The sequence below is a fragment of the Gallinula chloropus genome (genome assembly GCF_964237585.1).
Source record: "Gallinula chloropus genome assembly, chromosome: 17".
NCBI lineage: Eukaryota > Metazoa > Chordata > Aves > Gruiformes > Rallidae > Gallinula > Gallinula chloropus.
This window is the reverse complement of record NC_140102.1, coordinates 935,859-1,005,093: the sequence shown is the minus strand read 5'-3', so window position 1 is coordinate 1,005,093 and position 69,235 is coordinate 935,859. Positions and strand designations below refer to the sequence as shown.

Here is a 69,235-nt window from a genome sequence, read left to right as displayed (position 1 = left end):
CATCAGCAAGGAGATATTTTTATCCCTATTTTATTTCTGCTGCACGAGCCCTGGGTTTAAACTCCACGTTGGGAATGATGTTAGTTCATTACCATGGCTACGGGAGGCTCTGGCCAGCCCCTGGATCGCGTTGCTAACGGCTGGTGCAGGTAATCCGGGGTCTGACGTGCCCCCCGTGCCCCCACCGGGCTGGTACCCACCACACAAGGCACATCAGGGGTGCCAGGTCAATATTCCCAGCTTGTATTTAAGGTGCTGAGATCGTTAGAGGTGGTGGTGATGTGATGAACCCGGGTAATGAAGGGGGCTGCACTGGTCTTGGAAGCATCCTGCGGCTCCCGGGAGGGTCCTGGGATGGATCCTGCACCCTCCAGCTCTCGGGAGGGTCCTGGGATGGATCCTGCACCCTCCAGCTCTCGGGAGGGTCCTGGGATTGATCCTGCACCCTCCAGCTCTCAGGAGGGTCCTGGGATGGATCCTGCACCCTGCGGCTCTCAGGAGGGTCCTGGGATGGATTCTGCACCCTCCAGCTCTCAGGAGGGTCCTGGGATGGATCCTGCACCCTCCAGCTCTCAGGAGGGTCCTGGGATGGATCCTGCAGCTCTCAGGAGGGTCCTGGGATGGATCCTGCAGCTCCCAGGAGGGTCCTGGGATGGAGCCTGCACCCTGCAGCTCCCAGGAGGGTCCTGGGATGAATCCTACAGCTCTCAGGAGGGTCCTGGGATGGAGCCTGCACCCTGCAGCTCCCAGAAGGGTCCTGGGATGGATCCTGCAGCTCCCAGGAGGGTTCTGGGATGGAGCCTGCACCCTGCACCGTGTGGGAGGGTGGGGAAGGTGTCTGAGCACCTTTTATTCTGTATCTTGCCCCAGCCCAGCACGGTCCCCTCTGCCAGGGGCCGGCTTCAGGGAGGAGCTGGGACCAGCACCGGTTTCCCAGCTGGAAGGTGCTGCCGTGGCTGCCCAGGGCCGGTCCAGGCCCCGAGGATGCTGCAGCGGGGCCGTGCCCAGCCCGGCACAGCCTCGGGGGGATGCAGGAAACCGTTTGCTTGCGGAGCATCAGCACAACACGGTCCTGGAGCTGCGTCTCCTCGGCAGCATCACTACACCTACACGTCCCCGCCGCACCGGAGCCGGGAGCAGCTCCCTCCTGCGCTTCACGGGAGGTGCCGAGGCAAACCCAGCCCTGTGCCGGGCGGCGTTAGTCCCACGCCAGCTGTAACAGGCAGCGCATCCTCTGCTCAGCAGCTCCTTTGTCTTGTTAAGACCCCGGAGCAGCTGGTCAGGGCTGCCCCAGCCTGTCTGCTCCCCGCTGGATGAGGCAGCGCAGGGGGAGGCGAAGGCTGGAGGAGCCCTGCAGCGATGGGATGGCATGGCATGGCATGGGATGCTACCAGGGGCGTTCCTGCCAGAAACCTCCTCTTCCTCCTCCAGCCCCTGATAGCAGGAGCCCCATACAACAGAGGGACACACAGGAATTCGTTGCTTCCCACCTGGAAATGCCCCAGATGCTCCATCCTGCTGCTCAGGCTGTGCTGAGCACCCAGGAGCAGGGCTTGTCCCTGCCAGGGCAGGGCTGTGGGACAGGCACAGTCCCAGGGGGCACAGCTGAGAGATCTCAGCTCCAGGGACACCCCCGATCCCAGCTCCAGGGACACCCCCGATCCCAGCTCCAGAGACATCCCCGATCCCAGCTCCAGAGACACCCCCGATCCCGGCTCCAGAGACACCCCCGATCCCAGCTCCAGGGACACCCCCAATCCCAGCTCCAGAGACACCCCCAATCCCAGCTCCAGAGACACCCCCGATCCCAGCTCCAGAGACACCCCCGATCCCAGCTCCAGGGACACCCCGATCCCAGCTCCAGGGACACCCCCGTGCAGGTGCTGGGCTCCTGCATCCCAGGGACGATGCCCTGAGGAGCTCTGGACCACAGCACAGCCCGATGAGCGATCACAGGGCACCCAGGGCAGACGCTGCCAGGGGAGGTGGAAGCCCCCCCCCTCACAGGCTGTTCACCCCGGCCCAGTGAGCAAATCCCCGCGGATTTCAGGCAGCTCAGGAGCATTAGCAGCGGCCAGGCAGGGGTGACCACTTTGACTTTGCAGGTCCGGGTGCTTCTGCTGCCCCAGAGGCATCGGGAAGCTTGTCACGGGACAGCGTTTGGCTCCTGCTGCTGCTGGGCTTAGCCTAAACCCCCGCCCAGCAGGAAAGCGGCCAGGAAGGAGCTGCCAGCTCTGGGCTTCTGTGCTGAGATCCCTCCCGGTGTGTGCCCGGGCTGCAGCTCCTCCCCCTGCCCCAGCGCAGGGATAAGGGGTCGGAGCAGGCTTTGCTGGGGGAGAACTCCCCTCCTGTCTGGGGAGGCAGGTGAAAGAGGCCCTGCAGCAGCCACTGCCCTTCCCAGCATCTCTGGCTTCAAACACTCACTGCATCCCGCTCCCACACCACCTCCCAGCCTCAGCTTTGCACTGGGGCTTGCTGGCAGTGGCTCCAGTGGTAAAAATAAAGTAGATCACTTTTAACAGACATTGAAGATGGACTGTCTGTGAAACCTTAGCAGATCCCTAAATCTCACCTCGCTGGGAGTGCTGCTGGCAGCCCTGGCACTGGGATGCAGCCAGAGAGGCACTGGAGACCAGTGGTCTCCTGGCAAAGCCTGATCCAGCTTCAGGGGCAGGAGGGATGGACGGGACCAGCTCAACCCCAACCCTCACACTGGGGTGCAGGGGCTCTGCGGGAGCATCTCCAGTGCTGCTGCTGCAGCCGTGCAGCTCCCACCCCACAGGAAGGGCTGAGCCCACCACAGCCTCCCTGCTGCACAGGGTCCTCTGCCCGAGGAGCAGAGTGCTGAGACCAGCAAGAGCAGCTTCTGCCCAAAGCCACCCCAGCGTGGCCAAACACCGACCCCACACAGCACCTGTGGTAACTGGGGTCACACAGAGACCACCAGCCCTGCCCCAGCACTCAGCCACCTCTGCAAAACAAGCGTGAGCACCTGCAGCATCCCCTCCCCACAGAGCATCCCTCACTGACCCCAACCCGCTGGCAGCAGGGTGGGGAACCTCTCCGAGCCAGGAGTGAAACTCCCGAGCTGTGGAGCTGCTGCTGCCAGCCCTGTCTCTCCACAAGCACGTTTGTAGCACGCAGTGTGTGGACTTACTGTAACCAAGGAGATGGGGAACTCAGGGGAACAGCTGCCCCCTGGGTTGGGGGGTTTCTCCATCTCCACTGCAGCCCCTCACAGGGACCAGCTGCTCTCCGCGCTCGGCTGGTGGTGGCTGATGGGGAGAGATGGACAATGCAGAACATCAGTGGGGCCAGGGCCTGAGATGCTCTGAGCTCCCCCAGCCAAAACCCTCCCACCCGAACCGCAAACACCACGGGGCAGCTCCCAAGGCAGCAGAAGGCACCTCACACCACAGACAGCCCTGAGGTTCTGGAGGGCTGCAGCCCACAGGGACCCCTCAGCCGTGTCCAGAGAGGGCAGGAGAGAGATACACGTCATGGGGAACCCCCAGTGAGAGCTGCCCTGCAGCCCCCCACATCCCTCCCCAGCCCCGCAGCACGGAGTCACTCGCTCCCCTGCGTGGGAGGGAGCAGGAATCTACATTCCCACCTGCTCTGGAGCCTGCTCCTGGGGAGAAAAGCCATTATCCAAACATTAATTCCTTGTGTGGGCTCTCCTGCAACGAAGCAGGAGTGTGGAGGTGTTGAAGGAATTATGCTTTTATTTAATCAGGGAGTAATTACAGGAGGGTGGCTCTGTGGAGTGGCTCTGATTGACTTCCCTGCCCAGACCAGCCCCAGCTCATGGGAAGGACTAAGCTGTTTGACACAGAATGCACACAGGGACAGCCTCAGGTCTGGCTCAGCATCAGTGGCTCTGCTACAGCAGCCCCTGCCAGGGGCATCCTGAGACCTCCCCAGGTTCCCACATGCTGCCAGCCTTGCCAGCATCCCCACCTTCATCCTGGCCTGCATTCCTGCTGGAGGACCATCAGCACAGCCAAGGAGCTCACTGGGTTGCATACATATACACCTATCTATATATACCTATTTATATGTAGACACACAGATATAGGGAGCTGCAAGGAGAGCTCAGACAGGGCTGCACTCCAGGGTAGTTTTATATCAGCCCCTCAGGCAGAGGACACACGCTGGGGATGCATCCAGACCACCCTCTAACTTCACATCTTGTCCAGGGCACTGCTTTACAAGAGCCAAAGGAAACTCCCCATGAGTGACAAGTGCCAAAGCAGGGGCACTGGTGGGACCAGCAGCTCAGCTTCACTGGGATGGGGACAGCACTGGGAACCGCCCCTTCTCCCCCAGCCCTGACCCAAGCCTTGCTTTGCTGCAGAGCTTCCAGCAGTCCCAGCAAGTCCCAGCCACACTGATCTTGCAGCCAGAGGGATGCTGGGGGTCTGGGCTGACCCTCAAGCACAGGCAATTAAATTCCTCTGGCTGCTGCTGGACAGAGCCCAGTCCTGGGAGTGAAGCTGCTTGGAAAACACAGCCCATCTTAATTTGAAAGCTGGGAGAGATGGAGAAGGCACCACTTCCCCGAGATAATTTGTTCCAGTGGTTAATTACCCTCACTATTAGAGACGTGTCCTTTGTTCTAATTTAAGTGTGCCTGGCTCCAGCTTCCAGCCATTAGTCCTTGTTATGTGTTGGATCAAAGGGCCCAGCAGAGCCCGATGTACCCAGCGAGGGAGGATTCTGCACCATGGATTCGAGACACGTCCGGATCCTCCTCCTGCTAGAGCACATGGACCACACCTCCCCCTCACAGGCATCTCTCCACACCTCAAGGGATGTCCCTGCCTGCTTTACTGACCCTCTCCCCCTGCCCAAACCCCTCTGGAACCACCCAGAGCCCCCAGACCTGCCTGGAACATTCCCCTGGGTCGCCCAGATGCCGGCTGCAGCTCACCCATCGCGAAGCACAGCCCTTGGTGCCTGCTGAGATGCTGCTTTCCTACAGCCTCCCAGTTATTTTCCCACCTGATGCGGTGCTGTGCCCAGCTGCAGTAGCAGCTCCATCACCCCAGCCACCCTGGAGCAGGGATTCTTTATGGCAGCACTGGGTGCATGGGGCATCACCCACCCCCCCATGCCAGGCACAGTTACACAGCTGCTGTAGAGCCAGAGGCATATTCATAAAATAATACATGCATTCCTAGGGTTTCCAAGGAAAGGTTAATGGAGAGCTTGTTATCACCCACCCACCCCAGCCAATAACCTCTGGGTGGGCTTCAGAGGCATGGGATGGCTGCTCATCCCCTTCACCCCTCCCTGGCACAGGCCCTTTGGGTGAGCCTTAGCTTTTGTCTTGCTGAAAAAGCCACAGAGCTGGCTCCACAGCCCTGAGGCACCTCCAGATTGTTCTCCCTCCTCTTCCTCTCCATTGCTCCCCCCTCAGAGGTGAGCTGTTTCTCCTGAGCTACCCCACCAGCACCAAGAAGCCATCACATAGACAGAGTCACAGAACTGCAGGGGATGTAAGGGGCCCCCAGAGATCACCTCCAGCCCCCCAACAAAAGACTTCCTCACTGCTGCCCCTGTGAGTAAGCATTGGGTCCCACAAGGGATCACAGGGATCCCTTCTCCTCACCCTCTGCATCCCACTGGGAACAGAAGCCCCAGCTGTCCCCTCGCCCTTGCGCCGGCTCTGCCAGCGGTGCTGAGCTGCCAAAGCCCCGGCACAAGGAGCCTCTGCCAGGCATCTGCAGCCAGTGCAGAGACAGGGGATTAGCTGTGCTCTCAGCAGCCTTCGTGGCTGTTTTCTGCATGGCTCTTACTCTGCAACGGCCTCTGCCCAGGAGGGAGGAGCACGGTGGGAGAGGGACCTGAGGCAAGGCTGGATGGGGCAGGAAACAGCGCTGGGATGTGACCCAGGGGCTCGGGGACCTGCTGCTCTCCTTCAACAGCATGCTGCAGGGACCCTGGGGCTCAGGGGCTTTGGATGGCTCCAGAGCCTGGGGACAGCCCTTGGGCAGTGCTGGCACAGCCAGGGGCTGCAAACCTGCTCTGGGACCTGCAGCTCCTCACCAGGGGATTAGAGAGAAAGCCTTTGGAGAGAAGCACCCAGCACCAGGGCTGAGCTGGGGTCACCCCCCTGCTTTCCACAGCATCCCAGCCTGCAGCCCCAGGTGGGCTTCCCAGTCCAAAGGGAGAAGACAGGGTGTTGTCACCAGCACAACTCAGCCTGGCCAGCCTCCTCCAGAGACATCTCCGTCCTGGCTTTTAAGTGATGACAGCTCCAAAACCTGCCCTTGCTGGAGAGCCCGTCTGCCCTCAGAGCTCCTGCTGGGAGCGGGAGGTGAGGCAGCGGCACACCCCGCATCCTGCACCGCACCCTGCACCGCACCCTGCACCGCATCCCGCACCGCACCCCGCACCGCATCCCGCACCGCACCCTGCACCGCATCCCGCACCGCACCCTGCACCGCATCCCGCACCGCATCCCGCACTGCATCCCGCACCGCATCCTCGCACCGCATCCTGCACCGCATCCCGCACCGCATCCCGCACCGCATCCTGCAACGCACCCCGCACCGCATCCCGCACCGCACCCCGCACCGCACCCTCCCGTTGCAGGGCACACGTCTTGCAGCATGACTGATGTTTGTTCTGCACCAGCCCAGGAGCAGAAATAAATCGCAGCCATACAATGAAGAGGCACTTTATTGCCAAGGCATTAGGCAAAGCTAATGCCATCCCAGCCGCCGCTGAATACAAATCCTTGACTGTGAGTCACCCTGCTCTCACATTGTGTTCCACAGGCGTGCCATCAGGAAGCCAGGCAGCAGGAAAAAACAGGGAAGGAACACGCTTTTCTCTCTGCCTGAGAAAGGCAGCTGCAGCCACGGCCAAATCACCCAATGGGTGCATTAATTAATCAGTGTTTGGGGGCTCCAGAGGTTGATTGGATTGTTACAGCACCCAGTGAAGCCTAAAGAGACAGAACCCCCCAAGGGAGGGAGGTGCTGATGCCAGGTTCACCTTGGCTCTGCTCACTTGAAGAAAGCAGCCTACCAAGGCTGAAACAGCAGTTTGGGAGCCCACAGAGGGGGAGAGCCTGTGGTTTTCCTGGGTAATTCATTCCCACAGGCAGCCTGAGGCTTTACAACCAGCTCCTGTTCTTTCAGGCTGCAGCCCAGCACGGGGCTGAGATGCTGTGTGGGGGCAGAGCTGCAGCATCAGGACCCCACAGCCACCAGCTGGACACGCTGCTCTGGTGCCATAAGAAGCCCTCCCCAGGGAACCCCCCCTGGGGTCCCCACTGCTGCTGCTGCACACACAACACTGGCTGCCCAGGCTGAGGGGGACCAGGGGGGCTTTATTTGCCACAGCCCAGCCTGGAAGCAAGCCCCCTCGCTCCCTCCCTGAGACTGGAGCCAGCACCCTGCTCCACAGAAGGTTTGTTGTCGCAGGAGATGACTACAGGTGCCAGGTTTGTGTGTGATGCACAGTTAATCACACCAGTGCTTCATGGTGAGGGAGCATCGCTCCTCACCCGGTACAGACACCGATGAATCAGGCCCCTCCCCACCCCTGCAAGGCAGGTGCTGTCAGCACACACAGTGCTGGGGGGATGCTGAGTCCAGGGCAGCCTTGTGCTGAGCTGGGAAATCTCTGCTGCTCGCCCTACCTGAGGGCAATACTAATGCAGTGCTGGGTCCTGCAGCCAGCTGCACGCTGACTGTCTTCCCTCTGGCACCACCAAGAACCTTTCCCTGCTCAAGCTCTCGCTTTCCCTTTAACTTTTCGTTTCAAGGTGAAGCAAAACCAAGTAAATCAAAGCAGCATCTCTGGTCCACCAAGGCCAAGAGCCCTGGAGCATCCCAGCTGGGATGCAGTGACAAAGGGCAGAGTCAATCCCTGCTCAGGGGCTGCTCACACCGAGTCTCTGTAGCCCCCATCACCTGCCAAAACCTGCATCTGCACCCCCCTGGGGATGCTCACCCTCCACAGAAACTCTCCAGGCATGCCAGGAAAATAAACACAATCCCAGAAAGGGGGAAAAACATCATCCAAATCCCTCCCACTCCTGTATTGGCTCATCAGCTGGTCAGCCAGCCATGCTGTGAACACACACCTCAGAGCCACCCGTGTTTGAGTGGACGTCTGCCCAGCACAGTGAGGGCTTGTCCCTGGCCACAGGCACGTTTCCAGCCCCTGTGAGATCAGGCAGCAGTGGGTCTGCAGCAGCAGGTCTGCAGCAGCAGTGGGTCTGCAGCAGTGGCAGCCATGGCCAGGACATGTCACACAGCCACCGAGCCCATTGGGGATGAAGCACAACTGGGCGCTGTGGTGAGACCTCAACAGGCACCCCAGCCCCTGCCTGGCACCCCCTCCATCCCAGTGCAGAGCCCATGGTGCCCATGAGCCATGTCCTGGGTGTTTCCCCCCAGCTCTGGGGAAGGAGGAGCAGCCCATGCCTCACGCTGCCAGCAAAGCCCACAGCAAGCACAGGAAGGCATTTGCTGCTCTCCCTCACAGTGCACCCCTGGCTAATGAGACCACCCACCACTCAGCGTGGTGCAAGACTCAGCATCAGTCAGGGGCACCCACCAGCCTCTGGAGGGGAAAGGCACCCTGACACCCAGCACAGCACTGCGCTGAGCCCCCCAGGCGATTCGGGGTGCAGCAGGGTGCCTTGTCCCACCCCCAGCACAGTTCATCCCAGATCACTATCCACTGCCACGCTGCAGCACTTCCTGAGCTGAGACCCTGAGCACAGCCCCCAGGATGAGCCACCCCCCCCAGCTGCCCCCCGTTTTCGGGCAGTGCCAGCGCAGGGTAACGCTGGGTGCAGCAAAGAGCAGCTGCTGCCCGGGCTGCTGGAGCCTGCGAGCTGGGAAGGTCAGGCTGACACGGTGCTGGCTCCGGATAAACGATCCCCCAGCCCCGCACCAGCCCCCTGCTTGTTTATCCTCTCGCTTGAGAAGCATCAAGGGCAGGGAGGCAGCGCGGGGCCGAGCTGGGAAGGCGGAGGGGCAGCGAGAGGAGAGGGGGATGAAAGCAGATGGCGAGATGGGGAGGGACCAGGAGCACCTGGAAGGCTGGAGCGGCGGCGAATCAGCCTAATACGCGAATAAGCGCGTTTTCCATGGTGCTGTGCACCGCAGGAGGACAGACAGGGGCTGCCTGCACCGCGAAATCAATCCCAGCCAGCACACACAGGCATCCTGCTGGAATCCACTGCCCGTCCCACCAGGAGCCCTCCCCGGGTCTCGCTCACCCACAGCTCAGCTTGTGAGGGGACCAGAGCAGCCGGGAGTAAGTGGAGACCTTTTCTTTTCATTCCCAGAGTGGAAAAGTGCCTGTGGAAGGGAGGCAGTGCCAGGAGTGACTGGTTTTTCAGGAGGTGTGGGACGTGGCTGGGTGCCGAGAGGAAGCTGACGCGGAGCAGCGTTGGGAGCAGCACAGCTCCCCGGTGCCCAGCCTGGCACCGCACCTTGAATGTGGCAGCGACAACACCCACTGCAAGCAGCACCTTGTGACAGCACACACACACACACCCCACTCTGCAAGGTCCCCGAGGCCCCCCTCAGAAACCAGCACTTCTCCCGAGGGAGGGATCTGACCTTGGAAAGATGCTGCCTTGTCCATCCTGGGCTGGTGAGAGCAGCAGGGACCAGACAGGGGGTGAGTCATCCTCCAGCTCCCATCCAGGGGGAAGATGGGAGCCATGGGAGCTGGACATCATCCCAGGAGCCTAGCAGGGCTGGTTTTGGAAAGAAAAGAGAAGTTTAAGACACTTGCAGCTGTGTTTTATAACAAGCCACCATCAGACACATCTATAGGGAGGGATGGCTCCAAGAAGACAGCACCAAACGGAAAGCCCACAGCTCTGGGCCAGGCAGGAGAGCCCAACACAGACCCCAGCACCCAGGGGACCCCAGCCTGGCACAAGCCCCCCACACCCAGCTCTGCTGAGGAGCTCCCCACTCCCCTCCCCAGAGGGCTGGCAGTGGCACCCAACACCCAGGCACCACAGGACACCGACACCAACCCCAGTGCTCCTTCTCCCCAGCCCACCTTCACACACACCTCCCTCCACACCAGCAGCCTCCTGGGACTGGGGGCTCACAGCCCTTTTTAATGGCTCCCAGTAACAAGCCCCAGGTGGGACTGAGCATCCCCAGGTGGGACTGAGCATCCCCAGGTGGGGCCGAGCAGCCCCAGCCAAGCTGTATCCCAGCCCTGCCCCTCAGCTCCGGAGCCTCTTCCATGCTGCCTGGTGCCAAGGGGAGGGCAAGCAGCTGGCATCCCCCACTCAGGGCAGCCCAGGTGGGCACAGCCTGGCCCCACCACCCCACAGCCCCTCACCATGCCCATCTGCACCAGCCCCAGACTAACACTGGTGCAGCAGTTACCCCCTGTGTGCTTGGCACAGCGTGGCACCGCGCCGGCTGCTGAGCAGACGCACGGGTCCCTCTGGGCATCCACAAGCCCTCCCTGAGCACAAGCCGTGGTGTGTGGCTCTGCTCTGGGGGGGCAGGGGGCTCCCCATCGCTCCCCACCGCAGGGTGGGGGGGAAGGAGGAGCTGGAAGGGTCCCTGTGGCATCGGTTGTGCCTCGCACCACGAGCGCGGCGCCGCGCAGACACCTTGTTAGACAGGCAGGGAACGTGTGGCGTGTTTGGGGAAGGAAACAAAACTCCTTATGGTGCTCTCCATCTGGGCTGAGAGGTTGCCTGGAAGGAAGGAAGGATAGCCAAGTGCTCAGGGCACTGTACCAGGGTGAGAGAAACCTGTCCTGCTGCCCAGCCCAGCCCCCTCCACACGGTTCTGCTTCCCGCCCCTCCGCATCGGGTGCCACTGGCCGCCCCACAGGCGTGGGACAGGGGGCTGGGAGCCAGGGAGGGTGGCCAGGAGAGTGACGTCAGGCTGGGAAGCGATGCCTGTCCTTCAGCCAGAGCAGGATGGGGACCAGAGCAGCTCAGGTGAGCTGTGGGGGCTCCTGGGGGGGAGGACATGTGTCCCTGCCTGCAACAGCAGTGAGCTGCTATGGGGATGGGCCAACTTCAGCTCTTCCAGCAGGGACGGGCAAGAGGTTCAGAAAGGAATGTGGGATCAGGTGCTGTTTGGAGCTGTGAGGTCAGGACCAAGACCAGGATTTGGACCATGATCTGGACCACGATCAGGACCAGGATAAGTTCCAGGATCAGGCTCAGAACCAGGACCAGGGCCAGGATAAGTTCCAGGACTAGGACTAGGCTCAGGGGGATGTTTCCAGCCTCAAACAAACAAGTCAACAAAAATTCCCAACTTCTTCCCCCCTCCCTGGCAGAAAAGCCAGACACTCAAACCGCTCCCCCTGGCACTTCCCACCCAGGAGTTTTCCATGGCCTTGTCCCCCTCCTTCCCTAGGGAGCCTGGACACCCCATCCCCTGTCCCCCCATCCCTCTCCTGCCCTCTGGCTCTAGGATCAGCGCGGTGCCAGCCCCATCTCTGGAGAGGGATTATTGATCCGGCCGCACCCTGTGCTGTGCAGAAAGCCTGCTGCAAATTTTAATTAATTGATCAAGTAAGTGCTCCGAGATCCCAGATGAAAGAGCCACGTAATTGCCAAGTACCATCCGGTGGCACTCAGAGTAATTGCAGTAACTGCAGCTCCCAGGCAGCTCTCGGAGGCAGAATTACCTCAGCGCTTAAAGTCACCCTCTGGGGACAGATGAGACTGTCCCTGTGCCAAGGAGAAGGGACAGGAGCGCTCAGGGATGGGAAACAGAATCCCTGTCTGCATCCCCTGGGATGCTGGTCCTCAAGGAGAGGCTGGGGACGGTGGGGGCACGGTCCAGAGGATGCAAGGTGAGGGGCTGCTCTTCAGCATCCAGACCACAGAATCAGTTGGGTTGGATGGGACCACCTGAGATCTCCTGGTCCAGCCCCACCAGAGACCAGACCAACCAGCACCAGCACCGAGGAAGCCTCCTGAGCATCTCAGGGTTTGGGCAGCCGTGCTGGTGCAAGGGAAATGAGGTTTGAGGGCAGGCAGCATCGGTGGTGGGTGCCCAAGGCAGTGGCAGCAGGGTGAGGGCAGCAAGGATGCACACAGAAACCCTCCCAGGTTTGGCCACAGGGTGGGCCAAGGAGAGTTAAGCCACAGTGAATCCCCTTGCTGCCACCCATGTGCAGCCTTGGGGCATCTCTTCCCACACAGAGCAGTGTGGGTACAGCAGCGCTTGGCACCGACATGGAGCCCTCACCCTGCTCTCCACAAACAGCCTGTCCTCTTGTGGGACACGTGCATAGAAGGGAGAGCAGGAAAAACAACCTCTCCCGTTGCAGTTGTTGCCAACAGCCACGCTACACGTGCAGGTTGGTGTCTGAAGAGACCTTTCTGCTCCGGGGCTCGGGCGTAGCGAAGGTTAAAAGCAAATCTGCAGCCTGTGACCCTGCCAACAGCCTCTCCCTGCCCAGCACCGCAGGGTGATGCCCAGAGCATCAGCTGAAAGCACGTGGCCTCATGCTGATTGTAGTGAGGGAACCCAGGGATGCGGCTGGTGATCGGTGGCCACACGCCGGCCTGGGGATGCTGTGGCTGAGCCTCCTGAGGTGCCGCGGCTGCACTCTGCAGCTGGAGTGCCTGGAGGAACAGTGTGTGCTCCCATCCATCAGCAGGGATGCAGGCAGTGCAGGATGCAGGTGGCAGCGCTGGGGGTGCAGGATGCAGGCAGCAGTGCAGGGGATGCAGGAGGCAGCACTGGGGATGCAGGATGCAGCACAGGGGATGCAGGATGCAGCACTAGGGATGCAGGATGCAGGCAGCCGTGCAGGGGATGCAGGATGTAGCACAGGGGATGCAGGATGCAGGCAGCACTGGGGATGCAGGATGCAGCACTGGGGATGCAGGGCCACGGCTCTTCAAACCCGTGTGGCACGCAGAGGCGGCAGCAGCACAGGCTGCTCACAACGTGCCAGTACCACCAGGAACTCTGCTCTCAGCCCAGGGACCGCTCCCCACACAAACAGTCAGCAAAGCCCTCTGCCCACCTCCCCTTCCCTCCCCTCCCCGCGGGTCAGCAGGCAGCATTGCCCAGCACACCAGGCACCAGGCCTTTGCTGGGGGGGTTCCCCCACCCAGGCTGTGTTGGCAGTACATTAGCTAATCTCATTTCAGCTTGCGCTACGTCTCCCACCGTGCGAGCGCACACGCACACGCTCTGCGACGCTGAAGCCCTGCCAGGGCCCTGCACATGCTGTTTCCAGCCTGCCTGCTCTTCCCTCCCCCTCCCCAGCCCCCTCCTGCCTTCCCCAGCCGTGCCTGCATCCCCACCGAGTGCCCCCAGCGCTGACGCCTCCGCAGACAGGGAGGGATGGTGGGGTTGGGGTCCCCACGCCGTGGCACGGTGCCGGAGCTGCTGCGGCGGCAGAGCTGGGCTTGCTGCCCACCCCTCCGGATCGCTCAGAGCAGAGCTCTGCGTGGAGCCCTGACCGGATCCTGCCTGGAACACAGAGCTGGCACAGAGGAACGAGCTGCCAGTCCTGTAACCAGCTCCACGAAGCCCCAGGAGCCAAGACTGAACCTTCCAGCCTCACCAAACCCCCATCCCCAGGGCTCTGGGCTGATGCTGGGAGCTGACGTGCTGTTATGTCAGGGGAGGCATTGATACAGCGGCACTTAGTGACTGCTGGTAGCTTTATTACCAACCCCTCATCACCCTGACACGCTCAGCAGCGTGAAGTTTGAGCGAGCCTCAGTAATAGCTCCCCACAAGTGAAACCTCATTATTTTGCTAAGATCCCTGGGAATAAATAGCCCCGTATCCAGCGCTGGATGGCAACGGGCGTGGGACGTACCCAGCCCTCCCAGCAGAGCGCGAGGGCTGACCCGGGAACCGTGTGTTTTAGGGGCTTTTCTCTTAAAACAGGGGGAAAGCATCTGCCCAAAGGCACTTTGGAGGCGGAGGGGCGAGTCTGGAGCAGCTGAAGGCTTTGTACCTGCGGGAGCAGCGGAAAGGCTGCCGAGCTCTTACCAGCTAATCAATTAACGCGTCACAGCTTGGAACACGGGTCAGAGCAAAGCAGCACAGTATGGATTTTCATTTCATTTTACTTCTATTTTTCCCCCCATGAAAAGAGCTTTAGCACAAACGCCCAGCTCCCCCAGCCAGCCCCTGTGGGGGAAACCAGCCTTGGCAGTACCCACGGGTGGGCTGGAAGGGGGCTGCAGCACGGCCCTTGGCCCACTGCCTGGGTGATGCCTGAAGCAGGAGAGCCACAGCCACATCCCTGCTCACCTTCTGCATCACTGCTGCCCGGGCACACACCCCACCAGGAATTTGCTGGGCATCAAGCAGCCAGTGCAGTGATTAAGCAGAGCACTGTCACAACTCCTGACCAGAGTCATGCCCACTGCTCTTGCCTCTACAGGGGGACCCTCCAGTCCCTCAGACCTCCGAGTCCCTTCCCCCGCTGCCTCCCACAGCTCTCCCATCCCCACGCCCGCTCTTTCCCAGCACAGCAGTTACCATCTGCCCGGCTGGGCTGCAGCAGGTTTAATAATTCCCAGTGCGCTGTGCTCCAGGTTGTGCCGTGTGGCTGCACATCTCCACACAGGCTAACCAGCCCGCTAATCTCCTGCTTGTACATCTAATCACCAGTGATTTCATATTTACCTGCGGATCATAAGCAGGGACGCGAAGCAGTGACAGAGCTAAGCGCCAGTTCCTAGCAGCCTCATTAATAATTCCTCCGTCTGAAGATGATTCCTCATGGCTGTTCCCTGAGATCTGTCAATGAGCCGGTTCTTAACCCACTTAAGATGCACCGCGCTGATAGCACATCCTGCTGCTTTTCATGAGGAGGCTGCTCGATACCACATCAAACGCGGTACAACAGCCTCCCAGAGCCACCCAGACACGCCGCTGGAAGGAGGCACCAACCTGCCAGGGCTTTGATGAGCTCTGGGCTTCCCAGTGCCGTGGTTACTGGTGCTAATTGTAACCTGCTCGTCCCTTCCCTCATTTCTCTGGCCCTGGGGCTGTACCCATCCCCAGCCAGGTTCAGCTCACCTCGGCAGCACTCGCTGCTCCCTCTGGCATCTCGGGGATGGATTGTTCACAATCAGCATCACCGAGCGATGCCGATTGCATCAGCTCCTCTGAGAGTGCTTTAAAGATCCCCATGGGGAAAGTATTTGGGCTGGCAGGATTAAAAATTATTTACCTTCAGCCAGGGGTGAGGGCCAAGGTCTGAGGGCTGTACCCAACCCACCCCCAGGCTCCTCAGCCCTCCCTGGGCCATTCCTGCCCAGCTCAAAGTGCTGTGCCCTTCACCTAGAGATCCCCAAAAGCATGAGGAGACTCTGGCGTGAGGGAGTTGGGATGTCTTCCTGGGGACAACTGAGGACAGAAATTGGAGGACAAAGCAGAGGCCAAGAAATCCCTTTTCCCTGAGGCTGGTGGGACAGCACTAAAGCCACACTAAAGCAGCAAAACTCCCTACCAAGCTTCTTCCTCTCCCTCAAGGAAGATGTGCTGGCTGGGACAACAGCATTCTGTGTGCTCATGAGTTTACAAATTCAGTTTGCTGTCTCAGTAACAGCATCTGGCAGAGGGGAACTCATCCCACGGCGTAGAGGGGCTGTGATGAGTACACAGCAGCAGGAATACCAACACTGAAAGGAATGCAGAGCGTGGGCAGCCTTGACAGGGCAGGTATTTTTTGGCAGCTGGTGGTGGGTAGAAAGCCACTTGCTCCAGGCACATGTCGGTACCGAATCCCAGAGTCCCCAGGCTGGAAAAGCCCTTTAAGGCCATCAAGTCCAACCGCTCCCACCCTGTGCTGACCCAGCTCCCTGAGCACCTCATCTCCCCTCTGTTAAACACCCCCAGGGCTGGGGACTCAGCCCCTCCCTGGGCAGCCTGTGCCACAGTCCCACAACTCTGCCAGGGAAGAACTTTGCCCTCCCAGCTGAGCTGACCCTGCCCTGGGGCAGCTTGAGCCCATTGCCCCTTGTCCCATCTCCTGTCCCCTGGCTGCAGAGACCATCGCCCACCTCTCTGCACCCTCCTGGCAGGGCAGGGGAGGTGGGGAGAAGGGCTCTCCTCAGCCAAGCCTTTGCTCGGGTGACAGGATGGCTCCCTGGGATGCCCATGAAGCTGCACTGTGACTGCACACCTGTGTCCCCCAAGAGACACCAAGGTGGGGTGCAGAGGTGATGCCATGGGTCACAGCACCCCAGCCAGGTGCTTGGCCGAGGAGCAGCCTGGGGACACCCCACACTGGCTGTCCCCTCCCTCCCACTCCCCAGGGACACCACCGCCTGCCTTCCCCACAGTGGGTTTTGTTTCTCCCGGCCCCCTCCAAACCCCAACGGGCAATAGAGAGCCTATTTTTGAGCTGTGCAAAGTCTTCTTCTGCTGACAAGGAACAAGGGCTTCCCTCCTGAAAGGGCCCCCAGCTGTGCCCGCGGGCACCCGCTCCAAGGGGCTGGCTGGGAGCCTGGCCCCGGGCTCAAAGCCCCCATTCAGCACAGGCGTTTGTAGGCTGAGCAGGGAGGCAGCCCCCTCCCAAAGCCAAAGGCTGGAGCGGCTCTGCCATCGCAGGGGCACAAAGGCCTTTTCTGCCCCAGCACAATATTGCCACTCACCAGCGCTGCCCCCCCAGCCAGCAGAGCCTGGAGGCCGCTGCTCAGAGCTGCCTTTCAGCCCCGCTGCGGGAGCCTCAGCTTCCAAGCCTGAAGCTGAAGTTATTTTTCCGGTTCCTCCTGCCATTGAAGCCCCCCCAGGCACCACGGAGGGGGGCAATGTCTCCCAAGAAAGCTGGAGGGAGCAGGCTGGCCCCACATGTGCCCTGAGGGCTGTGGGGGGCAGGAGCCTGGCACCCCACAGCTGCCCTGTGCCCCCTCAGAGGATCTTCCCTTCTGACCATGGAGCAGCTCTGCAAGGCTGGGTCCTAAGCAGGAGCCCGGAGTGTTTTGGGGCAGTTCTGGAGCCCCAGCGGTGGTCTGTCCTCCCAGCTCCCCCACACTCCCCCCCAGCACTGGGGCCTCAGCACTCCACAAGCACCAGGGAACACCCACCTTGCTGCTGACTGACACCATCTCCGCTCCCAGCCCTGCCCTCGGAACACTGGCACTGCCAAAAGGAGCTCATGTCTCACATTTAAACCCTGAGATGCTCTTCAGTGAGGTCTGGGGTAGCTCAGGGTGGAGGTCTCAGCTCATCAGGAGGAACTGGTGTGCCCAGACTGGGAAAGCTCCTTCCTGCAGCACTGGCGCAGCCGCCCACTCCTGGCAGGTAGTGCTGATGCGCAGCTGATGCTGGTTTGCTCCCTGCATCCCTGCTTGGCTGCAGCTGGTGCATCCCCACCCCCCAGCACTGCTGCAGGCGGAGATGCTCCAGCCTGGGCTGGGGGAGGACCTGGCTGTCCTTGCAGGGGACACCCTCAGGGCTGGGAACGAGAACCCAGAGACACGTCACTGTCCATAAAATCACCAGGGGCAGCCAAGGGTTCCCAGCTTCTGAGCTGAGCGAGAGAGCTGGGGGCCCAGGGGGTCTGCTGTTGGTGTGTCAGCAGACTGGGCGCTCAGCAAGGCTCATACTGGGACCAGGGAAGAGTAAAACCCCACAGGATGCTGGAAACCACCACAGCCCCCAGCCCGGGCAGCGACAGTCAGGCCAGGGTGTGCAGACACAGCCCGTGTCTCACACAGTGCCAGCTCCTGCACGCACAGGGCTCATCCTGGCAAAGAGCTGGTGCTGTGCCGCGGGCCAGCCGGTCTCTGCCCTCTGCCATGGGGGTGCTGGGGGGCTCCGAGAGCCGCGGCGGTGGTCCCACCCGCCTGCCAGGCTGCAGGATGCTCCCTGCGAGGCAGAGATGCCCGAGGGCTCCTTGGCGATGCAGAGAGCAGACAGACCCCCAGCCCGTGCAGCCCCCGCCCCAGGAGCAGCAGGGAGCTGCGGGGGGGCTGCGATCGATGGGTGTGACTGCAGAGCACACGCAGAGCGCTGTGCTGCCGCATCAGCCTCAGGGGAAGAAAGGAGAGATGGATTTTCCAGGCGGTTTGGATCTCGTGGGTCTCACCGGCTGTGACAAGCGGAGCGCGGGCACGGCCAGCGTGGGGCCAGCACCTCCCTGCGCTCCCCAAGGAGAGGGAGGCAGCTGGAGACTCAGGCACCCTGAAACTGGGGCAGAGCCGGTCTGAGGGGCTGCAGGCTCTCGCTGGCATCGCAGAGGACAGGCTGAGGATGCTGGCAGGGATGGGGAAGCACGGCACTGTCCGTGAGCCCCCGGCTCGCTGGCCCCAGCCACATCCCGAACCACAGTGTCTGCTCAGCAGAAAGGCACTGTCTGTCTTGCAGCGTCTTATCTTCCAGCTTCTCTTGCCTAAGTCACATCTGACTTAATTATGGTAATTAAGATTGACATTAATACAAGATTAAAATGTGAAATTAAAATTAGCTGTGAAACTTATCTGAATTTTTAGTGTGCTTATTGATTTTCTTCACTGTTAATCAAAGGTCTGAGGTAACTGCCGGAGAACATGGTGCTAATTAGAGCAATGCCCACTAAAGTGGCCTCAGGAGACGCTTCTCTTTATTTCCCTTTGAATACCCCGGCGCGCAAACATCTCCAGTCCTGAGCGCTGCTGAAGGAGCAATAACAATTCCTCCTTTTCCCACGCGCACCCTGCTGGCTCCCTGCCCTGCCTGCTCCCTGTTCTGCCTGCTCCCTGCTCCCTGCTCTGCCTGCTCCCTGCTCCCTGCCCTGCCTGCTCCCTGCCCTCCTGTTCCTGGAGCCACCGTCTTGCCCACTCCCATCGGCTCCTTGGATGCAGCTGGGCTGCACACACAGTGATGCACAGTGATGCATGTCCATGCATGAGGATGCATGGTGATGCATGGTGATGTACAGTGATGCACGGGGATGTACAGTGATGTAGGGTGCTGTAGGGTGATGTAGGGTGATGCATGTCCATGCCCAGTGATGCCCAGTGATGTATGACCATGCCCAGTGATGCACGGTGACACACAGTGGTGCACAGAGCTGGAGGAGCCAGCTGGGCTGGAAGGGCCGTGGTGTGGCAGGTCCAAGGTGCAGGCAGGAGAACCCGTGTGTTTCGGAGGGGTGGTAGGAGTGCGGTGACCCAGGGAGCACCGAGGCTGCCAGCATCCCCCCTCCACATCGCTGCTGTTTCTCAGGCTGAAATTTCACAGCCCATTAGGCCTCAGTGCTGGCTGCAGCATGAGGCCATGAGAGGGAAATTATTCAGATCACCCCGTTACACACCAGCTATGGGCTTCATCCCACACAGCATCCCATGGGGCATCCCATGGAGCATCCCACAGAGTGTCCCACAGAGCATCCCACAGAGCATCCTGCAGAGCATCCCATGGAGCATCCCACCCTGCACAGCATCCCCCCGCACACGTGCTCTCCTCCCCACTGCCTCCCGCCTCACCCAAGACCCCAGCGAAGCTGCCAGAGGCACAAGGGGACCCCAGCACCACTGCAAGACTCACCCTGTCTCAGGAAGAAGTCTGTGGGTACCACGGGGTGTCAGGAAATGCACCCCCAAGAGCCCACCAGCCCCCAGCAGAGCAGCGGCAAACCCTGGCTGGTGCTGGGTGTGATGAACTGGGCTGCACTGGTGAGGAGCTGGGCCTGGCTGCACTCCTCAATTCCAGCAGATGTGCTGAGCCTGGAGCTTAACCGTTCCCTCTCCATCACTAACAACTTTTGCCACTTCGTGGGCACCTCCGCATTCTGAACACGGCATTTGTTCTTTCCCTTCCTGCCTGTTACCATGGTGCTGGTGTTATTATCTGGCTATCTTAGGAGTTTACTACAATGCAGATGAACACAATAAAAACCACTCAAGGAAAAACCACTAAATGAAAGACAACTTTTATCCTTAATAATGGCGGGTCGGGGGGGGGAAGCCAGGGATGGAGCGGAGGGGGGACCGGGGCAGGCTGTGCTCGCCCTGCTGCAGATAGCTTTGTCAGACCAAATTAAACCTCTGAGCAAGCGGATCCCACTTTGTGTATGAAAATGACAGCGCTAAATAATACACTGCACCTCGCAGTGATTGCTCTCTCTCCCTCTCTTGTTTTGTCCTTCCCTCTCGCCTGCCGCCCAACTGCTCCCAGCTGGCAGCAGCCAGGAGTGACACAGGGAATGCAAATGACCCCGCTGCCCGCACAGGCTGCTCCGCGCTCCTCAGCATCCCAGGGATGCTGCTGCTCCTGCTTGCAGCGGCTGGGGCGGCGGAGCTCTGCAGAGCCGGGCAGGGATAACGGCAGCAGCAGCCGTCCCCGTGTTTGGACGGTGTCTTGACTCGCTGCGTTCTGCGTGGTGGCATTTGTGGCGGTACCAGTATGTGATTGTTGTTGCTGAGGTAACTGGATCGGTGTCATTGCTCCCTCGGAGGGAGCAGGGGACTTCTCTGGTGGCAGCAGCCGCAGCAGAGCGGGTGCAGGGGGGAAAGGCTGGCCGTGGTCAGGCGGTGTTTGACTCCCGTGCCGTGCTTCGTGACATGGTTCCGGCTGCTTGACTCGACAGGCGGGGGGGCTGGGGGGAGGAGGGGGTGATTCACAGCCAGCGTTTCGGGCTGGGATTTGGGATTTCAAGAGAACGAAGCCTCCGCTCCTGCTCTTATCAAAGGCAGCGCAGTCACGCCGTGTGCTCCAAGGGGCGCAGGAGGGGCCTGCTGCCAGCTCCCGGCCTCGTGCGGATGCTGGTGGCCTGGGTAGGGGGTTGGGCAGGACCAGGCTGGGCAGGGAGACCCTGGGAGCTGCCAGGCCCACGCCCCGACCCCTGGGGAAGGGGGCTGTGGAGCTGCAGGGCCGGGGTGCTGAGCAGGGGCTGTCTGAGCAGTGCTTCAAGGCTGCGCCGACCCCAGTGCCCACCCGCGGCCATGGTGTGGGCCCCACATTAGGGGGAATGGGGAGGGGGGGCCATGCAGCTTCCACAAACCGTGAGCTCTCACGTGCCAAGAGCCCATCATCCCACCGTGGCTGCTGAGGCTGCACCAGCGCTCAGCTCCCTCCCAGCCCGGACGCACTGGCTCCAGCAGCCAGACCAGACCCTGGTGCATCCATGAGCCCAAGGGTGGGGCATGGGGCTTGTGTCAGGACCCCTACACCACCCCCCCCTATTCACAACCTGTTTCTAGGGAGCCTCAGGGGAGGGGAGGGCGGTAAGGTTGGGCTTGGGTGTGGAGACTAGAGGGGCTCTGGGTGCTGAGGGGGTTTGGGGTGCTGAGAGGGGCTGGGGGTGCTGAGGGAGTTTGGGGACCCGGGGCAGTGAGACGATAGGAGAGCCTGGGCACAGGCTGGGTGGGGGGTGCTGCAGTGGGAAGCCCTGCCCATGCCGGGGGGCACTGGGGCTCCTAGACCCGGGGGAACGGAGGATCGCGGGGGCAGAGGGGCGCGGCGCACCGGGGGAGCCCCGGACCGGGGAAGAGCAGCGGGTCGGGGTCGGGGTGGGGGCTGGGAGGAGGAAGGACGAGCCGGGCGAGCCGCGGGCGGGGCCGGAGCGCACGGCGCTGCGCGGGGGCCGGGGCGGCCGCCGGCGCCCTCCCCCGCCGCTCGCTCCGCGCCGCTCCGCACCGCTCCGCTCCTCTCCTCCTCTCCGCCCTCCGCCGCGCCCGCTCCTCCGCGCCGGCTCCGGCTCCGGCGGCAGCCCCAGCCCCCGCCCCCGGCCCGGCCCCGCTCGGCCCGGCCCCGCTCGGCTCTGCTCGGCTCGCAGCAGCGCGGAGGCTCCGCCGCGCCCGCCGCCGCCGCCGCACCATGCCGGGGCCCCGCGGGCTCTGCCTGCTCGCCCTGCTGCTGGGCAGCCCCGCGGCCCCGCGCCCAGGTAAGCGGGGCGGAACGGGGCGGAGCGGGCCGGGGCTGCGGCGCGGAGCGGGGCTCCCCGGGCCCTGCGCCTCCCGGCCGGGGGGGATGCGAGCGCTGCGGGGAGGGGGCACCGGCCGGGGCGGGGGGGTGGGGGGGGCGACCCGGGGGGAGAAGCAGCCGTGACCGGGGCGGGGGGCTTCGCACCGGGGAGGGGACAGCCGGCTCGGGAGGGGCTGCTGGAACCGGCCGTGCTACCCCCGACCGGGAACCCCCCCGCTTCTGCTGCTCCCCGAGCGGCGCTGAAACTTCTGGCGGTGCTGGAGCGCACCGGCGGCGGCACCGGCGGCGGCACCGGCGGCGGCACCGGCAGCGGCAGCGGGGCCCGGCGGGACAGCGGCGGCTCAGCACCGCGGGGCGGACAGCTCCCGCCGCCGCGCCCGGTCCTGCCGGGGCCACTCCGCGGAGCCGCGACCCGCCGGGGCAGCGTGCGCTAACGGGGCCGCATCCTTCCGAGGAGCCGCGCCGGACCCTCCGCCCGCCTCCCTCCCTCCCTCCCGCGGGGACAGCAGCCCGGTGTGCCCAGCCCCGGTGCCAGGTCCCCATGGGTGTTCCCGTCCCACGCGTGGGGAGTGGCCGTGGGGAGGTGAGCAGGGGGTGCCCATGGGCAGCGTTTTCCCAGGGGCTGTGTGTCCATTCCCAGTGTTTCCAGGCGTACCTGCTCCCTCTCCCTGCTGACAGACCTACGGACAGGCTCTGGCACCGGTTGGGGGGTGACTTGGCAAAGTCATTGGGAACTCATGGGGTGCTTGGCTAGTGCCCAACCGGCTCCTGCGCCCGGTCTCTGGGAACCAGGTGGCTGCAGGGACAAGGTGGCCGGGATTTGGCTGCGGTTACCGGTGCGGGTTGGCTGGAGGGAGCACGGGAGCAGCCGGCGTGTGCCGTGCTGCGGTGTTTGTGCAGGGCCCAGCAGGCTGACCTGGGGGCTAGTGGTGTTGGTAGGAGAGCTGAAGGGCTGGGGGTGCTGGGAGCGCTGTGCTGAGATGCCTGCCCGGTGCTGGTGCCTGTTCCCACTGTGGGATTGCGTGGAAAGACTGTTTGGCCTCAAGCCCAGCGCTGGGTGCAGTGCCGGTGTCACGGCACCGATCGGTTCTGGTGGTGCCAGCGGCATGTGTGTGGCATTCCGTGTCTGGCCAGAGTGGGGTTGGGTTCTGTGTGTGGACACGGAAGGGGAAGGGATCAGATGTTAAGTCTCCATCCATGGCTGCTGGCATCCTGTTCCAGCACCAGCACTAACGTACAGGCACGTTCCTCCCGCACGCCGCACACACACACTCTCCTGTCCGGGCTGTTGGTGAGCTGTCGGGAGGTGTGTGCATACAGCACCGGTCCCCCTGATGCTGGGGGTCTGGGCAGAGAAACCCAGGGCATGCAGGGCCCCACTCTGAGCTTGCAGCCCTGCCACCGCCTCCTGCTCTGGAGACAGAGGGCTAACCCAGTCCCAACCCCCCCTTTGGGAGCCCCCGCTGCAGCCCAGCTCCTTGGGAACAGGATTGGTCCCTTATGGGAAGCAGGATCTGTCGTAAATCTCAGGGTAGGAGAACGCAGCGTACCCAGCTCCTCTTGTCTTGGCAGAGAGGGAGCTGATAAATAGCTGAACCTTTGCAAGGTTTGGTGAACGATCGCTGTAAAATCCCCAACTCCTGCGCTCGCAGCCCCAGAGCTGGCGGTGACGTGGCCGCTCCCCCTCTGTGTGAGGAGGGGGGTCACAGCCAGGCCCTTGCTGCTCTCAGACGGTGAGGGGGAGCAGGAGCAGACCCTGCAGAGAGACGCTTCGCTGCGCTCCATCTGCCTGCTCTTCCAGTTCAGTCCTCCAAGAGACAACTAATCTCACATGACTTGCGCCCGTCAGCCGCTCGGCTGGTGGCTTTTTGGCTGGTGAAGCCGCTGGGATCAAGAGAGAGGAGGTGCGAAAGCCTCTCCTCGCAGCAGCCACTGGCACCCACCCACCAGCCCTGCGCACAGCAGCGGCGGCACAGGCACGTCCCTTCCCCAGGACCTGTGCCAGGAGCTCCGGGCAGCAGCGTGCGCGCAGCGCGGTCACCGTCGCTGCGGGCATGGTGGCCACAGCGTGTGGACGCAGGGCATCTGGGCGGGCTGCAGCCAGTCTGGCAGCTGCAGGCAGCGCTGCCTGTGCAAAGCGTGGTCGCTGGGGAGGGTGGGGGCACAGCCAGACCCCCACCCCCAGGAGATGTGGGGTTCCTGAAACCCCTCGTTCGGTGCGGTGGTGGCGATGGGGAGCGGTGTCTGTTAGAGGTTGTGATGAGACCAGCAAATCCTGAGGCTGCCAGGAGCACAAATGCTGTCAAGGGGGGTGCTGAGCATCGGGGTCCCCTGCACTTTATTACCTGCACTCCCCCTTCTTCCCTTTGAGGTTTTTGGGCAGCTCCACGCTGCCTGTCCCGGCAGAGCAGCGAGCGGTGGAGGTTCACGTGGCTCTGTGGGGAGCACAGCACCAGGGGAAAGCTTGTCCGAGGTTTTCCCAGGAAATCAGGTGTATCCAGCAGGAAGGAAAACAGAGCGTGGACCCAGGGAGGGCTGCAACAAGTGAGCAGTGGGCCCTGGCTGCAGCCAGCAGCACCCCGAGCTGTGTCATCTCCGGCTATGAGATACCAGCACGCACAGGCTGGAGACAGCAGGGAGAGGAATCTGTCTGGTGAGGAGGCATCAGAGGCCGTGATAAATGTCTCCTCTTCCTCCTCTCCTCCTTGGCAGAGACTGAGGAAAGCCTGGGTCGTTAGGAAATGGCATCAGCATCCCTCAGTCCTGGGCTCCTCCTGGATTTTTACCATTATGGCTCTGGGCAGCGCTCAGAGGCGGATGCTGCCCTGTCACGAGTGTGTCCTCCTGTCCATCTGCCACTTCCCTTCTGGTGAGGAGTTTGGTACAAGGATTTGGGGCTGGAGAGGCAGAGGCAGAGCAGGGAATGCACTCCCTGGGCACAGGGAATAACACACTGAGGTCTTGGAGGAGCAAACCCTATGATGGGCAGGACGTCTCGGTGGATAATCCATCCCTTGGAGCTGTACACTGGCTTCTGCTGGGCCCAGGGATTCATGGATGGGGAGCTGGGGGGGAGTTGGCATGCCCAGGGGCACGGCAGGACCCCTCCTTGGCAGGCCTTAAAATCAGCTGGTGGGAGAGCAGCACATCCTGCTGCCAGGCAAGGTCTTCCCGTGGGTACCAGGGGCCGGAGCCCAGCACTGTGCTGCTTCCTCATCCTGGTCTGGACAGACAGAGTTACATATATTTGTTTTTAAGTGAAAGGGGCTCCGTGTGATTAAACAGCACTCAGCTTTTGATCCAGGCTCAGAACTCGGTGTTTCCCATCCTCTGTCGCTGCAGTGAGCACAGCCAGTTCCAGGGGCCTGGGGAAGAGGGAAAAGAAAAGCAAAGAAAAAAGCAAAAAAAAAAACCCCAAAAAACCCTTCTGTGAGCAACCCAAAAGTTATTTACTTGATGGGATTTTATTTTTCAAGTGTTTGGAAGTGGTAGCTGAACAGCCAAGCACGCTCCAAGGAAATCCTGTTACAAAACACGGGCTGTATTTTAATTAGCAGAGCGTGTGGTTACATGGCTGGGGCTGGGGCCTGCCAATAAACACATCTTTCAGGACCTCAGATGGATGCCTGTAGAAAATACAGCCTGAGCACTGGCTTTCCAATTTTCCAGTCCATCAGGATGGATTTACACTCCTGTCAGGGCTGCAGAGTGGCTGAACGGGAGGCTGAGGTAGCGCCGTGTACCGAACCGCCTGAGGACCCAGCAGGTCTTGGGTATGGGGGGGTCACCCTGGGGATGCAGCAGCACGTGGCACCCTGCTCCCCTTAGGAGCATCGGCAGGATGAGCCACGAAGGCACTGGGCACAGAGGCTGGGGCAAGCCCTGGTGATGCCCACCGGGCCCCTGTGCCAGCAGATGGGGCCCAAGGTGATGGGAGTGGAAATGCAGGGTGCAGCGGGTACCACAGCAGTGGGGATGGGGATGGGGATGTGCCACCCCTCCAGCTTGGGAGCAGCACTGGGAGGAGCGTGCCCAGCCCAGGGGGTTGAGGTCTGCCTGGGGCAGCAGAGCAGGCAGGGCTGTTCCCCCAGACCAGCACCCCTCGGGCTGCAGGCAGGGCCTCCTCAGCCTGCTGCCCCGCTGCTGCTCTCAGGCAAGGTCACACACACAGGGCTGGGAGAGAAATGCCCCCTGAGAGAGGTGCAGAAGGGCCCACAGCCCCCTGCCCACCCCTCTGGCACCATCTCATTGTTCCCTCTGCCACCTCCCCAGGAAGAGGTGTTTGGATGCGCTCCAAGGGGAGATGCAGAATGGTCTCTAGCGGGTCCAGAGGGAGAAGCAGAGGGTCCTGTGGAGCTGGAGCTTTGTGGTCCCAGCTGAATCCCGGGGTGTCCCTGGCTGGGCCATGCAGTGGTGCCACCAGGACCTTGCCACGGGTCTGTGCCTCTTGCTGGTGCCTCACTGGAAAGGAGAGCAGAGCAGGGAGTGCCAGGAGGGCTCCGGGGAGGCGGCCGTGGGGCGAGGGAGGACGCAGCATCCCTCTGACTCTCAGGTTCCTGCAGTTCGCCTGCTGCTTCCGACTCTCTTCCACTGCTTTCCAGAGCCCTTCCCAAAGGAAACTTGCTTCCCAAGATCGATCTCCATGCTGACATGCCCGTGATGCCTAGCTCAGAGGCAGGGGGGGGAGCCCCGTGGCACAGGGGCCTCACCTGCTCTCCGCAACCCTGAGTCCTGATGGGATGAGGTGAAGGAGGCAGGCTTTGTGGGAAGCAAAGCTGCCCTTCCCCGCTGCGGTGCTGAGGGAAGGGAGTCCCTCCTTTCCGAGGACAGGCCGCCAGGTGCCGGTCTGTCTGTCTCCTTTCACAGCTTGTTAACAGACAACGTGTGAAGTGTGTCCTGGCACAGCCCCTCAGTGCAGATCCGCCTGCTGCAGCCACCTCCTGGCTGGACAGGGGAGCCCAGGACAGACGGACACTCATCCAGGGACCCCCCAGCCCCCAGCCCTTGCCTTTCAGCTGCCCTCCTGAAGGCAGCAGAGCTGTGCAGACAGGACTCGCCCCCGGAGCGATGGCTACAGCAACCACAGCATGGGATGATGGAAGAGGGGATGAGGTGAACTCCTGAGGTGTGCAGCCCCCTCGTCCCTCAGCTCTGTTATATCTCCCAGGCTTCCTCTGGAAGGGTTTCAGAAATCAGAGGACACCCCAGGGCTGGGCAGCTGCCCAGAGTCTGGGGTGGAAGAGACAAAGCTGGGGACCACGAGGCAGGATGCAGGACCAGGATGCAGGCAGGCTTCTCTCTCATCATGGAGCGTGAAGCACTGTGGATTTCTAGCAGTACCCATGGCACAGGCTTGGAGAGCAAGGGCAGGAATCCCTCACCTTCCACTTGAACCCACAGCCGTGGTCCCTCCAGCCAGGGGATGCTCGAGCACTCACAGCACTGCCTGTGTCCTGATGCAGGTCGCTGAGCCGCAGCAGCCCCCAGAACCAGGGGGGGTGGGTGGGTGATGTGTGAGGAGCTGCAGGAACTCCAGAAGACGGGGGTGTCTCTGGTGTGGACAGGCAGTGCTCCTCCTGCGCTTCCCAGGCGACACTATTTCTGTCCCCAGGCCTGTCCGGGGTGACATGGATGTGGAGTAACGAACCTTTGAAGCGTGTTGCTGTGAGTTAGCATCACACTGACAGAGCTGATCTGTAAAGCAGGGATGAGCCCAGCAGCCCAAGCCTTGTCTGCAGGCAGAGCAGGGGGGGAAGCGAGCAGGGGGGGCCCAAATCCAGCCCCACAGTCCCCCCGTGCTGACAGGCACCCCAGGTGCAAGGATGGAGGGGGGGGGCAGCCCTGCAGCACAGGGGACCCTGCATCACTCTGTCCCCACGCTGCTGGGGGCACATGGAGGTAACACCATCCCCATGCTGGGGGACCATTCCCCTGCTCCAGGAGGGATGCAGGGGGTGCTGAGGTGCTGCTCTCCCCCCGTTTCTTCTTCCACTTGCCCCCACTCACAGCCATGGTGCAGCCGAGGCTGGTGTGCTCGCGGTGCAGGCAGACACCACATACCTTTGCCATCTTCTGTCTTATTTTTGCCTTGTCTCCTCCTTCTCCTCACCCTGGGAAGAGCCTGGAAAAGCAGCTGACAGAAGGGACAGAGCACTGGCCGAACCTGGAGCTTTCCTGGTGCAGGATGAGGATGCTCCACCTGGGTCCCCAGGTCTGTAAGGCACAGGGCTGAGCACAGACCTGCCCAAATCTTCCCCCCTCTTCCCAAGCCTGACGTCCAGAGCGACTCCCCCAAGGGCAGGGTGTCCCCCACATCCCCCCTGGCAGGGGCGAGGGGTGCAGGAAGGAAGGGGTGTCCGCCCCCCAGGACAGATGGCAGCAGGATGATGCAGGGAAGCAGCGGGTGACGTGCCAGCAGCCCGGCTGAGCCCGGCTCTGGTGCCAAACGTGAAGCAGCCGTCTGGGAAGGGAACTCGGTGCCAAACCCAGACACTCCAGTGTGGCAGGAGGAGCGTCCGTGGGGCTGGGCCCCCAGCAGCACCGTCTGCTTGGCAAGAAGGATGCTCTGTCCATCTCACTGCCTCGCACAGGCAGGAGCTGGGTGCTGCTGCACAAGGGCCCGGAGCCGTGCTCAGGAGAGGCAGCTCTGGCCCCGGGGAAGGGATGGTGGGCGGCTGCCCAGGGAGCCTTGGTGACGTCCTCCAGCCCAACAGCCAGGTGGGTCCTGCAGGACCCAGCCCTGCCATGGGCAGAGCGGGTGGGGAAGGGGCTCCCCTGGGGTCTCACAGCAGGCGCTGCCGGGCTGGGTGCAGCCCTGCAAGCAACAGTGAGGAAGGCATTAAATCATCCTGGGCACTAATGAAACGGGAATAACGAGGGGATATTCTGGAACCTGGACAGTTGGAGGTGCTCTCAGGGCTGGTCAGAACAGCTGGAAGTATTTGAGAGTCCCCACCTGATGTTTTAGGGCGGATTAACGGAGCATGCTGATGGGTTGTGGGTGAGATCCTGCATCTCAGGTAGGTGGGTGGCTGGGGGATGATCCCAGAGGACACCACTCCTGACAGCCCCACAGCCACCTGCCCCCAGCGTCAGGGCTGCCTTGTGATACGCTGGGATCGGGCTTGTGATTCCTGCTGATGAGTGAAACACAACATCAGTAAAACCCAGGCTGTTCCTGACAGTCTTGAGCCTCCAGCAGTGAAGACACCAGGTCCCTAAACGGCAGGAGGACTCTCACAGGAGCCCTACGTGCCTCCCAGTGCTCCCAGCACAGCCGCAGCATCCTCACCCACAGAGAGGGGCTCTGCAAAGGCAGCTCAGCAGGTGTCTGCTTGGACACACCAACCACCAGCCACCCTGCACAGGGCAGAGATGAGGGGAGGATTTAAATTCAGAGAGGTAGATGGTGCTAATGACACCACAAACGTGATGTCACCCAAACCAGCCACCCTCCCTGCAAAGCCACCCCAAAACCAGGCACCCAGAGATGTGGCAAGCTGGCTTTCCAGAGTGCACAGACAACCTGGATCCCCCCCACCCCTCACCATCCATGCAGGTTGCTCACACAGTAGCTCCTGAACACCCCAGCTTGTGAGGTCTGGAACCCTGGCGAGCTCTAAGTGGTGCATTAGGTTTTGGAAAGAGGATTTAATCTGGGAGCACAAACCAAGGGAGCAGGATTTCCAAACCCATCAGGAAGGAGGTGACAGCTGGGGATGAATCCCCTGCCCCAGGCAGCCGTGTACCTGCACAGACATCACCCAGCACAGGCAGAGCTGAGGCACAGCGAAGGAAAATGTGACTTCCAGAGGCTCCGTGCGCTGCCAGCAGCATCCTCGGGCAGAGGGAGGAAGATAACAGCATTGGGAAGGTGCTGCAGCTTCTGCTCTGTGTTTATCCAAGGCTCCATCCTCAGCCCGGGCTGAACATTCCGATTTGTCTTTGTGCCACAGTCTCCCCAAAGGAAAATGGGAAAATTTCCCCAATAATCTTTTTTTTCTTTCCCCCTCACTCTTTAAAAAAAGGAAATAATTCCATTTAGTTTCTCCACACAGCCCCCTCCCTGCTGTGGGAGCCAGCGTGTGGTGGGGTGGCACGAGATGCCCATCAGCACCCCAGGGTCGGATGCTGCGGTGCTGGGAGTGCAGCTGGCAAGGTCTGGAGGTCTGGCTCCATCCCTGCACTGGTGGGTGCAGGGCTGAGGGGTCTCTGGGGGCTCAGAGGGATGCTCTGCGCCCCTGCCCCAGTCCCAGGCCAGCAGCAGCGCAGTGCTCAGGGGAATGGAGCTGCCTGGGCTTTGCTGGGCGCTGCTGCTGCTCTGTGCAGGGAGGGACAGCAGCTCCTGGTCTCCCAGCCCAGCCCAGCACCCCAAAGGCACAGAGCACCCCGCTTTGAACCACCCCTCCATGGCAGGGCAGGCAGGATGCTGGAGCTGCTCTCCCATCAGGGCTCAGAGCTGATGACACCCACGAGGCGATTTCAATTAGCAGCAAACTTTCCAAGCTGTTAATCAAAACCCAGCAAGGCTCCTTCCCAGCCTCTGCTTGCAGCCCGTGCTGCCTTTATCCCAGAGATGACTCTGAAGGACACAGGGAAGTGGAAGGATTCCTAGGAATTCCTTCGGAGAGGAGGGAGGGAAGGGTGAAGCAGGGCTCCTGCATCCACAGCCCCCGCTCCCGACAGCAGCACGAGGGAGGAGCGACCTCCCCCCACCCCAGAGGCAAATCTTTGGGGGCTTCCCCCTGCAAAGCCTCTCATGCCACAGCCAAATTCAAACCTGCTTTCTGCTCCCCTAGCTGGGGTTATGGGGTCCCTGCAGCGACAGGCAAGCTGTGCCAGTGGTACCCACTGCCCTGCTTTCCAGCATCGCTGCATCCCAGGCTGCAGCCACCCCATCTCCACACTGGAACCCAAATGGTCCAGCCCAAACGGCTCCACTGGACACTGGCACCTGAATGCAGCCTGTGCAGGCTCCTGGAGCTCTTGCACACGCCCAGACCTTGCTCACAGCCTGCACAGAGCGAGGGGCATGTCAGGGTGCTGGCAGCATGACAAGGGGTGCAGGGCACAGGCACAGCACCACTGGCAGAGCCATGTGGGCACCCTGCCTGCTGCATCGCTGGCTGGAGCATCTGATGGGCTCCCTGGGAGCCAGGGAGAACCAGCAGCCCCCTCTGCTCCCTGGCACCCCAGCAGCAGCCCCCCCTCTGCTCCCTGGCACCCCAGCAGCAGCCCCCCCTCTGCTCCCTGGCACCCCACATTTCCCACAGGCTCAAGCATCACACCTGGATCTGGAAAACAGGGACCAGGCTCCGGAGCCTCCACATTCCTCTGTGCCATGAGGACCAAGGTCACACCAGGAAGGGCAGTGAGCTGCTGGTGCTGGGCTGTGGGCAGCTCGGATCAGCCGGGCCCTGCCGTGGGAGCAGCTGATGGTGAGGCAGGTGGGGAGATGCTCCGGATGCAAGACGGGGCGATGGGGACTCATTAGCACGTTGTCACCCCACTGCTGGCGTTGAGTCATGGCAAACAGCATCTCTGGGTGACTCAGATTATCCCTGCTGGCTTCCACGGGCTGGAGCTCTGCACGCTGCTGCTCCACAAGCATCACGCTGGCCTCGCAAGCATCGTCCTTCTGGAATGATGCAGCATCACATCACCCAGCCAAGGGCCCTGTAGCAAGGGGTATGGTCAGCTCAAAGCCACAGCTGCGAGCCCGGGGTTGGAGTCAACACTGCAAAAGGCATCCAGCTCTGAACAGTTCTTCCCCAAGCCCCCAGCACCACCCTGGCTACAGGCTGGAGCGCTCTCCGATGGGAGAGGCAGCCACAGGGTTAGCTGGCTCTGCTCCCCCTGCTCTGGGAAGTCGGGTGCTGTGCTCCTCAGCCCTGACCTGCCTCCACCCAGCTCCCAAAACACCCCCCGGGCTACGCTGCACCTCCAGCTGAGCACCCACAGCAACAGGCACAGGATGCGACCATCCTTTCAGAGCCTGGGCAGTGACACCCGTGGAGATGCTGAGCTGCAGGGTCTGATCCTGCCCATCCTCAGCAGGGCCTGGGGGTGGGGGGCACAGCCCAGCTGCCCCCAGCAGCAGCCGCTCCTTCCCTCAGCACTTCCCATCGCGTGTCAGAAGGCAGCCCTTAAAGGCAGCTCTGCTTCCCAGCTGGGTCTGCTTTAACCACCCCGCGCTGCTGCCGAAGGGACATTAAAGATGCCGATTACCCTGTAGGAACAGAAGCAGTGCAAGGGCAGGCAGAGCCCTTGGCCCCGCCGGGCGCCACGCTGGGGTTATACCGTGCTGATTCGGTACCTGCTGCGAGGAACAGAGGCAGGAACCGGCTCACCACGGTCCCCACTCAGCAGGCTGCACCAGGAGCAGGAGCATCACCAGGAAACACGCACAGGCACCAGCGCCACACGTGCGCTCTGCAGAGCCCTGTGAGGAGCACCTGACGAAGCCCCTCTCCACACGCACATTCGCCTATCAAAGCTCTTCTGGAGAGGCTCAGAGTGCTGCTCCTCCCCGAGCCCGAGCAGCGTGAGCTGCTTTGATGGGAGCAGGGATGCTGCAAGCTGAAGAGCTGGCCCCAAGGGGAGCCTGAAGGTGATGGTCCTGCTCACCCTGCTCCCCAAGGCGCCCACCCTGCTCCCCAAGGCGCCCACCCTGCTCCCCAAGGCGCCCACCCTGCAGTAGAGCTGGTAGCAGGCTGCTCCTCAGGCTGGTATTTAAGGTCTCTCCCCTTTACCCCAGTGCAGCTGTGGTCAATGAGCAGCCCAGCTCATCATCTACACCTTTGTTTCTCCTGATTTTGCTGTTTAAGGAATTCTTGAGGGGGGAGGGCAGGGCAAGCCCCTTGAAGGGGAGGTGTTTTTCCATGCTCCTCTTCAGCACCCCTATGCTTATTCCTGTAGCAGTGGAGCCCCTGGGGTGGGGTGGGGGGCACAGGACACTTTGCCTGGGGTGGGGAGGGAAAGGTGGGAGTGCCAGGAGCTGGCTGAGGGACCATGAGGCATCGCACGTGGGGCAGGATGCTGTGGGTGGCACAGGAGAGTGGTACAGAGCTCTGGGGGGGTACGGGGGGGTTCTGGGTGCTGGCAGCGTGCTGGGACCAGAGGATGGGGTGCTCTGGGGGGATTCTGGGTGCTGGCAGTGCAGAGGATGGGGTGCCACAGGGGGGTTCTGGGTGCTGGCAGTGCAAAGGATGGGGTGCAGTGGGTGGGTTCTGGGTGCTGGCAGTGCAGAGGATGGGGTGCAGTGGGTGGGTTCTGGGTGCTGGCAATGCAGAGGATGGGGTGCTATGGGGGTGTTCTGGGTGCTGGCAGTGGAGAGGATGGGGTGCCTTCCCATCACCAGGCTCATGCCATGCCCACCATCCATCCCTGCCCAAGCAGCCCTCTCAACAAAGAGCCTCTCCTCTTTGTTCCCAGTGCACTCCCCCCCTCCCTCCCCAGACTATCATTATCCTTTCTGACATAATTAGGATCAATCAGACGGAATAACAGAGCAGAGGTCAGGGCAGGCTGCTGCTGCCTGGGGGAACCAGGGCTGGATTTGTCCGAAATACCAGGGAACCAGCTCAGCTGCTCTCAATTCAGGGATTACAAACGTGCCTTAGAATTGCAGCCCCCCCTCCTCACCCCCCCGTGCTGGGTGTGGAGGGACCCCTGCTAGGCTTTGTCTCAGAGCACACACGATGCCCAGCCCTGCTGTCACTGCACCCCCCTGGCACTGCACCCCCAGCCCCTCTGGCATTGCACCCCCAGCCCTGCTGGCACTGCACCCCCAGCCCCTCTGGCACTGCACCCCCAGCCCCAGGGGCTGCTGCTGGGGAGCAGCACAGCTGAATTAGAGTTTTCCAGGCTCTGATGGCAGGGAAACCTCTGCCCTGGGTCTGCTTGGGGGATGTGGGATGGGGGCTGGAGCCGGGCAGGGGCCCAGGCGGGGCTGGGGGCTGCATGAGGACTGCAGACACCACTGCCACTTGCCATGCAGGAGGATGGTGCCTCTCTCCTGACACCCCAACGGCTAATGAAAATGTATCTGCTATCTGTATTAATTAAAAGAGAGCGTGGTGGCTCGTCGTCAGGCTCTGTGGGAGAAGCTGTACACGGGTTATCATCATCCAGCCTGACACTGTGCGGGAGGGGGGTAGTTCTGCCAGGCCACCTTCAACACACAGTGCTGATGGCTGGTACAGCCCACCAGTAATGAGAGAAAACTGGTGTCACTGGGAAGGGGAGGAGGATGGAGAGGAGCAGGAGCAGCAGCACAGGGGGGACCTGGGGTGGGCTGGGCAGCCATCCCAGGGTCCAGGGCAGGGCGGATCCACTCTGCCCCCAGCACGACCACCCCGGTGTCACTGAGAAAGGGCTTTTTAAGAGTGAAAAAACTTGTATTTCCTCACCCAAATCTTGCCTACAGCCAAGCTGGCTTCTGGAGCAGTAAGCGGGCACATCCCCTGGCGTGGCACGGCGGGGCTGGGTGCGCGGTGACGTGCCGGGTGCCACGGCTCCTGCACGGAGCTGAGCAGCAGGGCTGTGCCAGCTGACACCAGGGAGCTGCCGGGGGGCTGCCAGACCCGAATCTGTTTGACAGAATGAGGCCCCATCAGCGGTTTGTTGCTGCCTTTAGAGGGAAGATGCTGAGTGAGGGAGGAGGTGGCTGCCTGACAAGGTGCATCCCGTCCTCCCAGCCCTGTCCCCAGCCGTTAAACACCGTTTGGGAGTGGAACATGTCCGGTCCCTTGGCCACATGTGGTTTGGAGCTGTGATCTCCCCGCTGTGCTGGGCTGTGCTGGGCCAGCAGCCGGCTCTGCCCCAGTTACCACCAGCACACACAGCACAGGCCACCCCCAGAATCGATGGAGCCCAATAACTGTAATAACCACCAGCATCAGTAACCCAGCACGTTCCCTGCCGCCCCCATCGCTGGCAGCCGGGCTGTTCACAAGCTGTCAGGAGTCATTAGGTGCCAGAGCCACGGAATTCCAGGGGAGCACCACAGGGTCTTTTCAAGGGCGCTGTGCAGGCAGGAGCAGGCAGCAGGCAGGGGGGAGGAGATGCAGAGAGCAGCTTTCCTCGGGAAAAGGTTTCTCCCCTCCCCAGGCAGCTCTTCTGGGGGATGTGGATGGCAGCCATCAGCACGGGGGGATGTGCTGACCCCGATGTGTGTCCCAGCAAACCGACTGCACGGGCAGAGCTGGCTTTGCCCCTGGGGAGGGGGAAACGGGCCGTGTACTGGGGCTGGGGGGTGCATGGGGTGAAGGCACCCCCTGGGGTACAAGGAAACCCCAGCCTTGTCCCCTTTCTCCCACGCTGAGCATCCCCAGCTCTGCCTGGCTGTCCCCAGCACGTGGTGGGATTGCTGGGTGCTGCATCCCTGCTCGGGAAATGCCCCAGTCATTGGGTGGGGAGGGCAGGAAACACTGTGTGCCCCTGTGCCTGGCTGCTTCTGCACTGCCCTCATTGCTCTGAGGCCTCTCTGCACCCCAGGAAGGTGGCCAGGACCTGGTGGACTTCAAATCCCACACTGAGATGCCCAGGACATCTTTTGGGGTGCTCAGGTGCTGCCTGTGCCCTCCCCTGCTGTTGCGGGGGGGGACGCCCAGCGATCTGCGCCCAAGGAGGCTGCCCGTGTCTCCTCTCCCCTCAGGAGCCTGGCTCAGAGCCAGGCTGTGATTCCTGTCACATCTTGTGAAAGAAATACAGGGGGGTGCCAAAGAGATCTGGCACAGGGCAGCTGGGCTCAGCCCCAGCCCCACAGCTCGGGGCAGCGGTGCTGCGCTGGCAGCACAGGGCTGGCCTGGTCACCTGCATCCCCCACATCATGTTGTCACCTCACACTTCCAGCTCTGGAGTGGGAATTCAATCAGATCAGGCCGTGAACGTGCTGCAGGCAGGTAGAACAACAGGGGAAGGGTTTGGGTAGTCGGATGGTCCGTGGCTAGACTGGGAGGGGGGGTGTGAATGGTTTACAGCCAGGCAGACAGACACTGATCTGTTATAATTAGACTAAACTTTGTCTCTCCAGATGTTTTACAGCTGCGTGTCTCGGAATTGTTTCCCAGCTGTCCCCAGAGGCAGGGAACTGCAGCTTAGCCCAGTGGAAGATAGCTTGTGTGGTCCTGATGTGCCTGGAGGGATGCCCAGGCTGCCCCCCCCCCAGCCCAGCACCTGTCTTGGCCAAGGCAGGGCTGGATGGGGACAGGAGCATGGGGCCCTGCCAGGCTGCAGCCCAGCAGCATGGGTGCTCAGCACTGAGGGATTCTGTTCAGAGCCCCTGGCTGGCACGGGAAGGGCTGCTCTGGGTGTGTGGGGACATCAGTGCATGGGGGAGAGGAGCTGCAGGGGATGAGGGGTCCTGGCTTGCTCCCTGCAAGCAATGTCCCATCTATAGCAGAGCTGCTGAAACCCAGGGTGCATCTCTGCCTGGGCTCCTGCATCCCACATCCCTGCCCGGGCTCCTGCATCCCACATCCCTGCTGGGGCTCCTGCATCCTGCATCTCTGCAAGGACTCCTGCATCCCACATCCCTGCTGGGGCTCCTGCATCCCTGCCTGGGCTCCTGCATCCCTGCCAGGGCTCCTGCATCCCACATCCCTGCCCGGGCTCCTGCATCCTGCATCCCTGCCATCACCTAAGAGGCAGAGACAGGGCAGAGCAGCATGAGTCAGGCATCACCAGCATGGCCTGGCAGGGGCAAAGCCACACACAGCCCGTCCAGACAGGACCTGCAGCAGCCCCTGTGCCCTCGCAGCACAGCGAGGGCCACGAGCTGCCTCTCACAGGGCTGACCCGCTCCCAAAGAGTTAAGCAGAGCCCTCAGTTCCTGAGATCTGCTCCACTGCCTCTTAACAGTGATGGGAGATTAATTATTTTAGTCTCAGATAGCTGCCTAGACCGGGCTTTTTGTATCTAAATATACTTTCTCTTCAGGAACCCATTTAATTTTATACCCTGATATAGATGACTAGGCTGGATGATTGGTTGAGAAAGAAGGAACTTCTCTTTCCCCAGTTCAATTTGTATCCTGAAAAGCTGCCAAAACACTCAATTTCCTCTCTGCAGGCAGGCCCTGAGGAATGAGCATCCCAGCTCTGGAGCCCAGGAGAGCCACAGGACCCATTTGCCTTCTCTCCTTCATTCTCACGATGAACCCCCTCCAGAGCAGGGACACCCAGGGGGAACCAGGGGTACAGCAGGTCCCCACAGCTGTCAGCCAGCCTCAGGGTGCCTCTGGCCAGGACTGGAGGTTTGGCACAGGAAATCTGCTAGGAAGCCTGGAACACTCTATGGGAAACTTTCTGTTGGTGGCTCAGCTCCCAGAAATGAATTACCCCTGGAGACCACCCTGCTGACTCGTGTCAGAGGGGCCCCTCTGCCCATCACAAGGCAGCACCCGCTCTGCCTTACACCTGAAACAACCAAAAACCACCGTGGACCCAAACGAGCACCCCCAACCCAGTGCTGCTCCCTGCCAGCCCTGCGCTGCGATGCCCCCACCTGCTGGGGTGGGGATGCAGAGCCCCGGTGAGGCAGCACACCACGTGTCCTGTCGTTTCCATGCTGTAAATCCCGTGATTCCTCCCTAACTGGATGAGCCTTTTCAATTCCTCTCCCTCCTTGGGTGCTGCTGCTCCTCCCAAGCAGCCACCCGGCTCCTGGGCGCTGGTGTCCCCTGGGGAAGGAGCACGGGATGGGCACGTCCCTGGGGACCAGGGGCTCTGCCAGGGTGCTGCTGCTGGGAGAGGGGCACCAGGGTGCTGGTGCTCAGGGATCTCAGGCAGCACTGAGGGGGTGCATCAGTGGGTACCCCCCCCCAAAAGCACAGGGCTGGTGTAGCTGAAACAAAGGCCTGAGAGTCAGAGGCTCCTCGATTGCAGCTCCACAGAGCAGCACTGGGGAGGAAAATCCATTCTCCTCACAGCCTGGAGAAGGGTGTAATTCCCAGGTGTCCTTCAGGCTGCTGTGGCTCGTTAGGGGGGTTATGAGTGTCTCCAGAGCACAGGGGGGCTGGTTTGCGTGTTGAAACCCCAGATTCCTGGCAGCATCCTTGCTCCTAAGCACAGCACAAGCTGTAGGGGTTCTCCACTAAAGCAGGGTTTAAAAGAGCATTTCATCCTCCCCAGCGCCTGAACCCACCACTCCTCCCTGTGACAGACCCCCAGACCCCCCCCAGCCCCCTCCCCAGCCAGTCCGTGGGGCTTTTCCACCTGCCTCAGCCCTGAGCCAAGGCCAAGCACGGACACTGGTGTCTTCTGCCACAGAGGACCACATCCCAGCCCCACGGCCCCTGAGCATCACCCCAGCTCTGCTCTGCCCACGGGTGCCAGTGAAACCCCTTTCCTCTTGCTCCCCCTCCCCAGCACGGGTGGGCTCACTGCTGGGTGGTGGAGCTGTGGCTGGACAGGCAGCAGGGAGGAGAGCCTGGTCCTTCCCGGCCACGGATGCTCCTCAGGCTGGGCACCACTGCCAGCATCCTCACTGGTAATGAGGGGTTTCCATGGCAACCTTATGTGAGCGTTGCTAGTGACACAGATGTAAATTTTAAAATGAAATATTCAGACCAGAGTCCTGTGAGCATAAATAAACCCCTGCACATGGCCAATTTAACAGCATTTTAAAGCAGCCTGGAAGCTCCCCAGGGCCAGAGGAGCCTCTGTGGCATTAGCAGGTTCACGGGAGTGGAAGGAAAAGCGCCCTGACCCCATCCTGCCCCAGGACCCCCAGAGCCCAGCCAGGTCCCTGGCCTGAGCACAACAGGACCCAAAGCCCTGGGGCAGAATCAGACCATCCAGGAACGGTGCTGCACACTGGAGGGACATCCAGACAGCACCAGGACTCAGATGGGTCCCCAAGCATCTCCTGAGCCACCTGTTCATCACTCTGGGGACAGCCACAGCAGAGGTGTGCCAGCTCCATCCACTGCAGCTGAGGGAGGGCTGAGCCCCACACACCCCAGAGAGCCACCTGCTCCACACACCCCAGAGAACCACCTGCTCCACACAGGAGTTGCTGCAGAGCCCCTTCCCTGCCCTCCAACACGCAGCATCCCCATCTTCCCAGCGAGCACCAGAGTCCTGGGAGTCCCACACCCCCCAGGAGCAGGATGGACCCTTGTGCTGTGCTGGGCACTGAACCCTAGGAGGATTACCTCCTGTTCTCCTCCATGGTGATAGGAAGGGCTGGATGGAATCCATCCCTGAGCCTCCCCACTCCTGCCCCGCTGGCTGCTGGTGCCACAGCATCCCCTTTACACAGGAAAGCAGCTCAGGAACACCCTGAGCAGCTCCTGCTCTGGCTGTGCTTACCCACGCTCCCACGGGGATGACTCACCCATGATCAGATTGCTACTATTTTATTTGCTTAGAGGTGGAACTGTCAGGATGCTCTTGAGGAAAACTTCCCCCCCATCAGGAAAAGCTTCATCTGCTGGAGTTGTATCGCCAGGAAGGAGCAGGTTCCAGCTCTCCTGGGGGAGGCACGTGGGTATCTGGGCTCTGTCGGTCTGTTTTGACATCTTGAAAGGGAAAGACTGTTTTGATTCAGGTTTTTCTGCTCTTCAAGATTTCAGGCACCAGCCCCTTGAAGGCTGAAGCCCAACCAAAGCCTTTCCCGTCCATCACAGACCCAACCTGCTGTTTTCCCTTCTGCCCAGAGCCCTGGGTCACACTCAATCTCTTGTTCCCCCCTGGTGATGAAATCCATACGGTGTGTGCTGGAGGGGGGGCACAGGGGGTGGTCCCAGGAGGAATCCCACCCCCCTTCCCACCACACAGCTCTCCATTGACCAGGGGGATCTTTGATCCGAGAGCCAGACCAGCCCTGCATGAACCCACTGGAGGAGGTTTTGGGTTGATCACCTTCCTGAGGTGCAGAGGGGCAGCTTGGAGGGTAGGAGATGAGCCCCCTCCCCACTGCCAGACCCTGCACAGCCCCACCTCTGCCTGAGGGAGATGATGACACGTTTGGTCTCATCAAAGGGGCTGCAGCATCCCTGGGAGTTGGACCCGATGATCTCTCCAGGTCCCTGCCAGCCCCTGTGATTCTGTGATCCCCACAGCCCAGGCTGCTGCTGGGCTCCTTCCTTAATGCCAGAGCCCATCCAGCTCCAGCTGCAATGCAGGGACCCCCAGCATGGGGTGGGGGGTGAGCACCAGCCAGGGCATCCCAGGGCTCAGGCAGCTCTGGGGAGCCACCCAAACCTCCTGGCCTCAGCGCCCCTCTCACCCAAGCCCTGGGGAGGAGGGACCTCTACCCCAGCACATCCTTCCCAGCACCAGCAGCTGTCCTCACAGCTATCGACTGCCCCCTCACCTGCTGACAGGGCCCGTGACAGGCCTGAGATGAACCAGCTGCTGGGGCTCATTGCTCAGCCCCTTCCCCATGCTGTGCCACCCATCTCCCTGCTCAGAGAGCCTCCATCAGGGCAGGAGCACAGGAACAAGTGGAACTGTGCTCCAGAAACAAACCAAGGCAGCATCCCCGGGAAGGGAACCTTCCTGCCTGTCCCTGGCTGCTTTGGGATGCAGCTCTGCCAGCACAGAGCATCCCTGAGCAGGGGTTCTCTGTAGCAGGCAGGGAGCTGTGCCATTCCCAGGCACCGGTCCCCAGAGAGACACCCCCCACCCCAGCCACCACCCTGACAGAGGCACAAAGACTGGTGGCCTTCACAGCCACCCCAGGCTGGGTGCTGCAGTGCCTCCCCACTCCCAGGCAGCCAGCACATCCCACCAGCAGCACCCAGCCAGGGAGAGGGGAGGGGGGCTCTGCCCCAAGCAGCCCACCCCAGAGCAGCACAGCACAGCAAATCTCCTCAACAGCATCCCCTGCTTAAGAGAAACCCTCACAGCTCCTGCAGAGCAGGCTGAGCCCCCAGCCTGCCCCTGGGAAGCCCTGTGCCTAAACCCAGCCTACCCACCTGGCCCTGGCTTTATTGCAGAGCGGGGCCAGCTGCTCCCAGGGACCCTTAAAGGGGGAGCGTTCCCAAGAGCAGGGCATCCCCCGAGCAGGGCATCCCCAGAGCTGGCACAGGCTGTGCAGAGGCCAGGGTGCTGGGCCAGGCAGGATCAGTCCCTGCGCTGGGATGGGCTCGCTGAGATGCCAGCAGCAGGAGCAGCTCGGGGCAGGATTAGCCCATCCCAGCGCCCTGTCAGTCTGCCTGAGCCCGTCACACCGGCAGAGCACGGGGGCTGAGCACCACGAACAGCATCCCTGTAAGCTGCTCAGGGTTTCTGCTGTGATCAGACGGCTGAAACCTTCAGCAGGGTAACTCCTGAACTCCAGCAGTCAGGCTGCCATCCCCCAGCAGCGGGACCGGTGCTGGCAGCCGGGCAGCGACAGCATCGGCATTAGTAACGGGAGCCAGCGATACAGCGACTCCTGGCTGGGCTCTTTCGGGAGCGCAGCAGCAGAACGAGAGCGCGGTGGTTATTGCAGCACCCTTTTACCACGCGTTTGCAGTCCCCTGACTCCTCTGAGCTCCCCTCCAGGCTGAGCTGTCAGCAGCAATCAGGTTTGCCCGGCTGTCTCAGGGCTGGAGCGGCACAGGAGTGGCCTTCACTGCCATTGCTGCCCGTGGGACACGGCCCCGGCTCCCTGCTGGGGGCTGCAGGGGTCCAGGAACACTCTCCCTCTCATGAGGATGGAGCTCTGGGGCTGGGGATGCCATGGCAGGTGGGTCCCTGCACCACGGGGGCCCAGGGCTGAGCCACCCTGGGAATGACATGGCTGTGCATGAGGAGGGCCTGGGGTGACAGGGCACAGGGTGACAGGGCACAGCACGGTGGCCTTTGAGGCCACGAGCTTTTCTCTCTCTGATCATGAGTTTCAGAGGTGCTGCTGCTCGTTCAGGACTATTTAAGGTGCTGTTGGTGATGCTCAGGTGGGCGGGTGGCTGGTGCTGGGCAGGGACCCAGGTTAGAGCTGGGTCTGGGTGATGGGAGATGCTTTGGGAGCCCCTGTCCTGCCCTGCCTGCCTTCCTCCCTGCCCTCCTCCCTGCCCCCCTGCCCCCCCCGCCCCCCCTGCCCTCCCTGCCCTGCCTGACCCCCTGCCCTCCTGCCCTCCCTGCCCCCCTGCCCTCCCTGCCCCCCTGCCCTTCCTGCCCTCCCTGCCCTCCTGCCCTCCCTGCCCCTCCTGCCCCCCTTCCCTCCTGCTCCCCCTGCCCCCCTGCCCCCTGCCCCGCCGCCTCTCGGGCCCCACCGCCCCATCGCCAGGCGCCCTGGCTGGCCGGCATCCCGCGGGCTCCCACGCGCGGCACCGAGCCCTGCCGAGGAGGGAGCGCTTCCGACAGCCGCTAAGTATAAACCGTGGGGGGTGGAGGCTGGTTGGAGACACCCTCCCCAGAGCCCAGCTTCCTTCCGCCGCGGGCAGGCGCCGGTACCCAGGCAGAGCCCGGAATAGACCTGGAGAGGAGCTGTCGTTCTGCGTTAAGGTCATTTGTGCTCCCAACGGTCCCATGGCGCAGGAGCAGCCGTGGGTGCTGCTGCGGAGCCCCGGGTGCCACGCTGTGCCCCGGGGAGCAGGGGCTGTGGGGATGTCCTGGATTCAGAGGTGCCTTTCCAGCCTCCAGACGCATCCGAGTGCTCCTGGCAGAACCCCCCGTGCACCGTTACAGCCCCGGAGCTGCTCCAGCAGATTAGATTACATCAAACGTGACCATTTCTCCTCCACCAGCTCAGAGTCTCCGGATCGATGGGGTGTGTGGAGCAGGAGGGATTTTGGCAGCTGGGAAGGGTCCTGTCCCACCCGTCCCAGCCCCCAGCCGAGCATCCCATGGGGCTGGGGCAGCGGTGGGGACCGTGGGCACCCTGCAGCGCTGGGTGGCATTGAGGAGCCCCAGCCCGTGCTGGCAGCACTTTCCCCTGGAACTGTGGTAGTTTCACACCTCAGGGTAAATCCACAGGATGGGTTACAGAGCTCTGGTGGTTTATTCGGGGTCCAGCTGCATCGCTGTGCTTCCAGGAGGGGAGGGGGCTGCAGAGCTTCCAGGGATGGGCACGAGCACTGAGCCACCTCCCCGCCGCAGCCCGGCTGCCTCCACTCCCCTGGGGGGCCCGTGTGCCCTTTGCAAACCACCGCACCTCACGTGTCTCACTGCAGAGTCGCTCTCAGAGTGGTTGATTTCATGCTTTGTTAGGGGTGGAATCGTTTAAGCACATCCTGGCAAAGGAGCTAATGAGAAATTACTCGACTTTCAGAGAGCATAAACCAGGGTTTAGCAGCAGCATCAGTTCAGAATCGGAGTTCACGTGACCAGTCACCCAGGGACCCTGTTCTGGTGCCTCTGGGAACCGACCAGATTAAGGAGCTGGGTTCCTGTAGGAACACCCTGTCCCACTGCAAGCCAGTGCCCCACCACATCCCACCCTGTCCCAGGGAGCCCCCTCCTCCTCCTCCCCTCCCAGGGCTGAGCCACCTCCTTGTCTGACAGCCCCATCTTCTCCCAGAAAACCCTTTCACTGCAGACCACCCAAACCGAGGGGCTGAGCTGCAGCCAGAGCCACGGCAGTGGGGGAGCAGCAGCCGGCTGCCCATCCCAGGCTTGGGCTGGGAGGAGAAGCCAGAAGCCCCACAAAATTGTCAGGGAAGCAGAGCTGATGGCGGCACTGCCTTGGGGACCAACTGCCCCCCCATCGCCCCATGGCAGGATGCCCACGGAGGCCAGCCTCAGCCCAGGGGTGGGATGGAGAGGGAAGCAGAGACCCATGTGTGGGGCTACTGAGGCAGCCAGCTGCCCCAGGGGAGCAGGGGGGGATTATTCCGAGCTGACACAAGTCGGCGGTTGCAGACGACACGTGTGAAATGTCTCCTAATGTGCTAAGGGAATCGCCTAATGAATCTGCTGAACCGCTGCTAATTAAAGAATTAATTTTTAAAGCCGTGGGAAACATAAGAGGAGAGGCCAGGCAGCCCTTGGCAGTGGGGACCGGCTCACCCCATGGGTGGGGGAGCGGGGAGATGCAGCTCTGGTGGGTACAGGCACGGCTCCCGTGTCCCAGGGACCCAGGGTAAGGACCAACCTGGCACGAGCTGTGTGTGTGAGGGAGCAGGAACAGCACCAGGGCAGCCCTGGCACGGCCAGGGAGGAGAGGTGAGCCCCCTGGCAATGGTGGGGAGAGGTGAGCCCCCTGGCAGCACTGGGGAGAGGTGAGCTCCCCAGCAGTGGTGGGGAGAGGTGAGACCCCCAGCAGTGGTGGGGAGGGCTCCTGGCTCCTGCAGCACAGAAATACATCTCCAGCCTCCGACAAGTGAGGTCTGGGAACAGCATCCTTCAGGCTACCTCAGGCAGCCTTTGCCCTTGATCTCAGTCCCTTTGTGCATCCCTGAGGGTGACACTGGGCTGCTCTTGCTGTTGGGTGACCACTGAGAGCAGTGACCCCAGTGCCAGGGTCTCCGGTCCATCCGAGCATCCCTATGGTGCATGAGCCCGAGTCCTGCACGGCCCCTGATCCCGCACATCCAAGATAACAACACCAGCACCCCCGTGTTTCCAGGATCAGCCCTTCAGTGCAGACCAGGAGGCAAAAGCTGCCCATGCAGAGGGCTGGAACCCCATGATGTGGGGGCTCCAGACCCTCCCGGGGAGCGGAGGGGGCTGGAATTGCGGTCTTTGAGTACGGCGCATTAAGTGCCTTCCCTGGCAGCTGCTGTTTCCATGGCAGATGCAGACTCTGTGCCTCCCAGAGCTTTCTGCAACGTTTCACCGGGGCACGGTGCTGCTCACAGCTTACCCCATGGAGCCCAGCCGGACCAGACCCACTGGTGGTGGATAAACCTGTGTTCTGAGTCACGAACCCCCTGTCCGAGGCGGTGGCGAGGCCTCAATTGCTCCTCCTCCCCCACGCCCCGCTTTGCCCATCACCAAAGGCCACCGGAGGGGCGGCTTTGCTGGCGTGGGCAGCGTTTGGCTGCCGGAGGCCAGAGGAAGCCGGTTCCCGGGCGTGGGGGGGACGCTGGGGCTGGGCCGTGTGTGCTGATGGAACTGCAGAGAAATCAAAGGGGTTTGGTGGGGGCCGAGTGGCAGCAGCGGCCGCGGCAGAGCCGAGCGAGCCTGCCCCAGCCAGTGACCTCCGGCTCCAAAGGCCGAATCCTGGCTCAGAGGCGGCACGATGAGGCCACCAAGTCCGGGCAGAAGCCTGGCTCCCAGGGACTCGGTGCTGGCTCGTTACCTCTCTCCTGTAACGAGCCTGTTTGGGAGAGCGGCAGGGGCTCAATCAGCTGCGGCTCCCCGGGGGGCTGATTCCGTGCCGCTGGCACAGCCGTCATTTCATGCCCGGCACTGCCCACGTCCCACTTCTCCCCGTTTTCTTTTGCAGACAGCGGCTCGGGGGCAGCTCTGGTCCCTGCCAGCCCAGACCCTCCAGCTGCGGATGAGCTGACGGACAAGATGGGCGGCCGGACCAGGGAGCTCGGGCACGCCATGGCATCGGCCAGCGGAGCCAGGGAGCTCAGGCACGCCATGGGATCAGCCAGGGAGCTCGGGCACGCCATGGCATCGGCCAGCAGAACCAGGGAGCTTGGGCACGCCATGGCATCAGCCAGCGGAGCCAGGGAGCTTGGGCACGCCATGGCATCGTCCAGGGAGCTTGGGCACGCCATGGCATCGGCCAAGGAGCTTGGGCACGCCATGGCATCATCCAGGGAGCTTGGGCATGCCATGGCATCAGCCACTGGAGCCAGGGAGCTTGGGCATGCCATGGCATCATCCAGGGAGCTTGGGCATGCCATGGCATCAACCAGTGGAGCCAGGGCGCTCGGGCACGCCATGGCATCGGCCAGTGGAGCCAGGGAGCTCGGGCATGCCACTGCCCTCAACCTGCTGCCGGCCGGGGAGGACGGCGCTGAGCCAACAGCAGAGGAGACAAGGCTGCAGGTGCAGAGCCGTGTCCTGCCAACCCCCACCGCCACCCCTGGCGCTGCTGCCAAACAAACTTTCCCTGTTAAGAAAAAGCCACCCACTCTAAAGCAAGTCAATACAGCGAGGAAGCACCCCAGGCCCAAGCCCACCCTGCCAGGGCCCCCCAGGGCTGCCTCCCCAGCCAGCCCGCTGGGCTCCAGGCTCCCCACCGCCCCCCAAGAGCCGCACACACTGGCAGAGGCAGCAGCTGGGGCGGGGGACGCTGAGCAGGGCCCCCCTGAGCTGCCCTGGGGCGGCCGGGCCACCACAAGCCAGCCTGTACTGCAGATCTCCCCGTCCACCCTGCCGCCGGTGGTCCCCCGGCCCGGTCCCGGCAGCCCAGGTGATGCCGGCGAAGCTCCGACCGCGGCTCCCACCAGCATCACCGTTAACCAGACCAACGGCGCGGAGAGCGAGGTGCACGGCTCCGTGTCAGAAGAGAGCCAGGAAACCACCACCTCCACCATCATCACCACCACGGTCATAACCACGGAGCCCACCCCCGGTAAGCTGGGGAGCTCGGGACTGGGGAGAGGGAGCTGGGGAGGGGTTACAGCAGCTGATGGGGAGCAGCTCTGCCAGTGGCACCGGCGGCTCTGCCTGGGGCTGGGGCTCCCTAAAACCTTCTGCCGTGTCGGCTGCTGGGTTTGAGGACAGGGCTCGGGGAGGGGAGCTGATTCTTGGGGCCATCGCTGACACGAGTTCCTCCAGTTCTCTGCAGCATGAGCTTCCACGACCCCGAGGGCTACATTGATTCCACCGACTACCCACCACTGCCCCGGCACAGCTACCTGGAGTGCACCTACAACGTCACCGTCTACACCGGCTACGGCGTCGAGCTCCAGGTGAGAAGCACATCGGTGGGAGGGGGGGGGGGGTCACCGTGCCCTGAGCCCCCTGCTCCCCAGCAGCAAACGATGCCAAGTGCCCGCAGCCTCAGGCATCGTTTGCTGCCACTGGCACCTGAACTTGCTAAAAAAAAACTCTTCCCAGGCGCAAAAATAGATGGTTCTTAGGCTGTGTAAGGAATGCACTGTGCCAGGGAACTGGCGCATCCTGGACGTCAGTGGTGATTAAGCCTTAAAATGCCAGGCAATTAATTTAACAACGAGAAGCTGGCAGGCATTTCCCAAAAAAAGGGCACTCAGCCTCTGTGGGAAGGGGCGAAGCAGCCGCGCTGGCTCCGGCACAGCAACCACTCCCCTTCCTGGGGGGTCTGTGGGCAGCCTGGGGTGTGTGGGCATCCCTGAGGCACCAGGGTGGGCAGCCCCGGCCCCTCCCCAGCCATCCCCCGCTTTGGATGGGTCTTGTCAAACACCCCTCCACCGAAGCTGGGCCATGGCCATGGCACCGCAGGGCCCAGCACCCCTCGGAGCAGAGGGCACGATGTGCTGAGAGCCAGGGCTGAGCTTCACCAGGAAGGTGCCTGTGAGCGCCGGGTGTGCCAGGGCTGCGCCGTGCCGGTGCCGTGCAGACCCGCTGGAGCCGGGGGTCTGGTGCAGGGGGATGTGCTCAGTCAGTTCTCCCTGGAATGCTGTGTCCCACCAGGCTGGGAGCAGGGCAGGGGCCTTGACACCTTTCCAATGCCATCAGCCCACGGTGTTTGTGCTCCAGCGTGCCATCTGCACTCCCATGTGCCATGCACAGTCTGGTGTGCCATCCTCGCTCCCATGTGCCATCCTCACTTGTTCCTGAGGTTTCCCCATGTCACCATTTGCATCCAATTAAAATCCACTCACTTTTAATCTGTGCCATTAAGGATGTGCACGAAGAAGAGCAGCAGCTCAGGTGAGCTCGTTCCTGCCGTGCCTCTGGCAGGGCGAAGGGCTGACCTCCTTGGAAGCGAGCCGGGATGTGGAGGTCGCCCTGGGAGCTGGCAGAGCAGGGCAGTGGCGCTGGGATGCGCTCCTGTCTCAGTCCCTGTCTCCCCAAATCCACAGGGTGCTGAAGGCAGGCTGCTCCGCTGCGGATTCGCCTCCGTCCGTAATCCATCAGGTGACACCGCTCCTGACCTCGCTCCCTCGTAAGCCGAGGGTTTAATGGAGCATGAAATTAGCCTCTCCACCCCCCTGAGCTCTGCCTTGCGCCTTGCCGATGCCTCTGAGCCTTTCAGACAAACTAAATCTCAAGCAGTGGGGCTGCGCTGGCTGTGCTGGCTGAGCTGAGCTGAGTTGGACAGGCTCTTCACGGTGCCTGGGCTGGTGCGCTCCCCTGTCACGAGTGGTGTGCGGTCTCAGCCGGTCCTGAGGCTGGACATGAGGAAGGATGAGCACGGGGGTTCGGGATGCTGCATGGAGAGGGCAGAGCTACGGGATATGAAGCACTCTTACCTCTGTGAGGCTTGTTAAGGGGTCTGTGTGGGAGAGGGGAAGCACCAGGAAGGTGCAGACCCTGCTTGGGGGGACCATGGAAGAGCCCGGCAGTAGCAGAAGTGACCATGGCATTGCACCCCTGACCCAAAAGAGAGACTGAGGCTGCTCCCTGGGGACTTGGAAGAGGCCACAAGGACCTCTCCCTTCCTCCCCTCCAGCCCTCTGGAGTCAGACCCCCGTTTGCTGAGGGGAAATCTGGCTCCAGTGCGGAGCGGGCGTGCAGCCTGGGTGCCAGGCACGGCTCGGGAAGGGCTGCCAGCGAAGCTGGGCAGGGGGCTGTGCCGCAGCCTGCCTGCCCCCGCACCAGCCGGGTTGCACCTCCCAACCCCAGCAGGAGCAGCCAGCTCTCTGAAAGCTTAGCTAAAGGGTATTTATTTTTAAGATTCTTGGATCTTCTTGGCAGGAGACGGCGTTTCCCTGAAGAGGTCTCTCCAGTGGGTGAGCGAGGCTGCGGGAAGGATCCCCCCCGCCTTCCCCGCAGCCTCCCCAGGAGCTGACACTGGTGCAGGCTGTGATTGCAGGCAGAACTGGGTCCCCCCCACAGCCCCTGGCAGGAGCTCACACATATGGTCCCTCTCGCAGCCGCTGATGGTCCCTGGCACGAGGCCACCGCGTCCGTCTGTACCCGCCGGTTCCTCCGGAGCAGACGGGGTCCTCTGAGGATGCCTGGCACTGGCAGCGGGCCCTTCGTGATGAGATCCCTGCTCTGGGCTCCTCTGAGCCTGGGTTTATGGTGGGGGGGAGGCTCATGGCAGTTTCCCCACCACCCCGCACACCCTGGAAGGGCTGTGAGATGCCACAGCATTCATGGGCTCCCTCCCTTCACCCCACAGAGCTCTGCCTGCTCCAGCTGCTCCTCTCAAGTCCCTTCCCAGCAGCAGAGCAGCTCCAGTTTGCTGGTGTGATGTGGTGCTAGGTAGCGTGGGAAGCTGGCTGGGGAGCAGGTTTGTCTTTGAGTGACCTCAGCACAAAATGTGTCAGGAACACCCTGGGAACATCTCTGTGGTGATTCAGACCCCGTTTGGGAAGCAAAACCTGGTCCCAGTGGGAGTTGGGTGCGGGAATCGTTAGGGCTGTGCATAGTCTGCTTGGCATCCCCACATCCTGCACTCCAAATACCTCATCCCCAATAACGACTGATTGGTTCTGTTAATTACCAGCTCGATCATGTGCTGGGGAGGGACCGTTCAGGGCAAAACCTGGTGATGAAGAAACAACCTGGGTGGGATGGAGCCCGTGATTCTGATGGGTGCAGCACTGGGGGCTGCTTCCCCTGCAGCGAGGAGAGGAGGCTCAGCAGGGACCCAGCACCCTGCAGCACAACGGGGCAGGACCAGCTCGTCCCGGGGCAAAAGCCTGGGCTGGGGTGCACCCGGGTGCACTCTGCCCCAGTCCAGCAGCGAGGATGGGGCTCTTCCAGGCACCACTCAGGGCTTGGAGACCTCTGGGATGGCAGGGAGGTACTTGATGAGGTCGGGATCGATCCTTCCCGAGGATGCCAGGCGCTGTGGGTGGCTCTGTGCTCAGCACCATCAGCCCTCAGAGCCGGGCACGTCCCTGCCTGGCGCTCTGGGTGGGAGAGACGGGCACAGTTGTGACAACAGCAACAAATCCTCCCAGTCACAACATCGTCGGGAGCGCTGGCAATTAAGGGCTGAGGCTGTGCTAAATATAGCACCCGGGCCCTCTGCACTCAAGGAAACAAACGATCTGATGAGCATCGTTCTGCTGCCATCCCAGCCCCTTTATTAAGCTAAATGGACACGAAATGCAAATGGGAGGTTACTTCTCAGCTACTCCCAAATACTAATTAGAGCCTCTTGGGACTGCTCATTAGGCACATTTGCCGTGCGACTCCCCAAAGTGGCTGAGGGATCCCGGGGAAGATGCTGGGTGTGTGGGGAGGCTGGTGGGCACCGAGCCCCACCACAGTCCTGGTTTGGTGGTGGTCCTGTGCCCAACAGCCCAGCCACAGCTGAGACCAGCGAGCCATGGCCATGTGTGCTGAGAGGCAGGTCTGCTCCCAGGGTGGGTACCAGTGGAGCTGGGACCACTGCCCCAGTGGAGGTCCCCTGTGGTACCCCTCACTGCCACCACCCTCCTGCCCACAGCCCTGGTTTCAGCAGAACTTGTGCTGCATGGGAACACCCAGCTTCAAAACACCATGAGCAGCTCCAGCTGCTGGCACCTGCTGTCCCAGGGGAGGCACAAAAGGTGTGTGTGGGGGGTCCCATGGGCTCATGTGGGGCTGCTCCACCACAGCCAGCCAGGCAGGAACGGTCCCCACGAGCTGCCGGTGCGCAGAGCAGCGCACAGGGAAGGCTGTGGTGCTGTGATGCTCTGCGGCTGCAGGCACCGTCTGTGTTTGGGGCTGGGGTGAGACCGCTCCCCCAGCACCCCATTGGGACCCCCCACCTTCACCCCCACAGCTCACGGGTCTCTGCTCCCACCCAGGTGAAGAGCGTGAACCTGTCCGACGGGGAGGTGCTCTCCATCCGCGGCGTGGACGGCGACGCTCTGGTGGTCCTGGCCAACCAGACCCTGCTGGTGGAGGGACAGGTGATCCGCAGCCCCACCAACACCATCTCCGTCTACTTCCGCACCTTCCAGGACGAGGTGGTGGGGACCTTCCAGCTCCACTACCAGGGTGGGTGCCTCCCCCCCCCGAGGGTGCATGAGTAGGGGTGGGATGGGGGTTGGTACTGTGGGGCTCAGCCCCAGTGGGCTGCAGGGGTGAAGGATGCTGGGCAGGGGTGGAAGGATGCTGGGTATGGGGTTGAAGGATGCGGGGCATGGGGTGAAGGATGTGGGGCAGGCAGGGGTGGAAGGATGCTGGGTATGGGGTGAAGGATGCCAGGCAGGAATGGAAAGCTGCCATGTAGGGCTGGAAGGATGCTGGGTGGGGGTGGGAGGATGCTGGGTGTGGGGTTGAAGGATGCAGGGCATGGGGTAAAGGATGTGGGGCAGGGGTGTAAGGATACTGGGCATGGGGTGAAGGATGCAGGGCATGGGGTGAAGGATGTGGGGCAGGCAGGGGTGTACGGATGCTGGGCATAGGGTGAAGGATGCCAGGCAGGAATGGAAAGCTGCCATGTAGGGCTGGAAGGATGCTGGGTGGGGGTGGGAGGATGCCAAGATCTGCCCCTGCAGACCAGCCAGGGCCCCATTTCATGTTCAGAGCATTGGCTACGGAGGGTCAAGCATCAGCCTGTGTTGTGCCCAGAGCAGAGTTCAGGGTGCACCAGTGTCCAGCCCCAGCGCTGGCTGTGCCACTCACACCCACCCCGCCCCATTTCTGTCCCCATGCAGCAGCTCTCCCCGCTGGCTCTCAGGCTGACAGTCTATTTTTTCCTGGAAGAACTCTAAAAAATAGATGAGTTCGAGCAAATCCTTTTTAAAATAGAAACTGGGTCTGGGCAAAGGCAGAAACAGGTGGAGAAGCAGCAGCGGGTGGCTTGTCAGTGCTCTGCAGCTGGCACAGGCACCATGGGCACATCCAGCACGTCCCCCCCCGTCCTCCGGCTGCGCGGTGGCTCGGAGCAGACCAGCCCCGAGCTCTGAGATGCCTGTGCTTGTTCCAGTGTTTATGCTGAGCTGCAACTTCCCGCGGAGACCTGACTTCGGGGATGTCACCGTGATGGATTTGCACTCGGGCGGCGTGGCTCATTTCCACTGTCACCTGGGCTACGAGCTGCAGGGCCCCAGGGTGCTCACCTGCATCAACGCATCCAGGCCACACTGGAGCAGCCCCGAGCCAATCTGCTCAGGTACACTCCTCCTTCCCTAACCTCAGCCTGAAGCAAAACTGGGATCCCCAGAGAAAACAAAAAAAAACCCACAAAAAAACCCCAACCACTCCCCCCCCCAAAAAAAACTCAAAACCCACAAAAAAAACCCCAAACGCCACAAAAAAAACCCCCAAAACCCCACAAAACCCCCCATACCCCACAAAACCACCCCCAAAAACCCCACAAAAAGGAAATTAGAGCTGTTTTCTTTGTGCTGTGAGTTGGCTGCTCTCTCAGGGGAGAGCGATGCCCAGCCCTGCACACCGCACAGCCCCAGTACTCTGGGTTTCCACCTCACTGGGAGCAGAATCTGCCTCCTAATTAGGCCAGGGGAGGAAATTACCGGGTTTACGGGTACCCATCAGCATGTACATGCATGCACATCCCAAAGCCCAGCCGAGCCAGGCAAGGGGCTGCTGAGGAGAGCCGGGTGGGCATGGGCAGAGCTCTCCATCCCAGCCCGCAGCCCGGCCCCTCGCCGGTCTGAGCGGGGCTGTGCTCTGTGTCGGCAGCGCCCTGCGGTGGGACAGTCCACAATGCCACCATCGGCCGCGTCCTCTCGCCCAGCTACCCCGGGAACCAGTCCAGCAGCATGTACTGCGTGTGGGCCATCGGAGCCCCCCCGGGGCAGAAGCTCCACCTGCACTTCGAGAAGCTCCTGCTCACCGAGAAGGACAGGTGAGGCTCTGCCAGCCCCGAGTGCTGCTGGCCCCCGGTGAGGTGTGTGCCCACCCCCTTGTCCTGCTCCCCTGGGACTATGGAGAGCTTGGTTCTGCAAGGCTTCCAAGGGTTGGAAACTCCCAGATGCTCTCAGCTGCTCCTCATTGCTCCTCATCGCTCCCAGTGCCTGGGGTGTGGGTGTCTGAGCAGGCAGCACTGACCCAAGCCGAGGATGCTGGGGATGGGGACAGAGAAGGGTCCTGGTGCAGAAGAGGAGGTTCCCAATTCGGGTGTTCAAGTGCTCAGGAGGCCAGACAGGTCTTGGAGCACCAGCCCTGCTACCCTGAGCCCTGCACTCCGTGCCAGGGGGACCGTGCCGGCCTCCTGATCCTGCTAGCTGTGGAGTGACACAGTGTGCTGTGTCACACCTGTCCTGCCATCCCCCTCCCCCCGTACCCAAAGCCCAGCCCCGCTCCTCACCACAGCACAAGAAGCCGCCAACCCCACGCTCACGGTGCTGATGCCGTGTTTGAGCAGCATTACCATCCTGCAGGCAGTAGAGCAGGCTTATGGCTTGTAGTAAACCCAGAGTAAAGCCTCTGTTTATGCCACAGGAAAGGAGACTTACCCAGCCCATGAATTTTTTTTGCTGGGGCAATTTCTTCCGAGTGGCCCATTCTGTGAGCAGCAGGGAGCGCGTGCTGGCGAGGGGGGGGGTCTGGGCGATGCTCGGGGTGGGCGTGCAGGGACACCCCCCCTCCTCTGTCCTCCCACGCAGGATGGTGGTGTACAGCGGGGACACGAACCGCTCGGCCGTGCTGTACGACTCGCTGCGCGCTGACAGCGTGCCCTTCGAGGGGGTGATCAGCGACGGCTCCTCCATCCGGATCGACTTCCTCGCCGAGGAGCCCGCGTCCGCCACCGCCTTCAACATCCGCTTCGAAGGTGGGGTGCTGTCCCCTCTGTGCCCCCCCAAATGCAGCGCTCAGCCGGCGCTCCCGGGGCATTCGGGCAGGTGGCAGGGGCAGGGCTGTAGGAAGGGTCTCAGCTGCCCCTGGCAGACCCCAAACTCCACCGTGCCACCGTCCCCAGGGAGGCACAGAGGGCAACCCAAACCTCACCTGGTGCTGCAGTGGCTTTGGGGAGTGCATTTTCCCAGTGAGAAATAGGAAAAGGAAGGGTGCAAGCGCGTTTCCTCCAGCACTGGTGAGCTCTGGGCACATCTGTGCCTGTCAGGGGCAGCCCCTGGGGCAGGGGAGGCCGAGTCCAGGATGGGGCCCCTCCAAATCCAGGCTGAAAGGGCCACCAGCACCATGGGCATCACCATCACCACCAAAGGCCAGGTGTCTCCCCTCCTTTCTCCTTGGTCCCCGTAGCACAGCATCACCAGGCACTGAGCCACAGGGACGGTGCTGGTGCTGGGCAAGCACCAGGCATCTCACACATGCGGGCTCCAGTTGTCATTAAGTGCATCCTGCTGCTGGGACCAGTCCTGTGGGACCACCCCCCCTCCCCGCCCTGAGAGCAGCCTCAGTAAAGTGCTAATGGCAGGGGAGATTGCTCAGCAAACACAGCTGCTGGCAGCACAGGGGGTGTGATGCTGATGCTGGCACACAATGGAAGCGGGGTCTGGCTAAGCCTGCATGGCCCCCGACAGATAAACCACCCCTAATCCTTCTTGCCTGGAAAATGAGCTGTGGGAGAGGCCACCCACGCAGGGCAGGGATGGAGGGGAGGGTTTCTGACCCGTGGCTCATCAGCAAACCCCCAGAGCTGAGGGTGTGAGGAGCAGGGGGAGGCAGCGCTCCCCCCAGCCAGCCCTGTCCCCTGTGGCTAACGGAGCGGGGGTCTCTTCCAGCCTTTGAGCGGGGCCACTGCTACGAGCCCTACATCCAGAACGGGAACTTCACCACCTCTGACCCCACCTACAACCTGGGCACCACCGTGGAGTTCACCTGCGACCCCGGGCACTCCCTGGAGCAGGGTCCTGCCGTCATCGAGTGCGTCAACATGCGGGACCCCTACTGGAACGACACGGAGCCGCTGTGCCGAGGTCAGTCCCCAGCCCCGGGGCGATGCTGGGTGCCGGGCACGAGTGCCCTGGCTGAGCCCTCCCTGCCTTCTGCTCCCGCAGCCATGTGTGGGGGGGAGCTGACTGCTGTGGCTGGGGTGATCCTGTCCCCGAACTGGCCAGAGCCCTACACGGAGGGGGAGGACTGCATCTGGAGGGTCCACGTCGGCGAGGAGAAGCGTCTCTTCCTGGACATCCAGCTGTGAGTATCCCAGGATCTCAGTGCGTGTCTCTGCCCTGCCAGTGCTCAGCCCCGTTCTCTGCAGCATCCCGGCTCCTCCCACCCCAGTGTCCCGTGATGTTTCCCTGTTCTCCCCCTCGGAGCATCCCTACTCCCCCGTGATGTGCTGGGCACCCTGGGCAGTACCGAGTGCTGCTCCAGGAGCTCAAAGCGCTGTTACACCACCCACCACAGAACTGAATCGCTCCTGAGGTGGTTGCTGAGCCCCTCGGAGTGAAGCTGCGGGGAGCGGTGCCGCAGCAGCCGTGTGCAGCTCGTAACGACGCGTGGCACCATCACGAGCTGGTGCGTGTAGGGCTGGGAAAGCCCAGGGACACCCATGGGCCAGGAACCTCAGCTTCCTCTTTGGGCAGGAGGGAGTACAGGCACCCCGGGAGGGTGAGGGTGAGCCCTCCCTGCTGCGCCCAGCCTTCTTGCCCTCGGGGAACACACGTGTCCTCACGAAACGCATCAGTTCTACTCCTGACAGCCACCCCCATCCACCATTCAGCTCAGCTGGGGGAGCAGAGCAGAGCTGCCCAGCACAGCCCTGGCTGCTGCTGGCTGGGCACGGGCAGGCACAGCTCGCCGTGGGGATCAGCTGGGTGTTGTCCAAGAACAGCCCTAGTAAAACCCTTGGGGATCAGCTCGGGGGGGTCCGAGCAAGGCCGGCAGGGCAGGGGTCCCCCAGGGACCCAGCGTGTCCTGGGCCAGGTCCTGCCCGTGTGCAGGAGCCCGGGTCTGGCTGGGGAAGTGATGGAGACTCCTCCTGCGGGGCCAGGAGCATCGGGGGGCTCTCCCTCTGCCCCTCTCCCCTATGGGGAAGAGGGGGTGCAGCATCCCTGCCCCAACGCCTTCCTGCCCTACCTCCCCCTGCGCTGCCGGGAGCAGGGCTCCGGTGCTGGCCGGAGCGGGGGCCAGCGGGGCGGGGGACGCGATGTCAGCGCCCACTCGTCCGGATGGTCCCACCGGTTCACCCGCGCTCCCAGCCCCGGGCGCGCACCCACCTACCGCCTGCCCTTTGCTGGGGAGCAGGCAGAGAGCCCGGAGCCCCTGGGGAGGGGGAGGGAAGGGGGAGTGCCCCCCGCTTAAGGGCGGCCCCATCCCCGCCCCACCCGGGCTGCGCGGAGCCGGTGCGGGGCTGGAGCCGTGCGCGCCCAGCCGTGCCCACAGCCCCGTGCGCGGGCCGCCACCGCTCTCTGCTGGCCGCGGCGACGAGCGCGGCGCAGCCGGGCCCGGGCAGCCCCCGCCCGCCGGGAGAAGCCCCGGGGGTGCGTCCCGTTGGGGCTGGGGGCGCGGCCGGGGTCCCGGCACGTTGCCGGCCGTGAGCAGGGGCCGGGGCCGCTCCATGGAGGGGCTGCGGGGCCGCCCTGCCCCGCCGAGCCGCTCCGAGAGAGGGGCCGCTCTGTGCCGAGCCCCTCGGGAACCGGCTCTGCCGAGGCCGGGCTGTGGTGCTGGCTGGCTGTGGCGCTGGCTGGCTGAGGTGCTGGCTGTGTGGTGCTGGCTGGCTGTGTGGTGCTGGCTGGCTGTGTGGTGCTGGCTGGCTGTGGTGCTGGCTGGCTGTGTGGTGCTGGCTGGCTGTGTGGTGCTGGCTGGCTGTGTGGTGCTGGCTGCGGTGCTGGATGGCTGTGGTGCTGGCTGGCTGCGGTGCTGGCTGGCTGTGGCGCTGGCTGGCTGTGTGGTGCTGGCTGGCTGTGGCGCTGGCTGGCTGTGTGGTGCTGGCTGGCTGTGTGGTGCTGGCTGTGTGGTGCTGGCTGTGTGGTGCTGGCTGGTTGTTGTGCTGGCTGGCTGTGTGGTGCTGGCTGTGTGGTGCTGGCTGGCTGTGTGGTGCTGGCTGGCTGTGGTGCTGGCTGTGTGGTGCTGGCTGTGTGGTGCTGGCTGGCTGTGGTGCTGGCTGGCTGCACTGCAGCACTGGGGCGGGTGGTCACCTTGTTGAGCCCAACCCCATGGCATCCCGCCTGGGCTGCCCCCAGCCCGAGCTGCTCTCTAACTGAGCTCTGTCTCCTTCCCAGCCTGAACCTCACCAACAGCGACATCCTCACCATTTACGATGGGGACGAGCTCACCGCTCGCATCCTGGGGCAGTACGTGGGCAGCAGCGGCCCCCAGAAGCTCTACTCCTCCAGCCCTGACCTCACCATCCAGTTCCACTCCGACCCTGCCGGGCTCATCTTTGGGAAGGGGCAAGGATTCATCATGAACTACATAGGTAGGGAGGGCGGGGTGCTGGGTGCGTCCCCCTGTCCTGCTGCTGTGGTGCAGACAAGGGCTGTGACAGGCAGACCAGAGAGGGCTGTCCAGGGGCCAGGTTTGGCAGTGGGGAGGGTTGCTGTGACACCAGCACCCACATCCATCCCATCACGCTCCTGCAGAAACCCCCAGCCCAGCTGCAGGTCTCCAGGGTCAGCCAGTTTCAGGGTGTCCCCATGTCTCCCCAACTCCAGGCAGTGGCACTCTTGGTCCCAGTTAGCCCTGGTCTGGCCCAGTGCGACTGGGAGAGAAATTGCTGGAAATAGGGGTGCAGGATCCCCCACACGCACAGGGTCAGGCACTGAGGCACAGCCGTGGGGGGGACACCAAAGCCAGTCCCCAGGTGGGCTCCTGAGACGGCTGTTCCCAGCTCACGGCTCCGGAGAGGCTCAGGCTACACCTGGACACCTCTGCTTTGGTGCAGCCACATCCACCGGGCTGGGGCCCAAGGGAGGGACAAGGACTGGGAAGGGCAGTCCTTCCCCAGGGCTGCCTGTGCTCTGGCTGCCCCCACCCATCTTACCCTGGCTGACTTCTTACCAGCGTGTTTCCCCTCCCCTGCAGGCAGCCCAGGTCACAGCAAACAGAGCGGGTGGCAGGGAGGGTCCCCTCCTCCTCCGTGCACTGCAGCACGTGTGGGCAGCCCTGGCCATGATGGGCACGGTGCTTGGGGGGTCCTGGGGCAGAGCAGGGCAGAAGCCCCTCACCAGAGCACTCCAGCTGTGCCGTGACCCCAGGCCCTGCCCCGTGCTGCTGCGCCGGCAGCCAGAGCTGAGCCCAGTGCTCCCAGGGCGCTTTTTGTCCTGCCCCAGCACAGACACTGCTCTGCTTTCACCAGGTTTTAGGGTCAGTCCCCCTGTCACCGGCTGCTGCCCCGCAGCCCCTTCCCTCTGCCTGGGGGTGCCACCTGCAGACCCGGCTCCTGGCCGTGACCACTCCATTGTCGGTGCTGGGGACGGGGGAGCTGTGGGGAGGGACAGGCCTGTGGCAGGAGCTGCGTGTCACGGTGCAGCAGCTGCGGGGAGGGCTGTGCCACGGGGCTGGGTGACGGCCAGCGCCTGCCTGTGCTGCAGAGGTGTCCCGCAACGACTCCTGCTCCGACCTGCCCGAGATCCAGAACGGCTGGAAGACCACGTCACACACCGAGCTGGTGCGAGGGGCCAAGATCACCTACCAGTGCGACCCGGGCTACGACATCGTGGGGAGCGACACCCTCACCTGCCAGTGGGACCTCAGCTGGAGCAGCGACCCCCCGTTCTGCGAAAAGAGTGAGTGCCCCCCCATCCCCTCCCCCCAGCAGCACGCTGCTGTCCCCACCGCAGCCCCGGCACCCACAGCGCCGCTCGGCCGGGCCCCGGTGCCGGGGGGGTTCCCCACTCAGGGGGCTCCCCCCGCTCTCATCCCCAGTTATGTACTGCACGGACCCGGGGGAGGTGGAGCACTCAACCCGGCTCATCTCCGACCCGGTGCTGCTGGTGGGGACCACCATTCAGTACACGTGTAACCCGGGGTTCGTGCTGGAGGGCAGCTCCCTGCTCACCTGCTACAGCCGCGAGACCGGGACGCCCATCTGGACCTCGCGGCTCCCACACTGTGTCTGTAAGTGGGGGTGGCTTCTCCTGCAGCTCAGCCCCTTCCCCTGGGCTGGAGGGTCCCGGGGTGCCCTTTCCTGTGGCCAAGACCTGGGGGGGGGTCCCAGGATGCCCTTTCCTGTGGCCAAGACCTGGGGGTGGGGGTCCCAGGATGCCCTTTCCTGCAGCTGACACCTCCCCAGGCTGCTTGGGGTGGTGTAGAGCTTTGAGCCACCCGAAAGTGGGGTTGATGGGGTGGGATCTCGGGTGCTTCCCTGCTGCCACGCAGGCTCTTCTCCCCCGGGAGCACGAGCCCCAGGGCTCACTCTGGGATGTTCCCTTTCAGCCGAGGAGTCTCTGGCCTGTGACAATCCTGGGCTGCCAGAAAACGGGTACCAAATACTTTATAAGCGCCTCTACTTGCCGGGAGAGTCCCTGACCTTCATGTGCTATGAGGGCTTTGAACTCATGGGGGAGGTGACCATCAAATGCATCCTGGGCCAGCCGTCCCACTGGAGCGGACCCCTGCCCATCTGCAAAGGTAACAGTGGGGAAGGGGGGGGCAGCTGGGGGTGCCAACGCCTGTGTGCCCAGCCTGGGACAGGGCAGGGACCTTCACCTGCCTACAGACCCCCAGAGCTTCCCTAGCTGGGAGCTAAACTCTGAGCCAAGTGCTTTGCTGGGCTTGTGCTGAGGAGCTCTGGGGCCACGGGAAGAGGGAGCAAACCCTCTGGCCACCCTGCTGCGGTGTGGGGGTGTGGGGAGGGCTCTATGTGCTTTGGCAGCCCCCCCGACCAGCAGCAGGGCTGCTCTCCTTGGGCACCGCTGAGGTGGGAGACCCTAGCCCTGGGAAGGAGGATCCTGAGCCCTCTCTGGGCTCTGGGTTTCTTGGGATGGGCTCAGGATCCTCCTGCTGCCCCTGAGCTGCAAGGATGGGTTGTTCTTCCTTACCACCTCATGGGAACACCTGGAGACCGCGTCTCCTGCCAGCATCTCAGTCCCGTGCACACACGCACAGGGCCCGGGAGCTTACTCAAGGATGGAAGTTTGCAGCTAGCTTGGGAGCAAGTGGGGCACAGAGACCCCGGGCCTGGCCTCCCCACACTGCCAGCAGCTGCCAGCACCAGTTCCGACCCAGTTCCATACCAGTAACTCTACCTTTTCCTTCCAGTGAATCAAGACAGCTTTGAACACGCCCTGGAAGGTGAGTGGCATGCATTTGGTGGAGGAGCCCTGCGTGGGGCCCTCAGGCAGAGCTGCCCTGAGCCCGGGAGGAGGGAGGGGAGAGGCAGAGGGGGGGTCACGAGGGGCTTGTGGAGACCAGCATAACAGATCTCATCCTTTTAGTAGCAGAAGCTGCTGCGGAGACATCGCTGGAGGGAGGAAATATGGCCCTTGCCATATTCATCCCAGTGCTGATCATCTCCTTGCTGCTGGGAGGAGCGTACATCTATCTCACAAGGTGGGGAGCGCACAGGGGGTGGGGGGCTGGTGGCAGAGCCCCGTCACAGGCAGCAGGGCTGCTGCAGCATCACCCTGCCCATCACACACACGCCCTGGACGCTGTTCTGGGGAGCCAGGCACCGAGCTCCAGGGTCCCTGGGGCACCGGAGGGGAGCCAGGATGGGGGATGCGGGGGGGTGTGGGAGGATGGGGGTGTCTGTGCTTTGCCCTGGGGTCATGCCATGCAGCCCGGTGACTCTTGCCCCTCCACCACAGGTGTCGGTACTACTCCAGCCTGCGCCTGCCCCTCATGTACTCCCACCCCTACAGCCAGATCACGGTAGAAACGGAGTTCGACAACCCGATTTATGAGACAGGGGTGAGTCCTGCTGCGCCCACTGCCCCCCTGGGGACTGTCCCAGTGGGGAAGGGGGGGCTTTGCTGGGTGGGTGGCGATAGGATGGGTCAGGCCGACCCAGTGTGGGAGCGCTGAGTAACAGGGTGGGATGCTCCATCCCCGGGGTGCAGGGTGGGGGTCCTGCCAGGGAGCAAAACAAACCCCCCTGGGGAGCAGGAGGAGCTCCTGAAAGGCAGCTGCTGCCCTCAACTGGCTTTGCCTTCCTCAGGAAACCAGGGAATACGAGGTTTCGATATAAGGAGAGCGGTGCCAGAGCCCCCGGCTGCGAACTTAATGTGCTCTCATAGAACTTCCTCAGCAACTAATCCAGAGACCGCGTGGAGTTTGGTTGGACCCTCGGACCTGCTGTCGTCTTTCCTTTTGCCTCTTTATTGAAGATTTTACTGTTTTCTTCACTGTATTTATTCTATTTAAACTGCGATAGGTGTGGTGCAGAGCCCCGGGCACAGGCAGCAGCGGGAGCTGGGGCAGAGCCGGGGCCTGGCAAGGCCAGGGCGGCACAGAGGGGGGCACACGCCTGCTGTGTGTGTGTCCCCCTCCCACAGGGACACATCCCCTGGCACTGCCCACCCAGACACAGGGGGATTTTTGCAGTTCTGATGTTGTTAAGAATTAAAACCGTCTCCGTTGCAAGAGCCTGGGGTTGATTGCTGGGGGCCCAGGTAGGCGCAGGGTGTCCCCCAGGCCCCGGGGGCTGCAGCCGGGGGCTCGGGGGGCTGCGGTGCCACCGGGAGTTGGAGCATGGTTTGGCAGAGCCCTGCTTGCTGTGCCAGGGAGCAGGGACAGCTCGGCACCCACGAGGCACGTGCTGCTTGCTTTCCCCTGCTTTGCTTTGGATGCCGCAGGGGCAGCGAGTCGGGACTCGGGGCGCTACGGAGGAGCCGGAGCCGGTGCCACCGCGAGCCGAGGCAGCCGTGGGGTCCCTGCAGCCAAGGCAGCTCCGCAGCCGCTGCCTCTGCTCACGCCAGTTGTTCCTCTCTGGTAACACCGTGAGGCCAGGAAAACCCTGGTCCTGGTAACGGCCGGTGCTTCCTCCTGGCTCCCCGGTAGCATCTCAGGGTAAGCGGGATGGACTGGGCTCCCTGCCACCCCTCCTGCCCACTGCAGAGCTCCCCTTCGCTGCAGGAGGGTCTGCTGCCTTACCCTGGGGGGCAGGCAGCCTCCCCCCAGACCCTGTAGGTCTGAGCTCCCACCCAAAGCCCCTGGGAGATGGAGAGGGGCAGGGGGTGAGGATGGAGAGGGGCAGGGGACAGACATGGAGGATGAGGATGGAGGTGTGCTGGGGAGGGAGAGGCACAGGCAGTGTGGCCGGGCTCTGGCTCAGCTAAGGCAGAGCAAAACCATTAGAAATTGTCCCATCAAAGCTGGTCCCACCCCAGGTGAACCCCAGTTTGAGCCTCAGCACCCCCTGTGCCCCCTCACCGACTTCACCTCTGCCACAGCCAGGTGCCAGCGGAGCTGCCCCCCATCCATGGGGACATGGACCCCAAAGGGCCATCTCCTTCCTGAGCCCCCCATGCTGCCAGCCCCCCAGGGAGGGCAGCGAAGCCACTGATGTGTCCTTGGCTGCTGGGGGTCTTTCTTTTGTCCCTGTAGAACGGGCATGGGGAACCGTGGGAGGCTGGTTGAGGGGGGTGGTCAGCGCATCTCTGCAGTGTACAGCTGGGACAGGTTTTTCTTCTTTCCTTTAAAAACGATGAATGTGTGTTTGTAATTTGTAAAGGGTAAAGAAAAAACAGAAAAAGAAAAAAAAAAAAGAGAAAAAAAAACCCTGTGCCAACACCCTGTACTAAGCATTTCATTTCCCTTCACACCTGTCTGTTTTTATAAGAACAATGTGAAAATTGCTGGGATTAAATATTTTTGAACATGATGAAGGAGTCCCGTGGGAAGCTCTGGCGTCCAGCGTGGCCTCCACACAGACTGCTCAGGGTTTGTACGTGTTGGGAATGGTTTGGAAGGGCAGACTGGGGCTGACGCACCAGCACGGGGGCTGTGGACAGGGTCACCCCTCGCTGCGGGGCAGCGGCCCCCAGCCCAGCTCTGAGCGCAGTTTTGGGGGGTCAGATGCAGCCCCGTGGTGTCCCCCTGCTCCCATGGACATGGTATGAGCTGACACAGCCCTGGGGATGCCTCTTCTGTGCAGGACCCCCCCGTGGGACCCATCCTGCCCACGCTCTGCTCACCCCAGTGACCCCACGGCCGTCACCCCGCAGCGCCCACGGGACACGTGGGCTGGGGCAGGGCAGCTCCCCCCGAAACCACACAGAGAACACAGAGGGGGTGGGGGCTGCTTTTCTTTGCCCCCCCTAGCTCCAGCCTGCAGCACATGGGCACAGGAACACAGGAAAATCCCCCCACTGCCCCCTGGGAGCATCACCATCCCCCAATGCCCTCAGAGTGCTGGGTCTCCCAGGCAGGGGAGGGATGGGATGGGATGGGATGGGATGGGATGGGATGGGGGTGCACAGCCCACCCAGCATCCCTGGAAATGCCCCTTCCTGGGGCATCTAGCAGCCTGCCAAGGAAACCCGAGGCCTCTCATGCATCCTTGCACCTCCCCACACAGAGCAGGGAAATACTCCTGCTCCCTGAAAGCCGGCTTCTGGAAAGGGCTGCGCTGTGCCCTGAGATAATGGCTTCGTTTAGCAGCTGTCAGGCTAATGCACGTGGGGGGGTGAGGGAGCCGAGGCTCCGATGCTGAGCATTCCCGGGGGAGGGAGCTCGGGTTATTTTTGGACAGAGATTGCAAGAGAATTAAAATGAAAAGGGAGGAAGGAAAAAAAAAAACCAAAGGCTCCATCTGGGTGCTGCCCTTCCTCCTGTGTGACACAGGGCAGGAGCCAACCTCCAGCCTCATGCCTGCTGCTGCCTTGGGCAGCCCTGGCCGGTACCCACCGCCCCCCCCCCATGGACCGTGCTTGTCCTCACCCCCCCACAGTCACATAGCCAAGGGACCCCCACACCCACCCGAGCAGCAGGGACCCCTCACCTCCTTCCCAGCCGGCTTGCAGGGGGTGAGGCAGAGCATCCCTCCCCTGGTAGGGGTGTCCTGTGCCCCCCAGCACCGTTTCACGCAGCTGCTCATTCCTGCACTGCTGCCCATCGCAGGGCCATTTCTCAGCAGGAGCCAGGAGGGATTCGGGGGGAGCCATGCTGAGGATGGGGGGGCTGGGGCAGCGGCTGCCCCCCCCACCCCAGCTCTCCCAGCCCCAGCTCTCCCACGGGCTTTGCTCAGCGCTGGCAGGCAGGATCTGGCTGCAGAGTGACCATGGTCACCGGTGTCAGCAGCAGCAGGGCTGGCACTGGCACCCCTCGGCACACAGCCAGGGCAGGACATGATTAAGGAGCAAAGGGGGGGTCCTGGCTGGGCGGCAGCCAGCAGCAGAGCCAGAAACACTGAGGCAGGGACAGGGCTGAGCCGCAGCACCCCACACAGAGGATCCTGCACCTTCTCCGGGCACAGGATGCTCTGGGGGCACATGGGGAGTGGGTGATGTGGGTCTCCCTGGCTGGGGAGCGTGGTGGGGGGGGGTGTCTCTAGGGGCATCACCCCAGCTCCAGCCCAAATGCCTCAGGAAATCCCGGCAGAGCACCAGCTTTGGCTGCAGCCCCGTCCTGGCAGCGGCTCAGGGCAGGACTCGGACCAAGGGGAAAGGGGAGAAGGAATCACCAGGCAGTAGCTGCTCTGGGGGATGCCAGCCCCATCCCACCTCACTCACAGGACTGACATGTCTCCCAGCTCCAGGGGGGCTAATCCCCCCCTCCCTAAGGGCAGGAGCTGGCAGGGTGCAGGAGGGACCCACAGAGCACAGACCTGGCAGGAGGCTGGCAGCAGGAGTGACCCTCGCTGCATCCCTGCCAGCCCCTCGGAAGGGCACAGGGCAGACAGGGGGTCCCAGCACCCCCAGGGTGGGATGGGTGTGGGGGGTGCACAGCATGCTGCAGGAAACCTCTGTGCTGCGAGCTGGGGGCTCAGGGTTACCAGGGCAAGAACGAGGTGAGGGGGGCAGGATGAGACCCTGGACCTCCAGGTCTGCACCCCCAGCTCCGGTTGCTGCAGTGTGGGGAAGGGGGTGGCTGCACTGGAAGGGGAAAGAGCACCGGGAGACACCCTGAAGGCAGAGGAAAGGGAATGGCTGAGGAGCAGAGCTGAGGAGGGGAGCCTGGGGGGGCCCAACGGGGGCCAGAGAGCAGAAGGCGAACAGAGGAAAGGATGGGGGAGTCCAGAGCCCAGCACCGCAAGCCCGCAGCCGCTGTGGCTGCCGACAGAAGGATGTGCTGCCTGCCAAGAGCTGGCTGAGGCTGAGAGGGGTCTGAGAAAGGGCAGGAAGGAATAAACTCGCCCTCCTTTCATGCTGCAACGCGAAACGCTGCCAGGACCCCGCAGGAGCAAAGTGAGGGGGCGGCTGGTGTGGGGAACGTGCTGGGGAGGAGTGTGGGGGGAACAGCCGGAGCAGGCAGGAGGCAAAACTCTGCCAGGACAGAAAACGAGGTGCAAAGAAGGGCTGAGCTGCCCCGGAGCAAGCACCCACCCCTGGGGGGCTGAGCAGAGCCCAAACCCACCCAGTGCCGTGGCAGGGGACAGGGTGCCGCTGGGTACCCGCGGCGTGAGGGCACCGAACGGGACAACCTGCCAAACCCAGCAGGGCTTCCCCTGCGCTGGCAGAGGTGACACGTGTCCCACGCAGCTCCACGTGGCACCACGCCACAGGGCAGCGCTGCCAGGGCCCTGCCTGCACCCGGGCAGCTGCCCACAGCCCGCTCGGCCCAGCAGCTCACCTGGCATCCCTGGTCAAACAGCGAGGGGCGTTGGGCTCCTGCATCCCCTGGGTCTGGCAGGTTTGGCTCAGGGGAGCAGGAAATGGGTTGGGGAGGAAAATAGGAAGCAAGCAGGAAGCAGGAGGGCTCCTGACGAACTGTTTCTGCACCAGCACTTCAGAGTCCTTAAGGGACACCCCAAATTGCTAAAAATGGCACTTTACAGCCAGCCTGTGAAGCTGGTCTGGGCCAGCCCGGGCTTGGAAAGGGAGGGTTCTGCCAGCACCCGTGGGCTGGCTGAGCTGGATGGAGCCCGGGGTGTGTGGGGAGCCTGTGCTCACAGCCCGCCTGCTCCCGGGCACGGCTGGGGGCTGCTGGGGCTCCGCAGCTCCCGCACCCGCTGCCCACGGGCTGCCAAAGGGAACTCTCGGGAGCTGACGCTGCCACGGCCCAGGAACCTCAGCCCTGACACTGCCCACAGCCGTGGGAGGAAGCGCCTGGGAGCAGCGCGAATGGGAGCAGGAGGTGCCGATGTCACTTAACCAGACGAGGGACCCTCCCAACTGGAGGGGCAGGAGCTGGCTGTGAGCATGGGGGGAGCTCACACACTTCTGTCACCCCCCCCGGGAATGCCCACATCCCTGGGGGCTGCCTCCCGAGGGGGCTGCATCCACGGTGCTGCATCCCAGGTGCCCCCAACCCCTCCGGGCCAGCACCTCCTGCATCCTGGCAGCCAGCACCCCTGGGATCAGCCTCCCCCCATCCCAGGTGCTGCAGCAGCACACCCTCACGTACTCTCTGAAGCATCCCCAGGCTGCCTGCATCTTGGCCGCTGCCTCCCTGGGTGCTCCGGTCCCCTGTGTACCAGACGCACATCCTCACGGACCAGCATCCTCTGCATCCTGGGTGCTGCACCCCCAGGTGCCCGCATCCCTGCAGCCAGTACTCCCCCCATCCCCGAAGCCTGCATTCTGCACACCGCAGCTGCTGCCTCCCTAAGAGCCTGTGTCCCTGGAGCCAGCATCCTGCATCCCTGCGTGCTCCCACCCCGGGGGCCAGAGCCCTCCGCACCCCGGGCGCTGCAGCCCCGGTGCCCGCGTCCTTGGAGCCAGCATCCCCCGCCTGTCCGCCCGCATCCCCCCGCGCTCTGCGCCTCCCGCCTGCTGCAGCCCCAGCCTCCCGCATCCCCGAGGCCCGCGTGTCGCGTGTGTCCCCCCCCTCCCGCGTCCCGGGATGCCCGCACCGGCACGGATACTCCCTCGGGGACCATCCCCACCCCCCTCCCGGCCGCTCCATCCCCGGGACCCCCACCCGGGTGCCGCAGCCCCGCCCAGCTGCCGGCTGCGCGATGCGGGGGCGCGACGCGCCGCCCCGAGGCCGCGGCGAGGGGCGGGCGCGGGGGCGGGGGCCGGCCCGCAGCGGAGGGAGGGCGGGCGGGCGGTGCCTCTCCCGGGGGCCCGCAGGCTGCCGCCCCGGCGCGGTCCCGGCGGGGGCGGCGCGGGCCCCTCCTGCCCGGGCTGCTGGGAGTTGTGGTCCGCGGCGGCGGCGAGAGGAGCGGAGCGGAACGGAGCGGGGCGGCCCCGCACAGCCCCGCACGGCCCGGCCCGGGCAGCAGGTCGGTCCCGCCGCGGCGCAGCGCGGAGGGGGGGGGGGGGGGGGGGGGGGGGGGGGCGAGGGCGGGGCGGTGGCGGGGATGGGGGGGGGCGCAGCGGGGCCGTGCCCGGGCGGGGAGCGCGGCCCGGCTCCGCCCGGCCGGGGCAGCGGGGCTCGGCGGGGCTCGGCGGCGGCACGGTGACCCCAGGAGCCATCGCCGCGCCGGGCGAGGGGCGGGCAGCGCTGCCAGGGCGCCTGGGGCAGCCTCGGCGGCGGCCCCGGCTGATGCCGCCGCGCCGGGTGACACCGGGTGACACCATCGCCGGGGTGGCACGCTGGCGCAAAGGGCGAGGCGAAGCCAGCGCCCGCCGAGCTGGCCCTGCTCCAGCTCCGTAGTAGCAGCCGGCACCTCGCCTCGCCCCGACGCTCCGGCACCCGGCGCGGGATCCATCCTCCCCGCGCTGCCGGAGGCGATGCCACCGGTGCCGGGCCGAGCGCAGCCCCGCCACGCGTCCTCAGCACTGCGGGGCCCACGGCCTGGGCATCCCCGGGCGGGCTGAGCGAAACCCACCTCCTCCTCCTCCTCCTCCGGGGGATGCTGGAGCCACCGGGAGATGCTGGAGCCGCCGAGATGCAACTTTCTGCTGCATCGAAGCCTCTCTGCCTTCATTATGTAACGGCGCTGCTGCCTGGCACGGCGCTCGCCTCCACGTCCTGCACAACTTCAGGGCGATGTGGAATCGATTCCCCCTCCTCTGGGCTGGCTCTGCTGCTTATTATGGGCTGTTGAGCCTTCGCTCGCATCCCGGGTCGGGGGCGCTTGGTGCCCGTCTCGGTGCGCGGCCGCACGCGGCTGGGCTGGGAGGCTGCTGGCACTGCCTGGCCCGGCAGCTGGTCCTGGACACACAGCATCTCCCGGGAGCAGTGCCGGTGTTTGGGGCCCTGCCACCACCAGCACAACCCCCACAGAAGGTGGGTTTGGGCAGGTGGGATCGGGGATGCCTGTGGCAGCGCAGGAGGCGGCTGCTGGGCTGGATCCCCGCCGGAGGCTCTGCCCCGAGCATCCCACCGCAGGCTCCCTGGCTGGTGGCCCTGGGCTTTGATCTCCTCCTGGTCAGATGGTTGTTTCCCTCTGGATTTGCCCCTTCAGGGTGTGATGAGCAGCCCCAGGCAGCAGTGGGGCTGTGCTCAGGCTGTGCTGCCCATGCAGGGGTGTGATCAGCCCCGGCCTGGGGACCCCGAGGCTGTTGGAGCCACCAGCTCTGCCCTCACTCTGTTCTTTAGCTTGAGCCTGGCTGCTGCGCCCAGGCAGCTCCTGCTCCCCTGAATGCAGATCATGCTGGGCTCTGCTGCCTTCCTGGGCATGCTCCAGCACCATAGAGGCATGGGGGGGATGGTGCCCACCTTTGGGAACACTCCTGGGACTGAGACCGGGCTGGAGAAGTCAGTGTGCCTGGAGGGATGCTAGCCAGTGAGGAGAGGAGAAAGTTATCCCAAAATTCCCATGCCATGTGGATCACAGGTCCTGGAACAGGGCACGCAGGTGCAACAAGGAAGCAGGGTGGAGGGAGGGGGGCTGTGTGCATGTCCCCCCTCCATATGCGAAGCTGTCCGTGTCCCCAGCCCTGCACAAGGCCCGTGGCTGCAGGGTCAGGTCCCTGCCAGCGCTCCAGCAGCTGAAGCACATCACCATCTCCATCATCACACAGGAACAGGCTGCAGGAGCTTGGCAGGGAGGGCCGGGAAGGGTCTGGATGGCTTCCCTGGCTGATAAACCCATCCTGCTCCTTCAGGTCGATGCTCTTAGAGAAGAGCATCTTCCTCCCTCCCCCTTACCCAGACCGTTCTTGTCTCACTCCTCACAGGTGGGGGGCTGCTTGCCCTGCAGCTCCTGCACCCCCTGCCCGGCACGGTGCAGTCTGGGCTCACGGATGAGCCTGTATCCTTCATGCTGCTTTCGGTGCTCCAGGGCAGGCTGGACCCCTCTGCACGTGCCCAGCCTGAGCATCTGCTTGGTGTGGAGAGCTGACCTGCAGCACTGGGGTTTAAATGCTGCCCAGCAGCAATCCCCAGGCTCCTCTGGTGCTGGCAGCGTGCTGCAGCCCGGCGTGGCTCTCAGGGTGTGTTTCTCACCCGGAGGTGCCAGGGACAGAGCCTGGGCTAAGCGAGCATCACTCATGGTTATGAGGAGTGGGAGTGTGCTGGGCTCCTGGGCAGGGCAGGGGCTGCGCATCCATCCTCCCCCTGTGCCCTGCACCTCATGCACTGAGCCCCTGCCGGGACCCCAGGAGGAAACCACCCCCCGTAACGCCCTGGGTTTCT

General features: G+C 62.9%; 1 protein-coding gene across 1 annotated transcript; it reads left to right on the top strand.

The window, feature by feature from the left end:
• Positions 1-21,755: 21,755 nt before the first annotated feature.
• On the top strand, positions 21,756-60,797 carry SEZ6L (seizure related 6 homolog like; the record flags this gene model as incomplete). Its single annotated transcript, XM_084272039.1, has 18 exons — positions 21,756-21,822; positions 45,186-45,303; positions 45,649-46,271; positions 46,478-46,611; positions 50,593-50,785; positions 51,720-51,905; positions 52,439-52,604; positions 53,365-53,531; positions 54,445-54,639; positions 54,721-54,859; positions 56,890-57,086; positions 58,201-58,395; positions 58,535-58,726; positions 59,045-59,239; positions 59,870-59,902; positions 60,046-60,160; positions 60,418-60,520; positions 60,768-60,797. 18 exons carry the CDS (start codon positions 21,756-21,758, stop codon positions 60,795-60,797), a joined length of 3,048 nt encoding a protein of 1,015 aa, XP_084128165.1.
• Positions 60,798-69,235: the final 8,438 nt, after the last annotated feature.